The following is a 72,089-nucleotide window of genomic DNA, read 5'->3' on the forward strand; positions in this document are numbered from 1 at the left end:
AACTCGGTATTAGAACAATCTCCCAAGCTACCATAAATGCCCGCAGTAGCTAAAAGTTCGATGTTGTCTAAGAAAATTCTTTAAGGCTTTCATTTACATAGCCTAGAAATATCCATTTCTTCGATATTAACTAATTACAATATCTTGACTTAACACGCACATAGTATTCGTAGTTTCGATACTGGACTATAGAAATAACCGAGGCCATTATGCATGCAGTAGCCAGAGCTTCGATGTTTGCTTATTTAGGATGTATTCGAGACTACCATGTACAAAGTAGTCAGATTTTCGGTATTGAAATAAATAAAATGGATGGGGCTAAATATTAGATAACAATTGAGAAAAACACAATTCAAGTAACGACTAGACGGCGATGATGATGATGATGATGATGATAATATCGATATCGATCTTAATGTATAAGTGGCAAATATTTAACTATCAAAACGACCAGTCTTTTTTCTTAATCCCCCGTGTGCTAAGCGGGGAAGCAAATAATTCCGATTTTCAATTCTTTGATTAAAGCATGTCAGACATATACATCACGACATCACCGATACGTGCAATGAAGTACATTTTGTAAATGTTAGTATGTGACCATGTATGCTTCCCTACTACTTACGGAAGAGAGAAACACTTTTAGATATAAATCAGATATAAATACCACTTATAGAAACACTTGTCCAAAATACTCATTGTTTATACATAAAAGTTTGAAATTATTTCAGTAATTTATAATTTACATAATAATGAAGTCGTGTAGAAGTATCAAGCTGGAGATTCGGTATGTTATTTTCTCTGTTTCATTTTTCTTTTTCTTTTTTTTTCGTACTTTCAAATCTATTAACATTCTCAATTAGTGCTTAGTATTCAAATTTATATATATGTATGCAAACAATTATTAATTTTATTACAGAGATCAATAAAACATTCATATTAACGTTTAAAAACTAACAAACCACAAATATCATAAATGAATAATATGTCCGTTATGATTTATCTTTAAATCATCTTTTTTATGCGAATGTCAAAATAGTGAGAGGTTTAGCTAGCTATATAACTAGGTTCAATCCTCGATTTTCTACATAAAAAAATGCCTGTACCAAGTCAGAAACATGTCAGTTGTTTTCCACTCGTTTGATGTATTTGAGTTTTTGATTTTGCCATTTCATTAAGGACTTTCCGATTGAACTTCCTCGGACAAAAGTATTTATTGTTATTCAACTTTTTTGTCTTTTAAACATGCAGTAAAAATCAACTTGATTGAATAGAAATGTCGATAAAAGTTCTTAATAAATCATTCTTAAAAACGAACAAAATCTCAGATAATTGGCAATGCAAAATTAGAAGATGTGACTGTTATTCAAATTAATCTTTTTCTTATAATAAATTTAAAAAGCGCGTATATTCATAATAAGGCTTGCATTTTATCAAATGTAGTGCTTCATCGGTCTTTCTTACGCGTTTGCATAAATAAAGGTCATAAATAACTATTTGAAGATTATCACATACTAGTATATAAATATATATCAGTACTAGCTATCTCGATCTCGTTCATATCTTCTCCTAGTCTTAATTATTCATGTACATGCGCGGGAAACCAGCTACTCATTTAGATTTAATTATTGTTTAAATTGGACAGCCAATTAAAATTCTGAAAGAAACTCCAAATTCACTTCAACAGTACTATAATTGATTAAAAAGATAAAAGTGACAACCACTGTAAAGTTTCTGTCTATGGGGTGACACGTGAACAGTTGGGTGGTTGTAGCCAATTCATTTTTACACATAACTCCCTTCCTGTCCCCTTCCAATATTGACAGGTGAAAGCACAAAAGTGCATTAAAGGGGATCGAGACTATTCGACTCTGTATAATTTCACGCAGGAATTGCTATGCACACGAAAAGTTTGTGTCGTAAATTCACTATATTTTTTTTAAATATCTACATTGCTTAAAGATGTTAAATTATTGGTTTTTTTCACTAAAACATATTATCGTTATCATGTGTATCTATGAAAGGCTCAAATTGACATTTCATCCAATTTCAACCTTTTAAAAGTAATATTTTGAGTTTAAATGATCCGGGACCCCCTATTTTTTTTTTACCAGTTTGATTCACTCTCTGTAAAAATTAAAATTATAAAAATACGGCACTTCGAACAGAAACTTCGAATAGGCCCGAGCCACATTGAATAGAATGCTAAATGCAAAGAACGTTGCTAGATTAGACAACAAATAGGGTTGATAGACATTTTAAAGGTTCCGTTAATATCTATCAAAACTCGATAAAGCTTACCCAAAGATTTATTTCATCGTTGCTTTTTGGGTTATAGTTCTTTTTTATTCAGTGCTGTTATAATACATTTGGAGTATGTATGTAATGATAAATTATTTGACTGTTAATTTGCAAACAATTATGCTATGACTTTCAAATTATGCAAATAAATTAAAACGTGGTAGATCAAACCGCATTTAATCGAACCGCATTAAATCGAACCGCGGGAAAAATAGTAATAGTGACAGAAGTTAAATCTACTATGTGTTTGATTATTCCTATTGAAAAAGTCATTTGATTCTTCTTATGAATTGTATGTCTATAGTTTTGCAAAAATGTTTATGTGAAAAAGTCAAAAAACATACTGGGGTTCCGATTGTGTACACCAGACGCGCGTTTCGTCTATAAATACTCATCAGTGAAGCTCAAATAAAAAAATTAATAAGACCAAATAAAGAACGATGTCGAAGAGCATTCAGGGCGAAAAAGCCGAGAGGTTTTGCTAAATACTTCTCAGGTTATCTTTTCCTAGGGTCCAAAATCCTATGTATTTCAAACAAATAAGAGTTTTGTCAACAGTTAATTATATAAATGTGACAAAATCAAGGATAATTCATGTTAACACAGACGTGTTGACCACTCGAATGGTGATACCCCTCGTGTTACATAAGTAGAGCAACATGATGTTAATTATTATGTGACACTTTCTCTGGAACTAATTAACAAATTTAACTAATTTAAATAGTTTGATTTTTTCTAATTATTTGTTAACCGATCATAAATGCGGCGGAGGACATCTTATTAGTGAATCGATAGCGATAAGACCATCTGTAAAAAAAATACCAAAGAAAAAAAGTTTTATTTCAACATTTAACCAAATATAAATGCAAACAAATTTAGATGTAAATTAATATTTATTATACATAATTTTTCAAGACGTTAAAGTATTTTTTATAACTTGGTAAGTTTTCGATGAAATGGGCTTTCGAAAATACAGGTGAATGGACTAATGCAGCGTTTACATGGGCTATGATGTCGGCGCCAAAATGCAGTTTTAAATTTATCACTAAAATGTCCTTCGTCTGTAAGTAAGTGTCTGGAACGATAAATTAACAATTGTTAGAATTGTTATATGAATCATTATTGTAACCTGCACTTGTAAGCAATATTTTACTACGTAAATGACAAAAGTAATTTACCAACAAAAATTTCCTTAAATCTAAACATAAAAGTGTTTGTGCGAGACAAATATAGATATTTATGCAGTTAAGATAACTTTTCCGGAAATGAAGAGTAAACAAGAATTGTAAAATTAAATTATTTTCCGTGTGGCGAATTCAGGCCATAGAAAAAACATTTTTTGAAACTGTCCATATTATACTTAATATTATATTGATAGGATGGATTAGGATATACAGTAAATAAACAAATATGTATTTTTTATAAGCTTTTTTCAAATATATAATACATAGTATGGGTCATATCCATCACTTGCAAGCTACATGTTGTGCCATATTTTGGGTATATTAAACATGGGGAAAACAAATTGTGTGTGATAGAAAGAAAACTTAACGATTAACTGTTTGGACAAAATATGAAAGATAGCTCCTATAATATAATTTCAGATAATAAAAAGAAAAAAATCACAGAATTTGTTTTATTGATAGGAAACGAAACTACACATTTCTACATAAAAGTTACGTCATATGAGTTATCTCCCCTTATATGGCAAAAACTACATAATTCCCCAGATTGAGTATGAAAACATAGGCGGATCCAGGGGGCCTGGGTGCCCACCCCCCTCCTTTTCGTGGGAAAAATTTGGTTGACTATATAAGGAATCATTGAAGCATGACTGGAGCGGGCCCCCTCTTAGGTCAGTCAGCGCTGAAAAATTGTTCTTATTTTCCTGTTTTTCTAGAATCTATTGCATTTGTTTTTAAAGTTTCATTCTCTTAGCTAATTAATCAAATCTTTTAGATAATTTTTTGAGTTTTTTGCCTTATCTACTTACCCTTCCGGTGCACTTAGCTGAGATCATCTCTAGTTTTTGGTGTGGTTCGTGTTGATGAGTCTACTCGATTTTTTTCGTTGTGTTATATATATGTGTTCTGCTCTTTGTCTAGTTTCTACCTTTGACCTATTCGCCACGGCTTTAACTGTTGATTTTCGACTTATCGGTTTGAATGTATCTCTGGTATCTTTCACATCGCCTTTATGGATTGAAAAAACGTAAGATCATAAAAATACTGAACTCCGAGGAAAATTCAAAACGGAAAGGGGGAACCGTCTTTTTTAACTGTAGAAAATGGTGGGTTGAATCTGGTTTTATAGCGCTAAACCTCTCATTTGTATGACAGTCGCATCAAATCACTTTAAAATACATATTTTCTGGCAAAAACCCTTTACTTAAAGAACTCTCATTATATAAATTCAGAATTGAAATATAAATTCAATGAAGAGTTGCCAAATACTATTTTTTATTTTTTTAACTTTGCCGTCTTACATTTAACAAATGTATTTTAATATTTAATGTTTACTGTAAATACCTTTTTTAGTTAAATATAATTAATATGAATATTGGAAATCACTTTTTATTTTTGAAATATTTTACGATTCATTATTGGAATCTGTAAATTAAATGAATTGAAATCAACTCAAATGTTACTTTTTTTATACTTTATTTTATTTCGAAATTTTGTCTGCATGTTCAAATGTAAGCATTCTCTTTGTGTATTTTATTCAATGAATGGCATACTCGTTTGAATATGTTTTGGTTGTAAGGTTTTGGTGAAGTCATTCGTTTTAAATAGTCTAAATGGAGAAATCGTGTTGATTTTTTATTGAAAATAATTATGTTTCGGTATGTTTCCGTGATGAATTATTCATTATCTTACATACATACGAAGTATGAATAATCTTACATTGTGATAAAGAAGAGAAAAAATATTAAGGATAATCACTAAATCTGAAATATTTCCCTGTACGTTTCAGTTTTGTTAAGACAGGGAAAGTACTTTATATCTTTAACTGCCCACGAGCACGTGTCTACTCCTTCTGGTCACATGGCAGTGAATTCATAACTCCGTCTGGTCACATGATAGTGAATTCAGAACATTAACAAAAGACTTTCCCACGTGATTCGTTTAAATTAGTAATACATGGCAACGAATAATTGCAAAATTTAAATAGATGTATAAAATTAACCTATTTGCACTCTGAAAAAAATCTTAACACGATTTTTGTACAAAGGAGTAGGTTAGTAAGACCCTTTTTTGGCCCCCAATATAGCAGTTTGACAAAATTGTGAAAATTTAATCTTATAGCTATTTATTGGAAAGAAGAATGATTCTGCTACACAAATATGTGCTGTTTTTGACACAACAATTCACATATATTGGGTACTAATATCATTAAGTCATGCTAAATTAATGAAATCTTCACAATTTAGCATTTTAGTTAAATTTTAGATGGTTTCCGGCTTAAATGAAAGTGGCCGCATTCGTGTTCACTCATTATATTGAAATGTATATTGTATTTTATGATGATACGTAACATATAAAAAGGTTGAGGCTGAACACTTTCATTTTTGACAAAAACCAACTGAAAATTGACGTTTTTTTGCATATTTGATATAATTTTCTTATATAAGCTTGAATCGGAGCGTTTTTAATGACTAAATCAGTTAAAATCTTTTACATATTGAATCAATTAAAATAGACACTTAAGTGTTTAAAAAGTGTCCAAAATCTTTCATTAGATAAACCTGAAATTTGAGGCCAAAATCGGCCCTTACCGGACCTACTCCTTTGACATTGAAAAATATTTTCTTAGACTAAGAGCATCAGTCATTTCTGCGTTGTCTGATAAGACCAGATTCTAAATGATTATAAATGCATATGTAGATATATATTCTCAACTATATCGTGCGACTTAAAAAGGTCATTGACATCATTTATGTACAACGGCCGTACAATTGAACAAAACATATTTAGCTATATTTGAAAAAAAAATACCATCTTTCGAAATCAAGCGAATGAAATAATGATGTTGATAATTTTGGCATACAATCTCCTACTGGAAGCGTTTTCTGTGGAAAATAACAAATTAACAGACTATTACATGTATTTAACAGACTATTACATGTATTATCCTTGCAAAGTTATGTATTGCTGATCAACGAGTGAAAATGCTGTTCAAAAATGTCAGATTCGTCCTTGTGACTTAGTTACTCTGTTTTTTTTCTTAGAATGCGAATGAACCTTTAAAAAAAAGTGCAGAATGAAAGTTAATTCTATATAACGAAAGATTTCCAATTTCAAGCTGCTTCAAAACACACCTTAATAAAATTATTGCACAATTTATCTACATGACAATTTAGTACATAAATGTTTCCTGTAAACTGAGAGTGCTAAATTTATCTACAAAATCGTGATAAGTGGTGAAAGTCAATCGGAAAAGGAACTAACTCTTCCTTCCTAAGTACTTGATATGCCTTTTCAACTTATATTCCCCGCTTTTTCATAATATATGTGGGCAACAACAATAAACAAATTAGGCAAACAGTCGGCACTTGTATTTCCAAATAGCTGTTTCTTGTACTTTTAAATAGTTTTTACACAGTATTGTGTTGTCTCAAGTTATATTCAAGTCAATCAATTCATTCAATTCCATTCCTGAGTGTATCAATATGTATATATTATGCAAGTAACACAAATTATACCATTGTGCGCAAAACCCTAACAATTAAATTAAGTCTTATTGACAGGAGACGATAAAACGTAAATATTATGACACACAATGCACAAAGGGGAAAGGACTTGGGTACTCTACCATGTCATATATTCTTTTATATATATAAGACCAGTTCAGAAATCTCTTCAATGGTCATGTATTATAATTATTATAGTCTTATCTTATTATAATTTTCATGCAGACATGTGGAATTTTCTTCAGACCTGTGTCGTTTGGAACTTGCATTATAGACACGCCTATTGTTGAAAACTTGAATACGATTATATACTGACGACATTGTTCGTCTCGTTCAGATAAAAGTGTTGATGTTTTTTTAAAGACAAGCGCTAGATATAAAAATCTAGCGCTGTAGATTTTAGGTCCATCGCTGCAGATATTAAGTCAAGCGCTGTCGAAATAAAGTTCAGTGCTGAAGATGTTAACACTAGTAAATGTCCAACTCTGGTGAAGTACAGCGTTAGAAATTTGTTAAATTCTAGCGCTGACGATACAGAGTCAAGTAATGTAATCATAAAGTCCAGCCCTAAAGATGTACATTCTAGCGCTGGACATATAAGGTCAAGCGCTGGAGAGGTTAAGTATAGCGCTGTGATATAAAGTCCCGAGCTTGAGATGTAAAGTCCAACACTGGAGATGTGAATCTTTTTACATCAAACTACAACTTGTTGAGTGTGCTTGTGTCATTTAAAAAACTAAATAGTTGTTAGTTAATTTAGTTTTTTTTAACTTTTTTTTGTATGATATTAAATGCAAATAGTGCAAAATTATGCATTTAAAATACTAGTATATATTTTTTTTCAAAGAACAAATTGAAATCTATTTATCGATATCCAGGGGTAAAACCGAAGGGGATTTAGGAAGATGGACTTCACACAAAACATTTTTTTTAAACAATACGCATACATCAAAGAAACAGTGTTTTATTGGGGGTTTTGGCTTGTTTATATATTTAAGGGAAGCGAGGTGGGCGTACTTGTCGTTACTTGATAAATTTCAATCCAGCTTTGCTTAAAATACTCATACAAAGATTTGTTTCAAAATATTGCGTATTTTCCTAAATATTTCATTTCATTCATGTTCGGTCATAGATGGGTTTATATATCTATGACTAGGTTGATATTTTTATATTTTCAAATTTTGTAACATAGAAGTTATCAAGAGAGCCCTTGGGCAGATAACACCACTTCACCTTTTATCAGGGCGTTTGTTAAAGTAAAGAGGATTTAAATGATTATAACTGTTTGCAAAGATCCCAAAATAGCCTCGAAAAAGAGAACAACCTTAAACGGAGAACAGTGGTTTTAATGGTCTTAAAAATTTTTTTTAGCCTTTAACACTGCACTTTTTCGAGCGTCACTGGCGAGTCTTTTGTAGACGAAACGATTGTCTGCCTAACTTTACTTTTGTTCTGGTATCTATGATGAGTCTGTTGATCGGTTCTATTACTAGCTACTTTCCCCCTACATCTATAGACTGGGTTGCTGATTGGAAAAGTTATGGTTGCTGAACTTAGGAATGTCTCCGGTTGTACACCTTACATTTCATAAATATCTAAATATTGAAATGTCAATTTAAATCTGACTTACAGACACGTTTAATACCAATAACTTCTGTTAGTGAAAGTTCTGGCTTACAGACACGTTATTAATAACTTCTGTTAATCCAAGTTATGACTTGCAGGCACGTTACCAATAACCTCTGTTCATGCGAGTTCTGACTTGCAGACACTTTATCGATTACCTCTAGATCTGTTTATGCGAGTTCTGACTTGCAGACACGTTATCGATAACCTCTGTTCATGCGAGTTCTGACTTGCAGACACTTTATCGATAACCTCTGTTCATGCGAGTTCTGACTTGCAGACACTTTATCGATAACCTCTAGATCTGTTCATGCGAGTTCTGACTTGCAGACACGTTATCGATAACCTCTGTGCATGCGAGTTCTGATCGATAACTCCTCTTAATTCAAATGGAACTTTCAATCTCTTCTGAATGATATTGACCACATCAACTTTAGTCATTCTCATTGAACTTTTTTAAAAACGATGAGACCTACACAAGAAAGATGTCATTACTTCCATGCATATTTGGGATTCTTTAAACTTTTCCCATCCATAAAAATCTTCAAAGTACACAAAACAGTTGACATGATTAATACATTATATGAATAGAAATCCACATTAACTTCAAATTTCTTAATCAATATATACTAGTATCTAAATATGGTGTTATGTATTACGATAATATCCCTTATATCTAGAGAGAACTGTTTTAACTTGTGATTCAATTAAGACTATCATAAAAGGTACCAGTGTAGTCGTTTTAAGGAACTATATTGCACCTGCCGGTTTCAAGATCGTTTTTGTTTTTAAAGATTCAAAAGCGAAAGAGTTGATTCATATAATATGTTTTTAATAAGGACATAATCTTGCATGTACAATGCGGCCGTCTATTTGAAATATAAACATAAGAATAGAAGTCTTAAGTGCCCTCCAAAAAAGTAAAACCTGTTCTAAAAGATATAATCTGTTATTTTATTTAAATCTATACCGGTTTCTGTAATCTTATATATCTTAACAAAATTGTCATCTTAATACCGCTTTCAATATTTCTGTTCGTGTGAATGCTTTCACTAGTAACAAGGAAGACAATATATATATATACAACATGTGTACTTCACTTGACTAGCTGAAATGCTATTGGACCATCTTGTCCACGGAAAGTTCATTTCAAATTGATTTGACGTAATTTGTGTCTCAACTGTTAAACTAATAAAAGTAGTTCTGGAGTCTTAGCTGAACTAGCCCGAGGGCACAGTTATTGCGTAGTGTATTGTTTTAGACAACAAATCCAAATTTAAAAAAAATCGCACCTGCTCTATCTCAAAAGATAGTTTCGCAGTGTAGTGTACCTGTTTTGAGAAAAAAATATATAGCAGTTATAGAAAAGTTTATCAGCTCTTATAACTCAACATATGAAAATTGTGTGTAAAAGATTTATAATTCAGTTTACCAGATCCAGGCACACCAATTTGTTAACATATTTCAACTGGACCAAATCACTGCTTTACCAAAAAGTTCATCCAATACTATCATATATATTTTTATTTTCCAATTAACCATTTACCGTAGTTACATGTCATTGCATCTCCCTTCTTAATACTTCGTGCATAAAATATTTAAAAAAAAAAAGGAAAGTGTACGCAAAAAAGCCAACTTATACACTGTCCAGTGGCAAATTCAACACTAAAGACATTTGATTCAAAAAGAGATAAAATTAATTGTAGTGACCAATCGGTACAGTACAGCACCAATACAAGCCCAAGGCTGAACAGTTCTTGATCATATTTGATCTGAGATATCGTCTAGTATAATACAGACAGGTCGGTAGGTCTAGTATAGTTTAGACCGGTCGAGTAAAGCTCCCATTTGTTGAGTATAGACAAACACAGTTCATTCACTATGATTATAGTGGCGGATTCAAAGTTTGGGGATGAGGTTTGGAATGTATATTTGGAACCCTGACACCTTTATACTTGGTTGTGAACCCCTCCTCTCATAAAAATACCATGATCCAATCATGGATTAAGTACGGTCCTCATTTGTGTTTCTTCGAGACAGGTTTGGTCCATCTACGAACACTTTTCATTTTGTCAAGTAAAGTCAGGTACATTTCATCCGAGCGAGTCTCCTTCACACTTTGTGCCCTAAAGTCAAGTACATTTCATTCCGGTCGAGTCTCCTTCACACTTTGTGGCGTAAAGTCAAGTACATTTTACTTCCGTCAATCACTTTGAAAACTTTACAAGACCCATGTATACTTCAGATTCGATCCAGATCTAACAACGTTTAAGTATTATTGATATTATGTCGAAAACAATTCAAAGATTTTGTTAATTTTGATAAAATATAGTTTAGTGCTGTTCAGTGCAGCTTGGATAATGATATGTTATGCTAACAGTGGTCTCATGTTCTAAATTATGCTTGGCAATTAGACAATTATCCACCAAAGACCAAAGATCAGAGATACAACTAGAGATCAACAACTACAGGTCAGCGTATGACCTTCAACAATGAGCGTTACTCTTTCCGCAAGTGACCTCGGTGGCCGAATGGTCTATGAAGTCGAACTAGTGTGTCACTAGCTTGTCAAAACTGAAGTTTGTGAGTTCGAATTTCGAATTTCGAACGAGGCGGTGCACTCGACTGCAATCTAAATTTACCATGATTTTCAATAAACTCGTCATAGATACCAGGATTGAAATTCTATATTTGCGCCGGAAGCCATTTCGTCCACAAAAGACTATTCAGTGACGCTCACATAAAAAATGTTGAAAACGCCAAATAAAGTACGCCACTATAGAGCATTGAGGACCAAAAATTTCTTAAATTTTTGCCAATTTTCTTTATCTTAGGTTTGTGGTTTTCTCCGGTCACTCTGGCTTCCGATTGGCTCGACCTACGAAAACAAACTACCACGAAATAGAACAAAAGTGCTGAAAGGGCGTTAACAACCAACCAATCTAGCCGTAAAGTAAGCAGCAAACGGGTATTTCATTGAAAATGAAGTTCAAATTACCGGAAACAATAACATTTTAATGCTGTTCAGTACTTTTCAGCGATATTTTCAAGTGTCTAATTATAAAACCTAAGCCCGATTAACCAGATTAATATGCAAGGTTTTGAATAAGGAGTCCGGAGTCCTAAAAATATATAAACTTTGAGTTGAATAGGTTAAAAGTCTAGATTAACCATACATGTAGCTCTATGAGTGGGCCGCGGCTACCCCCTAAATCCGAATCTGTAAACAACTATAATGTAAGTGCAAATGTAAGTTGTTTATTTTTATTGAAATATCATATTATCGTCTTAAGCGTTTATACAAACAATAACTACAATAGATAATAAACAAAGCGTTTATATAAATAATAACTACAATTATAGATAATTATAAACAATGTCAATTCACGAAATCATTTTCCAGGATATATATCTCTCCGTGTTTCCTAGAATTATACATAAATTTATGCATTTGAAATTAGTAATCATGACCCAGATATATATATCAATAAATAGGGCAATACATTACAGCAATTAACGGTAAGTAACTAAATGTATCTAGTTTTAACTACAACCAGGAAAATGCTTCAGAATTATATAGTCATTTGTGACGAAAAATCTGTTAATTCTCCAGAGAATTATGACCAAAGTTTATATTCTAGAATCCCATGAAAAAGGGGGAGACCAGTCATTGAGCGTTGCAATGCAAACTATAAGCAGAGACGACCTCTTCTCTTGAGTAATTTGTTTTTGGATGATTTAGAATAATTCTACATAGTACCGAAAGTCGTTTTGCCATAAGTTTTATATTCATTTGTCCATTACAAGAAATTGCCTGCAATTTTTTTCCCAGTACGCATAACATTTGAATTTCTAAGAATTGATACAACATGATAAAACATGTCTTTCAATTGCGAGTATTAATCATATCATGTCTGGTGCTTTATGACGGCAAGGTTTTTTTTTCTGTATACGAGTTATCTACCATAGTCTTTAGTATAATAAATTATACGAAATTATTCTACTGTGTAAAACATTATTATTTTTGTTTATGCATTGAGATCTTTTCAAAATACTATTAACAAACTATTTTGCCAAATTTTACTTGTTTGACGCACACAAGAAGCTTACTTTTTTTGAATTTAGAAAATGCCAAGAAATTACTTTTGAACACTTTTAGATTTTTTATAAAACCAACAATGAATTTTGGGTAATCAGACAAACATTGCAATGGCGTTTCAATTCACAATAGACTGTATATTCATTCTAGCCTCCTTATACTAAAATAAGCGAAACTTCTTTAAGGGGACATTACTTTTGTAAAACTAAAACTTGGCATTTTTTTACTACATGTATTCTAACCACTTTTGGCAGTATTTTTTTCCATCATCCGGACTGTTTTTAACATTTTAATTGATATGTTTTAAAATCAGGAAAAAGGGGGTTTTGCTTTACTATTAGCTTTCTGGAAATTCTATTTTCCGAATTTCCTAGAACTCAAAGCTTACATAATTTGCAATGCGTGGTATGACATGACATTTCGTCATACCGGCTACATACAAGCTGGACTTCGATTCCAGAAAGGTGTGTGATCATTTGATTCCAGTATGCTGTATCAAACAAATGTGGATTTTATTTCAAAGATTCTTAAAAGCATGAACTTTTTAATTGGATTTTTAGCAAACAAATGGATTATCTAATGCATCGGATTGAAAATTGCTGTTTTGTAGTTTTGATTCAATGGAGAAAACTCCTTTAAAAAAATTCCTTTAGAATGTAACATTTTGTCTTATGTCGGCTGCTTTCCAACGTCTGTTGAGGGAAGACAAAGAACAGAAGAGAAATAGATATATATATATAAGTAAGAGGAAACCAACAGTTAGTAATTTGGAATGACTAGTAAGGTAAAACAAACAAAAAACACTCATGTAATAAAACGTGCCCTTGGCAGGTTTGAACTTGCTACAAAACTTAATTCATTAAAAGTTACGTGAAAGATAAGTCACAAATGCACTTTTGTATGTTATCATGCAGTTTTGACCTCTAGATGATATCCAAAGTACAATCGCGTTTCGTTTGATAAAATTGATGGCCATTTTTTTCAATATTTGAATGACTCTTTGTCACTTATAGCTGGAATGTTGGAAGCCTCTGCATCTACGTTTTTAAATGCAAAGATGCGACGAAATCGATATATAAAAAACTACACCTTTTGGGCAAGTGATGATGATCGTTTTCTTATTATATAGGGGAGTAATTATAGCTCTGTTTTCAAGGTTTCATTGTGACTTTGAATTGAAAAACGAAAACGAAGGAGCTATTTATTTTTATGCCCCACCTACGATAGTAGAGGGGCATTATGTTTTCTGGTCTGTGCGTCCGTCCGTCCGTTCGTTCGTCCGTCCTTCCGTCCATCCGTCTGTTCGTTCGATAAATGAATAACAGTTAGGTAGCATATCTGCGACTATAGAGGCATAGTTTAAATATATAAAAACATTTAGTCTACTTATTCTTAATGGATAATCTAGATTATTTCTTATGCAGCAAAAATACTGCAATCTGATTGGTTGACTACCCCGGTGTAAATAACACCTGGTTCACCCGGGGATAAATAAAATTTTGCCAAATTTAAAAATAAAATGAAAATTTGCCAAAAAAAAATAAAATATATAATTTTGCCAAAATAAAGAAAAAAAAAAGAAGAAAATAAATAATAAGAAGAAAATGCTAAAAAAAAATATGATTTTTTTTTTTTTTTTTGTAAACTCAAAAGAACACAAAAATGTTCTGAATTTTCCAAAAATAAAGTAAAAAAGTATTTGACAATATGCAGCATCATGGACATTGAAAAATATTACGCTGGAAATTTTCCATTACCATTTTTAGAATTTTACATCGTGGTTTCAAAATGAGTAAAGGAATTGTTCATAAGAAATAAATTCGTTATCTTGGTGTAATCAGGGGTGTACGGAATTTTACACCGTTGTTGAAAATTCATACACCCATTCGGCTGCGCCTCAGGGTGTATGAATTTTCAACAACGGTGTAAAATTCTGTACACCCCTGATTACACCAAGATAACTTATATTACTAGATGGAAAGTTGTCTCATTGGCACTCATACTACATCTTCTTATATCTATTGGAAATATAATGATGAATTCATATAATAATGTTTGCACTCAATTTAAGTTATTTTGTTTTAACAAACATTAGAACCTACACATAAAACATAAGAACCGTCATACAAAACAGGTCTACTTTTCCTTTCCCTAGTTTCCTGTATCTAGCCGATATTTAGGTCCTTCTTATGAAGTTATATTTCTCAACTAATTTGATAGATGTGACCTAAAAAGGGACGTCTCAAATTCTAATAAACGCACTTGGTTACCAGCCTACGGCTAAATGATTTTTATATATCAAAGCTCGTGGTGTACATATGTACTTTGGGACAGGACAATATTTGTTTAGACCCCCACCCCCTATCCGACGGGTTATTTTATGCACCCTAGAATAAAGAAACTAGTCTTAGTTTCTGGGTCAGGATGGTTGCTTGTATAGGTGTTTGGGGTATATATATATATACTGCCGCAATCGAAAGGAACAATAATGTTAAATCCGATGCAGTGTAGAAGATGAGACTCACGCTAAGGAATCACGAAGTAACAAGCCGTTGAGAGGTCTGTATTATATCCTGTTGCTAGGCAAAATTTACTCTTTCCAACAATCATTCAGTGACTACATTCATTTGTTCTCCACCTTAATATGCATTAAATATTTGTCACTGCATACAAATGAAACAACACCAACAGTAGCAGATTCATAGTGGGTTAGGGGGTGTTCCGGGGATCGAAACACTCTTCTTGTTTGACAATAAATGCTTTTGTATGGGGACATATTATTACATTTCTTATTTCTTAAGTGATTAAGTTCTTAATTTTATATTACGTAGTCAATCGATTTCAATATTTTATTGTAATTTTAAAACACTTGACACAAGATTTGTAGCAGGAAATTAAAAATTGAGACTATAAACAAATTCTAAAACAATAATTATAGTCAATATTTCAAGTGTTAATTTATAAACCTCAGTTCCACAGACTGTTAAATGAAGGAAACAGTTGTTTTTATTTGACTTATGAATGTGACATTACCTAACATTTATTTTCTTTCCCATAGTATGCAAAAAATTGTATGTGAAACCGACAGTTTTAATGTGTTTCGTTATTTTTCTTTGCATGTCTGTGTCAGGGACAGGCGGAGCTCCAACCACATGTCCCCATTCGAATGCATTGATCGTCAAAAAAAGGGTGTTCCACCCCTTTTGATACACCACTGTGTAGTTAGGATCACGTAGGAGAAGGGAGTGAGCACTTCGATCTTTTTGTTGTAGGGGTGGGCAACTAAGTTTCACAGAAGCCCTACTTTTTGGTATATTTGTATAAAAAAAGTACACCTATGGGAATTACGGATACGCTATTTCATGGAGAGATAAATAGTTTTAACAAATACCTCAGACAGTGAATAAGCATTTAAGAGAATCTGTAAGACTAGTTTCAGATATATATCGGCAACATTTTCACATGTTTCTTCCTATTTCTCGACCTTATTATTCATCATGAAATTGAAAATAGTGACATATTCCAGCGGTCATCATAGGCGGCATATCCAGTTTGGGAGGGGGTTCCTGCATTTCCTTTTAAAGTGACAAACTTGATTGATTACATAGGGAATCAATGAAGCTTGACTGGAATGCCAACCCCCTTTTCCACTGGTCATATATAGTTATTTGTAACCCCCTCCCCTTTTTTTTTAACACGCATTTTAGATCTGTTCATGATATTGGACGAACTTTTTGCACTAATATTTATAATTAAACTTTGTTTGAATAATCATGAATTCCAGTCAGCAGATGTTGATAGACTTGTTGGTTCAGTATCATTTTCAAGTAAAACGTTTCGGAAGACTAACTAACGAATAAGATTGCTCCTACAACCATCTGGAAATTTACGGTATTCCAACGCTCAATTATAGACTGGTTATATATAAGTCAGTCAAAAGTATTTCCAATCTTTCTTTTATACCTACCTCGAGCTTGAAAACTATATAATATTATGGCGGAAAGGTATTTATTTATGCAATTACTTAGTTAATCAATATTTACATACAAAAAAAATAATTAAATACATTTTCTAAAAGCTCTGTTATCGATCAATAATTTTCTGTAAATAGCATTTGTTTACGTAACTGAGGGGAATCCCAAAATAGTTTGAATGGGATTTTCCTTTAAGTGTGTTAAAGTAGGTCAAAACGGTATTTTAATATTTCCTTGGTATCAGTTATTATACCTGTCCGTATGCACGAGGTAAGTGATTGTTTAGGGAAATAGAAAGTACAATTTAAATTTGTAAACATCAACATGGTTAAAACAATTTATTTTGAGAACGTTAATTTTTCATTATCAGCTGTTTATTTGTTCTAATTATTCCATTCCGTGTATATAACTTCCTTACGTAGATTGTTTTGGTAGATAACTTCCCACTTCAGTTCGGAGTCAATTGTTTTTGCGTCTCCTGAATATGAGAAAATACAACTTAATTCCATAAACAAATTGAACTTATCATTACCCATTAAAACATTAATATTGACCGTTAAATAAGTGAATAAATGCAGTCAAAATATTTACATTGAACCACATTATATGCTATATATAGTATGTTGAAGATATGACAGATATGAATACTTTAGAATGCCTGGAGGTCAGCAGGTTTCGTCGACCTACCAATTACCGTAACCGTAAAGCATTCCGTAGGTCCTTTTTTCAGGATCCATTTCCAAAGAGAAAGTAAATGTATGCATTCTCACAGAGTTGTCAACTCATCTTACTACTTTTGATTCTCATATGTCCTGATTTTACCCCAAATATTCTTAATTAGTATGGCGTGAAAAGGGTCGTTCCCAAACAGTCTGTGGTAAACCCCAGGTTGGAGAACATATATACCATTGTGAAAATGAATAGAAACCCAAAGAAAAAATGAATCCAATGCACGTAAGATTAGTAAATATATAAAACACAGGCACTTGTGATATAAACTCATCATAGATACCAGGATTGAAATTTTGTATTTGCGGCAGACGCGTGTTTCGTCTACTAAATACTCATTAGTGACGTCCAAATAAAAAAAAGTCAAAAGGCAAATAAAGTATGAGGTTACAGAGCATTGAGGAACAAAAGTTCCTAAAGTTTTGTGATTTACAGCTATAAGGTACTAGCTAGTAATCTATTCCTGAGGTAGGAAAGCCTAAGTATATTTCAAATATTTATAATTTGTAAACAGTTAATTTTGTTATTATGACCTTATCAATGATAATTTATGTCAGCACATAATTCAAGTGCTAAATGTGCTTAAAAATCAAAGTAATCCACTTCAGTTTTGATGCATCAACCTGTAGTTTAATCATGTATTACATAAAAAAAAAGGCAGCTCAAAAACTAAAGATTCCAAGAAGTTGTTATGTGCACAATTTGAAAGAGTGTTATATGTTCCTTTGAAAATACTTATGTAAAGAAACGTGAAATCATTTGAAATTTAATGCGGATAGATCAGTTTAAAAGTTATAAAAACATAAATGAATGATACACATAATTAGATAGTTTTTATTACTCTATCACTTGATCCTTTTTTTATTCATGATAACTCTTGAGGAGGTCAGTGGCATATCTTGGACACTCTAGTTTCTGTTTCATTATCGATCTTTTAAACCTGGTTCTTCTCTTGAAACCCTGTAGGTAGACAGACACACTCAATTATACTCTACTACAGAGGATTTTTACATCTTTACGTATTGGAAATTTATACACATGCAAATGTCTGTGCTTGCAGACCAAGAAAAACGGGTTAAATGTTAGTACTTTAACAATACGACAAGTTAACCCACATTTTATACTTACAAATGTGAAACCAAATAAATGACAACATAAATGGTAATATGTTACCAGTTGAAAATCATATTCCAACTTACATTTTGACTGGATGTAGTTTTATTGACACCCAACAAATAACTTCGATAACGGTTCATAGTTCAATCTTGAAACACTGAGATATTCGCGTTTGTTCATTGTCGATGTTTTATTATGACATAGACATGACGAACAGCAATACAAGTTTTGATTCTTTGCTTTTTTGTAAAGGATATTGACGAATATCTTGTAATGCATTTTTCTTTTTCTTTAGTGTTATATCTCGTCTCACTATTTTTAATGTATACCAGCTCTGATAAGTGGTTAGTATGACTATAAATTTTCACGTCTGTCCTCGTACTAAGAACATTCAATATTGAATATTCAAGCCGACAATACTACGATCTCACCGAGGTCTTATTTTAAGATATCGTTGTGGGATCTTCGTGATCTTGATCTAGTGTGATGGGGATTTAACCAAACACTTTTTTTAAATGTTGCACTTGCTAGTAAGCGAAATTGAGATCAAATACAGAGAAATTAAACTCAAAATAAACAATTACTCTTCTGATAAATAAAGCTACGAAAGATCGTAAATTTAATCTGATTTAGTGGATATAACCATATTAATATTAATGGGAGAAAACATGTTATCTTATTACATTTACAGATAAAAGAGAGATCAGAAAATAAACTATAGAAAAACAAAACGATTCTGATGTCTTTCAGAAACAAATCTTTGTATTTTTTTGAAATTTCGACGGAAGTGATTCAAAAAGAGGTGTAAAATGTAAAGTTGGAAATATGTTTTTAATCAACACGTAAAAATGGTTTAACTGGAGCCTGTTTCAGTTTTGTATAAGCAAATTTCTCAGTTTTTGCATTAATTTCAAAATTGTTTGCAAAACAAGAGAAATATTCCACTCTAGAGCTTAAACTAGTTAAATACTGATGTGTCTCTTTATTCAGGTACACCTACAATTTCTAAAGCAGCAAAACATATTATTCGAGCGTGTATTGAATGTGACAGGCCGTGTTATATATTTTTCAAATATTACTTCAACAGAAGTTGTGTCCCATTTATTGAATTTTTAATAGCAATCCAAGTCAGGGTTTTCTCATATCTCTATGTTGTGTACAAGTTGAAATATTTTACACATTATGATTTGTACAAATTTGTTGTACAAGTTATCAGAGTTTTATGATCTGCTAATCGCAAATGGATGTGCAAGCAAACAGTCATTTTTTCTCATATTTCCATAACTAAATGATACAGTCTAATACAACTTGCATTGATACAAAAACATTATAAGATAAAAAAGAATTTTTAATGGATATGATTTTGGTATAAGGAGAAAAATGAATTAGAATCTAAACCATTCAGGTGTCCTTATTTCAAGTTTGAAGACGATGAAAATAGCACTAAATGTCAGGTTGAAGTAAATAAATTTGTATAAAAGACATTAAACTTATACATTTCAGAAGATAAACTTGTATCACCTGGTGCAAGAAGGTAGGTGTAAAAAAAACCTGTACAAAAACCCTGTCAAAATTATAATTTTTACAAACTTTCATCTTGTACACAACATATATATAGTAAGCAATAAATGCATTATAAATATCAAATCTTGGTCAACACAATTGTATTTTTTTCAAAAGAAAACATCTTGTTATTAACTTCACCAATACACCGCCCGCTACTGCGTATTTTCATAACCTTTGTGGTCAATCATAAAACCAAATAGCAAGAGTTGCTTAACTGTTCTGGGAGTTTCCAGTGATCATGACATTATTCCCAAGAGTATTAACATCCAAATTAGGTCTGCACATTACAAATATCTTAGGTCGCTTTGACGTCACTCTCCAACAGCTGGTGTAACGGCTCATTCACGTCCAGTATAACTACTTTCATCTAACAACTGAGTGAAACGTAAAGGCCTCATTCAAACATTCGATTATGTGTGTTTTTACGTCCTGTGCATCAATTGACATACTACCACATATATATATATATTAGACTTCCACCATTAAGACCGACTGGGGTATTTTATTTATATGGGATCCATTGTATAGTTTAAATAGTCAAAATCATTTGGCATTTTTTCAAAATCAGTCCTGATTAAAATAGTATTCTAGTTATGTATTTCCGTTAAATTGACTTTCAAAAAATGGACTTACTAAAAAGTAATAGTCCATTGAGCCAAACTGATAAAATTCAAAACCTTATGGCATAATTTGAGATTATTTCATGCAGATATAATCTGTATCTAATAAGATTTCTTGCAATAAAATTCAAACTTAAATTTCAAAATTTCATTTGTAAATCCTGCAACAACACGAGCATTTATTTCACGAAGACGTTTCGTTGTTATACTATGTTAACTTAATATTTTTGTAACATTGTCACATATTTTCGCTAAGTCGAGGATTTTACTTTAATTTGTGTCATATACCATAAGGTTTTAGTTTTAGTATTCTTTCAAGAACGAAATAGACTTCTGAATTTTGCGATCAAAATCCTACTTTTGATTTTTCGAAAGAAAAAAAAGCCCGACTTGCAAATTTAATCGCAAAAGATTTCCTAATCATATTGTAAGCGAATGAACTCTTCTGGTAATCGTTAAAACACTTCATAATTTTCTAAGTCTCTTGATTGTATTATATCTCAGTGTATGATGGCCACAAGTTTACACATCTTGTCGGCTGTACATACGCTTTGACAATTATATGTGTTTGTTCTGTTGAGTTGTTTGTTTCAAATTCGCAAATATTACTCAATCAAATATTCTCTTGATTAAGCATTTTCATTATTATAATAGTTTAAGTGTCTCATAATTAAAGAAGTGAACAAAGTACAATAAATATTTCCGCGTGCATGTTGCGTGTTTTGAGAATAATGGTCATCAGCTAGCATGCTCGAGTCGGAGACCAAATGTTTTTAAAGTCTAAATTAAAGAAAGAGGTGAAACCCAATGGCATAACATTTTTAAAATCGGAATATGTTAACAGTGTACTCCACGGAAGGAGATATATAATAACATTTTTGAAGACATTTGATAATTTCCTTATCGAATTATTCGATAAGATAAACATAAAGGTCGTAGGTGTTGTATTTTTAAAAATTATTCGAATTTACATATTGTCGTTCAACGCCCTATTTGCATTTGCATATGCATCAAATATTCCAATTTTAAATAGAAAGCCTTTGAATTGTATTGGCATTACATACTTTCCGGCCGTTTTTCTATTTTTTGCTTAAATCTGCAAATCATATGTTATCTAACTTAGACAACACTACTATAATCGAATCAGAGTCACGTTAATTTCTATATATTATACATGAGAAGGGCTGTCTGCCTTGTTCCCTCCACTTCCTCTAATTTTGATTAATTTATTGCTTTAAAAAAATTTATGGTTTTCTCAGTTGATGGCTATACAGTTGCCTATAAATGCTTACCTCCACTTTATATGATATTTGGTGGATAGTTGCCTCATTGACAATCAAACTGCACTTCAATATTGTCATATTTATCATTGAAGACCAACAGAATTTGACTCGACAATAATTGTTGTTAGGCGAAATTACGCAGGCGTCCGAGAAATCCAACTCGATATTGGTTTGTATTAATGTACCCATCCACAATATTTGAAATAACACGTCCTTCCAAAAGCAGTAGACATAGATTAGAAAACATTCAGACCCAAATCAGTAATGAATATCAGCACATGAGATACATCAATTTTGTAAACAAATAACAGCATGATTTGTTTTGTCCAACTCATTAAAAAAGCATTCAAAATATGATTTAAGTCGTTATGTACATTTACATAAATTGTTCCATAAAGATTTAAATTTAAACCTCAGTTTGCTCTAAATAGTTCAAAGGTTAGTGGTAAGTATAGCATCGTTTGTCTTAATAATGACTTTTTTTCTTTCTCGCATTAGGCCATCAATTTATTTCGTATGTAGATATATATTAAGTGACTTTAATAAATTGTCCCTGGAGTGACCTATTCAAACTTGTATAGTAGGGAAGTAAATTAGGTCAAATGATTTGGATCGATGGAATATTTATTTCAGAAATAGAAAAAACTTTGAACAATGGGGATTTGCATTTATTAGATAATTTTGAAGTGCCACACAGCAAGCACAGTGGTACACAAACATTTAACTCTAATTATATTTACTTCTGTATTTTCTGCTTCTTTTTTTTCTTCATATAAATAAAAACAAATTTTTTTTAAAACAATGTTTATTGTCATAAATAAATATTTATTCAAATCTATTGCTAATATTACTGTATGTATGTTTGATGTGTTATGTACTTGTTGTAAATCTTGAAAATAATAAAAATTAAAAAAAAAAAAAGATAATTTTGAAATATCGTCTGATTTAGTTTGAATTGCTATTTTGAGTTATCTTCCTTTGATTTATTTCAGCTGCTAAAGTTAATCATAATAGAGTTCCTTAAATATTTTATTACAATTACATGTATGGTCTGGATATTGAAACATCAAGATATGTGACATTGTATTTCAACTTTTACTGCCGTCAATGTTTATACTTACATGGTTAACCACTTGTTTCAATTTGTTCTGGTCTTTATATATGTGCTTTTGCTTCCGATCCAAGAATTAGGTTTAACTTTTTGTTTTCTATTCGATTCAAGCTTGAAACCTTAATTTCAAAAGTTGTCTTATTAAAGACCTATATACTACTAACCTCTATAATTGTTTGGGTTTATTTCAGCTTTAACCGTTTTCGGCTTGTTTTTATTTGTTTGGGGAACAGGGTCTTGTGGTTGCTAACGTGTTTACGTAATCTTTAGATTCACCATGACTTGTTTAAATCTCTTTGAACTTTTAGTACTTTGCATCCTTGTGTAGATGCAGGTCGTACATTCCCTATCGGTACTGGTGTGGCTGGCATTACCTGCTTCTGTGACAATTATGCTATAAAACTTAGGCAACAATACATACTAGTCGTTTCGATTGTACCTAAGACTTAATAGTCAAATATGATTTAATCTTACAGTCTCCATTTTCTTCTAAATGATCGTCTTATTCTGATAGCACCATTTTCAGTTGTCTTGTAATTTGCTCTTTTATTTGTCTGTCAAGAATTTGCAGATATACATGTTTTTAAGTTCCCTGGCATGATTCATGGGTTTTTTTTGAGTTTCTGAAGATGAACTTCAAGGCATTGTAAAACTTGTTTCCCAATCCACTATAAATAAATATGTTTAAACTAACTTCAAGGCAATCAATCAACACTAACGAGAGCTTTAACTAAAACTTTATCCAAGCAGCAACTAAAGTTGTAAGTTAACAACAGTGGTGTCAAAAGTAAGAGAAAAGTAAGATAACCGAAGTACCGAACTCCACGGAAAGTCCTTAATCCAATGGCAAAATCAAAAGCTCAAACACAGCAAAAGAATGAGTAACTACTTTAATAAAGAAAAAGATGGATTTTACCTGTTTTTATAGCTAGCTACACCTTTCAGGTGTATCAAAGTCACAAAAAAATCCATTATATTGACAGCGATGTGTGAACAAAACACACAGACATAATAGGTTTACATGTCAAAAACATGGTAAAAGCCGTCCATATTGTGTTTTAATCTTAATCACTATGACACAAACGTTTGCGATTATGGTCTTGAGGAAACGATGACAGTCCGTCGGAAGGGGACGATAAATACTAAGAGAGAGCCATATCTCTTGCACGTAAAAGACACCCTTGTAGATTTCGAAAAAGAGCAAGCTAATGCCGCTACAAGGCAGCACTCGCACCTGCAAAGTGGAAAGAGATAAAAAAAAAAAAAAAAATAATTGCAAAACTTGTTTCCCAATCCACTATAAATAAATCTGTTCAAACTAAGAATATAAAAATTTATCATAGCACACCATCACAATGTCGAGACATTTTAGTACCGAGCCACGTTTAATGAATATCACAAAATAGACATATTAATGAATAATTTTTCAATGAAACAATCATAAAAGCAGTTAAGTAATGTTTGGAAGCCATTTATTGTTTCTATTTGTTTTGATGTCTTTGATCCATTGGAATATTAAAAAAAGAATAATTAGTTACCGAATCTTATGTATAAATGCACCGAAATACTTTATCTTTAACGAATGACATCATTTCACTATTACCTCATAAACTGTGATACGTATTACCGTAAATGGATTTTATCTGATAGCGTGTAATTTAATACCTTTTTAAGGAAAAACTAAAACAGGTAATTTAAATTGTTGTGTGATCATAATCGATGAGATACAATTGTACATTGAAATAGCCAAGTGAAAATATTTCCTGGATTTAAATGTAATCTTTGAACAATGTGTTAATATCTTATATATATTAAGATATAGATTGTTATAATGTATTTGTTACAAATTAAAACAAATTGTTAAGATAAAAATACTTACATACCACTTAAGAGTTCTTTTGTACTGTTGTCAATCCACACATTCAAAAATTCAACTCTAAGAAGATATGTATTAGGGTTACATTGTCTATGAAATAAACCAAATAATCATTGTAAAGTTTTGGCAATATAGATTGAAAATTAATAAAACTGTAAAGCATTATTAGTTCGCTCTTGTTAATCAAAATCAATGGTTTTATTCCATTCACTGTTCATCATATGAATAATTCAAAACGCTATTGTTTTTTCTGTGCTCAGGTCATTAACGACCTTTGCTTATTTTGGGATCTCATTTTTGGAACATTTACTCTTCAATTGCGTAAAAATATTGGCCTTCGGACAATTTGTATTCGAGTGTGCCGTGTAAAAAAGGTGCGTCTGGCGTACTTATAAAAATTAAATCAGATATCTTTGATGATTAGTTTAGAACTACAAAGAAAACTGTTAAATTCATAGTGCATCTTTTGTATGTTTTCTGATTGTTTATTGTATTTCTATGTCACTGAACAATTGATCTTGGAATTCTGTCACCGCATTTATTTTTCTGTAACTGAAAAGGCTCAAGCAGAAACCCAAATAATGCATTGAATGTTTTGCACAAAAGACAAAGCATTTTTTTTTATCATCTATTTCCTCGATCTAATTAGGTTTTAGGTTTGTCTTTAAGATCTAAAACATATTAGGATACCTATCAACAGGCAATCTTATCGGCGTTTGAAAAATGATACATGATATTTTATTACATCTCAAATCCAGGTTGGTCTGGTTTCTAAGAATCAATTTCCTAGACATTTATTCCCTTAAATACGTCCGCGGTTATAAAGCGAATGAGATAATGCATATAGGTCATAGGAATGCCACATACTTTTTCCGGTCAGATTTTTGTTGGTTTGGGAAAAATGAATCTTTTCCATAAAACTACAACACTAATATTGTAGTGGGAAAAAATCGATTTATATTGAACTATTTAAAGTCAGATTTTATTGTTCAAGAAAACCCATAAAATTTGATGAGACATATTTAGTTTCAATTTTTCTCGATTAAACTCCATTTTAGGAGAAATGTTAAACTGTATGTTTAAATTACGTAACCGATAATTTAAAAAAAATACGGATGTATGTGTTGACTCTTTTTTTTAACTGTTATATTGTAATGTTTACAATAGTTTAAATACTTTTCGACATATGATTCTTTCAATAGGCCTTTGACAACGATATAGCTTTTAATTTTCTGAAATATATCGTCAATCAAACATTGATAAATAATCTATCAATCATTGTTTCGTAAGATATTGTTAGTATTGGCGATAGTAAGAACACAATGTATTTTCATACATAGATTTTTTAAGCGTCGTTAAATAAAAAAAAAAATGGATTTATGTAGAGCTTAGCCAAATATTTAAAAAAAAAATGCCGAAGACAATCCGAACTTTAATAAAATATATATCGGATTTATAGTAATCTAAAAAAAGCATTCTTGATATGAATTCGCTAAGGGAAAACTACATATTCACACTTGATCAAGTGTAGTAAACCCTTTACAATATATATTGCAGCAACACACACTATCTTATCAATGTCATAACTTTTGATAAAGAAAAAAAATAATTTTAAAACGTATTCAAGAGTAAGACCGGAATGGTCGATATGGTAAACAATTTAAGGTCATTAAAACTATAAATTTCAAACAGAAATCTCAGTCTGCTTAGGTTTTGCTTGTCAACAAGACGGAATAACAGCTTTAGTCCAAACAGTACATTATTTTTTAACCTTGAATTTTTCGAAAAACTAAGGATTTTCTTACCCCAGGAGTAGATAACCGTAGCCGTATTTGGCACAACTTTTCTGGAATTTTGGGTCCTCAATGCTCTTCAACTTTGTATTTATTTGGCTTTTTAACTATTTTGATCTGAGCGTCACTGATGAGTCTTATGTAGACGAAACGCGCGTCTGGCGTATATAATTAAAATCCTGGTACTTTTGATAACTTTTTACACCACTGGGTCGATGCCACTGCTGGTGGACGTTTAGTCCCCGAGGGTATCACCAGCCCAGTAGTCAGCACTTCGGTGTTGACATGCATATCAATTATATGGTCATTTTTTTTAAATTTTCTGTTCACAAAACCTTGAATTTTTCGAAAAACTAAGGATTTTCTTACCCCAGGAGTAGATAACCTTAGCCGTATTTGGCACAACTTTTTTGGAATTTTGGGTCCTCAATGCTCTTCAACTTTGTATTTATTTGGCTTTTTAACTATTTTGATCTGAGCGTCACTGATGAGTCTTATGTAGACGAAACGCGCGTCTGGCGTATATAATTAAAATCCTGGTACTTTTGATAACTTTGTTTTGACTTATTTAGTAATGAATGACAAGAAAGTCTTTTTTATATATCGTATAAGCCAGACATATATGCGAATCCTCATCAAAATGCAAATAATATGTTACGAATTGCGCATGACGTGCACGTTTTGATATCTTAAGGTCTTAGTAAGTTTGTTTTTGGTCCGTCCGCCATTCACATTTCCCTTTTGTGGGTCTACAAAAAAACGTTCACTATTACAGATTATTTCAAAAAACAATAAAGTATAATAAAACTGTATTAATTTTGCGTCGTCCTTTAAATGTTTTATAATAGTACAATGTAATAAATAATATCATATAATACAATATATTATTAAAATATCATATAATACAATATATCATTTAATATCATATAATACAATATATTATTTAATAACATATAATACAATACCATATATGATATAATTTTATGAATTATAATATATTACTATAATATGATATAATATAATATAATTGAATATATTACTGCGTGATATGCTTTTGTATCTTTGATTATGTTGATGTTATTTCTTTTTTTTTCTACGATATTTTGTATTATTTTTATTTTAAAAGATATTGTAATGTATTTCTGTTCATTTTGACTCAAATTTCTATTAAAAATTGCATTTGGTTAAACAATATTAAACCTCTGTCAACGTATAATTGGTTCCATCTAACAGAAGTTCCAATGGAAACTTTGTCATTAACATTGTCATAATATCTGTTCCTGTTGGGACACATATTCTTCAACTTTGTATTTGTTTGGCTTTTTAACTATTTTGATCTGAGCGTCACTGATGAGTCTTATGTAGACGAAACGCGCGTCTGGCGTATAAAATTAAAATCCTGGTACTTTTGATAACTATTCTATATCAGTTATTCCGTTTGGAACATTAACTGTTATATTACATCCAGTGGAAATAATATTCCAGACCATTGTTTCCATTTGGAACTTATATTATGAAGGAACTTCTATTCCGTGACACCACTACACACAACGTTAAACGGAAACCGCTGTACTTCACCGTATGCGCATTTCGGCAACCAATGTCTCTTCAGTTATACGCTAAGTCAAAATCTACGAAAATCCAAAACCTAAAACAAGCGTGTGCGAACTGTTAAAGTCATAAGGTACAGATAAACCTGGTAAAAAAAATAGGTCCCTCGGTTATTTTGAATTGTCTTCTTAAAGAATAACGAAAATACCGCACACCAGAAATATTCAAAAAAGGAAAGTCCCCATAAAACGCACAAAATCAACAATCTAACAATCAACGATGTACTAATAATACAAATAGTGAAAATAAATGTCATTGCTAATTGGTAAATTCGTCGAGAATGACTGAAAAGATAAATGAACGAATGCATGAATAAATAATTGAACAAATGTATATATATGCTGAATAATATGTTAAACTTATATTCGTAGGATCTGGAAAAAAGATGAAAAATACTATTTCTAGAAGTATTTCCCCGAGGGTGTCACCAGCCCATTAATCAACACTCTGGTATTGACATGTATTTTCATTGATATTGTCATAATTGATAAATTAACTGTTTACAAAACTTTACATTTTTGAAATACTAAAGCTTTTCTACCCGAAGAATATATTAAATTTACCTTAGCTGTATTTGGCAAAATGTTAAGGAATTTTTGGTCCTCAATGCTCTTCATCTTCGTACTTTATTTGGATTTTTCAACTTTTTGGATCGAGCGTCACTGGTGAGTCTTTTGTGGACAAAACACGCGTCTGACGCAAATATAAAACTTCAATCCTGGATCTATGATGAGTTTAATAAATTTCCTCCTGTTTATTTGCATACTTTTTTTATATTTTACATTTTTATTTCTAATTCTTGTAACATATTCCTAGTGTACACTGATTCGTATGAGAACTTAGTTTTATTTCTAAACAGTATATGGTGGTTAAAGAAAGTCGTATGGCCAAAACTAATGTTGATACTTATTAAAATAAATTAAACAGAACATGTATATGGAAACAATAAACAACATGAAATTACATCAATTATATAAAAAAAGAAATAAAACAATTATATGTATATAAATTCATCATAGATATCAGGACTACATTTATGTACGACAAATCCACATTTCATTCATTGGAATATTGTCTTTTCACTCTATTAACACAATGTTTCAATTTTCGATCACATGGTTTGCTTTTACTCTTTTTTCTTTCTTTTGACTATTCTATGACCATTTTGTTTTTACTGATTTTTGTTGTCATTGATCGACTTAATATTTTAACAAACATATTTTATATCTATACTTTTGCCAAATCTGTACCGTCAAATTGTACAAGTGAGAGAATTTTCATGCCATAATCAACCGTTTGCTTTTTAATTGTACCAATATCTAACTGGTCAGTGCATCATTCTACATTAGTGATGCTACAACCTTATGTTTAAAAATACTTAAAATAGACATCGTATGTTTTAGGCAGATATAAATTATACAATTGTAAAGAATAACTAGCTGATAAAAACGAAGAAAAATATGTTCTATATTCAAAGTATAACTAAAGATTAAAAGCAGCTTTTGAAAAATAAAGTATGCTCGGTTTTCAGATTTGTTAGTAAGAAATATATATATAATATATGCGCATTATTTTCTCTATATAACATTCAATTAAATCGAGTTATAACTTGTGTCTTTCATTTACTAGTATATAATTAAATGATTGTCTTAAATCGGGTTAGTAACTTGAGATATTCACAGGAGGGATATATTTCGTTATTTTGAAATCAATTTCCATATTTTATCACAAAGAATTTTCTAAAAGAGCTTATTTCACTTCGTATAATTTATAAACAAGAGCATCAAATATAACATGGAGTTGAGACTAAACTTCGTAACGTTGCATTTACAAATGCTATAAACCAATTGTCGATATTTCAGCACTAGTAAATCGAATTTGAACTAACACTGTCACTTTTACTTAAATATGACGTAACAATAAGTCATGATCACCCTTTCTTAAATATTTAGACTTTTACTCCACAGTTAATTCAGTACTGTTCAGACATATCGCTTTCAATCATATTTGATCTGGTCTACTTCCAGCCTGCTTAGTAATTGTAATTTAACTTTACAAATAAAAAAAATGCAGAAGTGTCTGAAAAAGCTGCTGCACAGAAGTGAATTGACTGCAACCCAAACGTTTGAACAGTACTAAAGCACAAGAAAACTATTTCAGAAAATTACTTTTAGTCTTAAAAACTTAACGATTGACGGCCGATTTTTTTCTCTCGATGAAATGGAACGGCTTAATTGTTAAAATTGAAATAATGTCTGTAAAAAAAATACCGTTTTCCAAATTTAATTGTTAAATCTACTGCATGATTTTGAATCACTGTAAAAGTATCCCCTTATAAAATATATCATCCGGAAATTAAGACGGAAATATTGCCGGGAAACTTGTTCATAAACTAATGCAAATATCGTTTTAGATGAAATATTAAAATCATATATTTAAATATATATATATTAAAATATTATTCATGGATAACTTTCGATTTTGTCTATGTAAGTGTACATATGTTAGTTTTCTTCATGGTGCTTTGTGGACGCGGTTGTTTTTGGGTCGTCTTTCTATTTTAGCCTCGGCGTTGTTACTTTCTTCTCGTCTTGTAGGTCTCCCTGTGAATCTGCCCCTTTTTTAAGTCGACACCAAAGAACACGTATATGTAATTGGTTCAAGATATATTTAACATAAAAGGGATATTAAAAAGGTTATTGTCAACTTGCCCAATATTTGGTTTACTCCCAGTATCATAATCAAAAAACGTTAAAAAAAATATACTAGAAAAAGAAAATCAAGCTTTATTAATTTTAACGTCTGTAGCACGTTTCTGGAATCACATTTCTTAGAAAAGAAATAAACCAATACAATGTATATGTAAAGTTAATTAAGAAAAATACAAAACTCTGAAGCATATTCTGATGAAGTCTTCTAAAGGATATCATAATATTTTTTTATTTATGTTTAACATTAAATTTTATCAAGCGCTACTTGCTGATTAAAACAAATATTTGTCTTTAATTAAATAATCAGACCGTTTTATTATCTATAAAATTATCATCATGAATTAATTTGAATCTAGTCTTTTACATTTTTTCTCAGGAAATTGACCCTTCATACAAGCATTATAGTGAATTCACATCTGTGACGATTCAATTTACGAACCATGTGCTTATATGTATAACGCCTAAAAAGTGTACATATTTTATTTATTGTGTACATGTATGGTTATATATATAAACAAATGATAATAAAGATTAATGATTCTTATCATCAAGATGTCTTACCCTTATATAAGAATGCAGCTCAAATGGTTTAGGAACGTTAACCATTCCAATGTCAAAGGATAGACGTTGAATGACATTGTTAAAAAGGAATTTTTAGATTATATTCTTTCTTTCCTATTTGGAATGATCTTTTTCTTGATATGTAGTATTTTCTCTAAAGTAAATTTTATTTGTATTCAACATTTTTAAGAAATCAGTTATATTTGTTTACTGAATTCAAAAAAAAAAAAAACGTTAGCCATCTTAACATTTAAATACCATACCGATTACCGGGGCAACCCACTTTTTTGAATATCTTATCTATTCTGAGCATTTTATTTCAATACACATAAACGGAGGGGAATTCCATAAAGTTATTTTTACGTAGGATCAGGACAAATAAAATTGGAAACTACCATGAGAGGTGAGCAGTCAGCCGAAAATATTCCAGATTAAGTATCGCTATATATTTGTCCGATTTTCAGTTTTTGGATCAAAACTTGAAAACATTTTAAGTATTAACACACATAATTCATGGCTGAACATTTTTACACTAAAATGTATTCAAGAAATACTTATAGGATGTAAGTAGTTTATATCATTCAACTTTAGTGCAGCATCTTGCATTTAAATTAACAGTAAATGCAATGCATCGTATATCATTCGATACATAAGTACTCATGCATTTTTCAAGGATTACCTTCAAGTGTATTAAAGTTAGCGAATCATATTTTTAACGGTTTACGACTTCGAAGTCACTTTTCCACTTGAAAATGAAAACAATGCGAATACTGAAAACGAAAAAAAAACAGATGATATCGATACATTTTGTTTTGTTTCTTTTTTTTTCATTGGTTCCTCATATTTAAACAATATACATATGTCATTCATTTAAAACAATAAATTTGATTGAAAGTTAACGGAAATTTTAATATACTTCATTGGTTAAGTACTTATCAATTAAATTTTATTGTATAATATTAATTAAATGAACATGTAAAATATAATAGTCCAAATAACTATTTTAACAAACATCAGACAATTTATTTTTATTTTCTAAGCGCTCCAAAGAGAATGGATCCACACACTCGACAGCGTATGCGTCCATGGCTAGAAGCAAAAATTGAGGCCGGGCAAATTAGAGGACTTGAATGGATAGATAGAAACCAAAAGATATTTAAAGTTCCTTGGAAACATGGAGGGAAACACGATTGGAATGAACAAGATTCACAGATCTTTAAGGCAAGAAATGATAAATGTTATTTTTTCCATTAACAAATTGAGATGTTTCAAAAAGATTTGATTATTCGCCGTTTTCATAGATTTTTCGTTTAGAGGTTTTTTTATTATTGGCTTTTGATTAATTTGTTAGGACTTTTTTTGCTGTTAATTAACAAAAATCGTTTTCATTTATCTTTCATGTAAGGTAAATAGTAGTTTGCCATATCCTCGTATGTTAGAGTTGTTCTTCTGCTGCAGATGAAGACGATTGCTTCACCACCGTGGATTCACATAACTATCTACGGAAAAAGCTAACTTTAAACAGTTCCGAATTACTAATTTTAAACGTCAATGCATTGTATGCAAACTCTCGAATCGAATTAAGCGTACCTGATCAAGTTATTTCTAGAAGCACACGCATTGTCCAACATGAAAAAGATATCAAACATATATTCCATAATTTAAGTCAATACTGTAGACGTTTTAGTTTAAATGCAGATTCAGCATACCTATTTTTTATTTAATGAATTGTAGATTTGGAAAAATAATATTCGTACTATGTTGGTTTTGTTTTTAATTATTTTGTGATCGTGTGAATATACGCGTTCAAAGCTTAAGTTATGTTGGTATATCTCATTCTGCAATGAAGTAGTTCACAGCAGCAAGGTTTCTTATTGTACATAAACTCATCATAATTTCCAGGACTAAATTTTGTATATACGCCAGACGTGTGTGTCGTCTACAAAAGACTCATGAGTTACGCTCGAATCCCAAAAAGTTAAAAAGGCCAAATAAATTACGAAGTTGAAGAGAATTGAGAACCTAAATTCCTGAAAGTTTTGCCAAATACAGCTAAGGTAATCTATGCCTGAGGTAGAAAAGCCTTAACATTTCAACAATTTCGAAAATTTGTCAACAGTAAATTTATAAAAATAACCATATCAATGACAATTCATGTCAGCACAAAAAGTGCTGACTACTGGGCTTGTGATACCCTCGGGGGAAATAAATCTCCACCAGCTGTGGCATCGACCCAGTGGTTGTAAATAAACTGATCATAGATACCAGGACTTAATTTAGTATATACGCCAGACGCGCGTTTCGTCTACAAAAGACTCATGAGTGACACTCGAATCCAAAAAAATTAAAAAGGCAAAATAAAGAATGAATTTGAAGAGCATGAGGACCAAAATTCCTAAAAGTTTTGCCAAATACAGCTAAGGTTATCCATGCCTGAGGTAGGAAAGCCTTAGTAATTCAAAAAATGCAAACATTTGTAAACAGTAAGTTAATAAATATAACCATATCAATGACAATTCATGTCAGCACAAAAAGTGCTGACTACTGGGCTTGTGATACCCTCAGGGACATAAATATCCACCAGCTGTGGCATCGACCCAGTGGTTGAAAATAAACTCATCATAGATACCAGGACTTAATTTATTATATACTCCAGACGCGCGTTTCGTCTACAAAAGACTCATCAGTATCTTTGTGAAATATGTTTTTGCGACAACTGGACGTTAACTTATAGCTCAAGTATATTGTACAATTTAAAAGCACCGTCACATGTTCATTTTAGCACGTTGAATGATAATCAATATTAAACTTCAAAGTCGCCTTCCAAATAAGGCAATCAAGGCAAACGTTTATCGGTTTCAGGAGTTTTTGCTTTACAAAATTAGTTTACCTGGGAGAAAAAAACTCAAATCTCCACCTTTCATTTCCGTGTGGACAATCGAAACATCTTTATAACCTTATAAATAACATCGGTTATTGTTTAATATATCAAAGTTTAGTGTATCTTAGTAAGGATTTTTTTTTTTATGTTATATAGAATTTTCATTGAGGTAATTAAGGTTAAATCTCCCACGGACACATATAGTCTTAGAAGATTTTTTTATTATATGTATGTCCTTTATGCTTTTAGCTCCATTGGGTTTCATAGTTATGCCTACCAACACTTTGACATCGCCGAAACCAATGATTATTTTGAGATCTATGTCATACGCTTGATAATGTTATCTTTTTTTTTATTTATGCTGTTCAACTTTGTATTTGATTAAACTTTCCTTCTTATTAATTCAAACGTCTCCGGTGAGTCCAACGAAGACGAAACGCGGGTCTGGCAAACCAATAGTTATCAAAGGTACCAGAAATATAATTTAGTACGCCAGACGCGCGTTTCGTCTACATAAGACTCATCAATGACGCTCAAATCAAAATCTTTATAAAAACCAATATTTGAACCTGGTAACTTAGATGAATTTTTTTTATAGTCAATCTCGCGTGTATATCAAATATAGTTTTACAAAATGAAAATCCTGTAGCTGCTAAATTATTTAACATTGTTGAACATTCAATTACAGATATGTGATGTTATTCATATTTTTTTATAATTCGATAACACAATAACCTACGCATTTCCACCAATCCCAACCCATAATAATGTAATTCCGATGTGGTGTCCTTTGAATTGCATGTAGATCTTCATGATAGATAAACATAATAAAATAAAAACTAGTTAATCTTTATTTAGGAATGGGCTCTACATACAGGAAGATTCAGAGAAGGCGTCGATCAGTCAGATTGGCCGACGTGGAAAACAAGATTTCGATGTGCATTGAACAAACTCCCAGATATTCACGAGATGAAAACATATGGAAGACTTGATGGTCCCGAACCATATAGATCATATAGATTTCTCAGTAAACATGGTTAGTATGTGTTATTTGGTGAAAGGGTGTAACTTTTTATTTCCTTAAGACAATGTTAACAAATTGCATGAATTGATAAATCAAACGACATTTTGATGATGATAGAAATTTGAAATGTTTACATGTAAACATCAAAGTTAATTTACTTACAAAAGAAACAGTTGGTTATCGATGTTCAAATCTGCTTAATCGATTTAAAATGCAAATCAAGACAAAAATCAATAAATAAAGGAACCACATCAACTCCATAAGGAACGATTCTGGTAGCAACATGTATCATTGTTGTTAGGTTGGTTTTTATTGTTGTTGGTGTTTTTTTTTTGGGGGGGGGTCATTTGTTTTAAATGCGCTGTATGATTCATTGTATTAACAGCTTTTAAGATTCATTGTATTAATAGCTTTTAAGATTCATTTATAAGTTATATTTATGACATAAATTTTCTCTCTCTTTAGAGATCACATACCCGAGTAAAGAACCAGTGCCAGATCACCATGACGACTCAAACTCCCCTCGATCATCACAAGACTACAATATGATGGTACAAATAGTAATATATCTGCTTATATATTTAAAAAAAAAATTAACAATTTTCTGCAGTTACTTACAGCTGGTAACGCAACGGACATAAGTTTGTTAACAAATAGTCATACCAGTATTCCTTTATATTTTTTAAGTGATTGTATACATGTAACTGTTGCTACATTTCCGTCGAGCTCTATATTTTTTATTGTTTATACCCTGAAAACGTATTTCTTAATGACTTTGATCATTACACATGTGAAATCAGTTAGGTCATGACAATTGCGGCAAAGGTGATATACAACACTCTTTAATCAGTTAACGATTGTTGATTTGTTAAGTTTTTCTATTTGTTTGCATTATCAGTATCAAACCTGCGATGTTATTTTCATGGATAGATACATTCAAATTTGAATACCTGAACAAATTCTTAAAAATAAATGACACTAATATAGCAAGGTTATTTTTCAAAACCCTCAAGAAGTTTGACGTGTGCTCCGGGCGGATGAACAGTTCCTGTTCTTTTAAAGACACCTGTCGTAATGTGTTTGAAAAATAAGAAATAAAGCTGCATTCGGTCATTGTAATAAATGAAAATAGTATTTTGTATATTAGGTACGTCTGAAACAATTTTATAGGTTTATCTTCGTTTGGAATTAACAAAAGAACGGTGAAAGGAAGGTCTGGATTTTTATTTCAACAAATGTAACATTTTCGTGAATATATCGTAAAACATTGTTTCGTCATGATTAGCTAGATCCTAAAGACTTTTATAATATTTTGGACCAGGGTCTATCATTTCAAACCATTTATCTAAATGCTCCCTTTTTTGCCTGTATCTATATTTGAATATTTTTTGTTGTAGGACGACCAGAATGTAGAAATAAATTCAATGCCGGAAAAGGTTATCAAAGGTAGGATTGTTTTCATTATTTTATCGATAATTTGGATTCATCAGTTCGTGGGTAACAATTTTAGAGGATTAAGAGAAACTTGCTATTTTTATTATCCGCTGATATTTAATTTCTTGGTTTTGTCTAAGTCTTAAAACAATCCTATTGAAAAGATGCCATTCAATGGACAATTAATTTCGTGGTGAACGTGTACCCACAAAGTCCACGAAAATTGGTATCCAACGAATAATAATAAATCCACACTAATGGTGTAATAAGTACAGATTCCGAGACCACTTTTGAAATTTATTCTATATTTAGATAAAAAGGGTTGTAGTTGCCATTTTCCATTGACGCTTTAAGTATTGAGTCGACACTATGTTGAGTCACCTAAAAACATCTATTATTACAATATTTTAGTCATTGTAGTTTATTTAATTTGTGTTATCCACCGACTGGTACTAAATGGGTGGTTCGTTTAGTAACGCTGCATTTCGTTTGCATAGGTATTGATTATTTTATAAAAAAAAATTTAGCTGATTAATTGGTCGTGTCCCGTATAAGACATTATAGGTTGTTGTCACAATAACGTGAAAATGCGCACAGATTTTCATTATATTAATGATCCTTACGTTTTAAAATATATGACACATTAGGTTTTGTACCAAATTAGGGTGTTTTAGTCACTGAATATATAATGTGTTTCTATTATTTAAGACGGAAACGTTTTGTTTAATACTATTATCAATGAATGTTTGATTTATTTTTAATCATAAGAAATTATCTTTGACCATGTCATCCCTAAGTATTGAGTAAAATGTCGTAGGGAACATATATATATATATCAAGGTCTAATTTTATTCAAAACTATTAATGTTGTGGTTGAATTTGTTTGATAATTAAATCCTATCGTGAAGACATTGACCAAGTTCTTTAGAATTTGTTGAAAAAATATCAAAAATATTCGGACTTGGAATGTAATGCTTAGGTGTATTGGACACTTTTGAATGTTGTTTTTTTATTATATATATATAAATCGTCTTTTATTCAGAATAATTGAATGAATTAATTAATCTTTATTGCAAAAGTATAGACATGCTATGGCACAATTAACAACATTTATGACATAATATAAAACACGAATAAACAGCAGAGAACAATAGTATAATACAATGACATGACATATAAATTTATGAGACTATATTAGATCGAATATACCGTGCTGCTTTTACATTGTAAGGTGTAGGTTTTGCCATATATATAGCAAGTATTTCAAATTTATTTCAAAATGTTGGGTTTTTTTGCCAATTAAATCTCAGACTTGAAGATAGTTTACAACAATTTCATTATATGTTAATTTCCTTGGTTTCACTCTACAGAAACCCAATAGAAGGAACGTTATCTTTGCGAACGATGGTAAACATAGGACATAATTCTGATACAAATATAGACACAGTCATTGAATATTGAAACTACAGGGTTTCTTGTCTATGGTACTGAAGTTTCCTTATTTTTCATTTAGAACAAACCGCCATTGTATGTGATTTTCTTGTTAGAACAATACATAATAGATTTTAAAAATGATCTTAAATAAAGACAACAGTAGTAATCGTATTACCACAGGAATAGACTACTGTAGCTTCATTTTTGCTAAGCACGTATATATTCTGGTCGTTTTTATGAAGCCAAGAACGAAACTCATCAATATGTTTTGAATGAACATATTTTCATGGTACATGTATCTTGAAATATATCTTAGGTTTTTTAAAACTTTTTATAAGGAGAAACGAAAACATTAAAAAGAAATAATAAGAAAACATATATGTTGTCATTAAGCATTTCTTGTAAAGATATTTTTGTGTTGAAGCTAGGCAAATGAGAGTTGTTTTTCGTTCCTTTGACGTGTTCGAACTTTCGAATTTTCTATTTCTAAAGGGAATTCCGTTTTTAATTTTCCTTGGAGTTAGGTATTTTTTAAAGATTTAACTTTTGACTCGTGTCCCTTGTTTTATTCTACATATGAGGATAAATGCAGATTAATTACACTAATTTGTTTTTATTTCCGCTTAATTTTATTAAAATAATTGGTTTTACTTGACTTTCGTTTCTTGTTGTCCTGTCTTTGTTCCAGGTGATGTTAGTAAAGTTGTTATTAATGCATAACAATAAAATAAACAAGATTGAAAGGAGTTATTGGGCTTACAGTTGTTATCAAATAAATCGTTTTTATGTATGTTGGCGTTATAGTTGGTGTGTTTCTCTCGGTTTTACTTTGTAGAAGGGTTTGTTTTCTTTAAGTCGATTTATTACGTTTAACACCGGTAGACTACTGTTGCCTTTATTTACATTTATTTACGTTTACATCAATAGGAAGTTAATGTGTGTCATCATTCATAACTTCCATTGAATGCTACACATTTCTTTTGTTACAAAGACAACACATGTCTACAAAGACAACACATTTAAGGGGTATCATTTTTTTGTACTGTAGCGACAAATATTTCATGTTGATTTCTATGTAAAATTATAATGCATTCATTGCCAATTTTTTAACTGGTCTTTTGTTAGAAGTTCTTCTAAAATCGGAGCATCTACAAAGTGTTAAAAAGAATGCCAAGTTCCCGAAATTGAATTCGATACATTCACCTCAACAATTTGAAGCCACTTGCGAGGTTACAATATGTGCACGCAAGCAAACAAGAGATTAAAAAGATAGCGGTACCAAATCACCGTCTTTATTGAAGTATCCAAGCTGCAGGAATTAGACGAGAGAATTTGATACTTTATATAAAGTTGATATTGCACCGCCATTTACGAATATTGTTCCTGCAGTTTTTATATTGCGGGGCAAACATTAAACATTTCATATGTTAATAAGACCCCGTTCACACTTGTAACGAAGTTGAATCGATTTTTATTTGAATCGATCTTGTCCATTCGTTTTTGATGCGTTTTGATTTTTGATTTTGCCATGTGATTATGGACTTTCCAAATTGATTTTCCTCTGAGTTCAGTATTTTTGTGATTTTACTTTTTTCTTAAAAAGACCAGTTTGCATTTACATCGAAAAAGAGTTTACACCTAAAAAAAGTCTTATCTTTTTAAAACCACCTCTAGAGGTAGACTTTTTAAGTCCGATTGAAGATCGATCTTACCCGTTTACACTGGACAAAAGATCGATCTTTTTTGTCAGCGTAAACGGGTTCTTAGAACAAAATTGAATAAATGCAAAAATCAAGATACGTTTGAATTTGTAGCTTAATTTTAAAAATTGTTTTCGTGACCAATATTTTGAAGTTCCCAATCTTCAAAATTAAAATTTTTAGAAGGTTATACGATATTCAATCATATAAATGCGCATCTTTTTGCCGGTTATTATCGTAATTATACTTGTTTAACAAAGTTTTATCTTGTTTTTAAAGACCTCAGTATAAGATGTTAGTCGTTGTTCAACGCGACTTATTGATTTGACAATTTAGTTTATAGATGTCAGATTAACACGCAAAAAATGTCTTCTGTATGCATCGGACTATTTACAGATTGCATGTTTAACCTCGCCAATTTGTTTGCCTGTCTCAAGTCAGGAGCCTCTGGCCTTTGTTAGTCTTGTATGATTTTGTGTTTTCGTTTCTTGTGTATATTTCGGAGTTTAGTATGACGTCCATAATCACTGAACTAGTGCTGTAAACAGGGCAATTTTCGCGTTTGTTTTATTTTCGCTATTTTTGCGGTAAGAATTGAAACGCGAAAATAAAACGACCGCGAAAATATCAAAGAAACTCTTTTCATAACATTTACTTAAACAAATTGTGACTTGGATAGAGAATTGCCTCAGTGGCACTCAAACCACATCTTCTTATATCTACGTATATGAATAGAATATGTATAAGACTGATTTTATAGACGACACAGTAATGAATTTAACTCAAATCAGTAATTTTATAAACACGGAAGAAAATATTACGGATTTTGTTATGTAAACAACACTCCATACAATTATGTTAATGACACATGTCAATCAGTAATGAAAGTCTCACCTCGATGAATCTGCTTCAGAGATTAATCAGATCAAAGTATCGATTAATTAGCATTTTATTTTAATTCACTCCTAATTAGGTCTACTTTTTTTTTATTGTGTAATACGTGTTTTACAAGCAAACATGACAAATTTTCAATCTACTTTAACATTCATGAATCGTAAAAACAATGATCTTTGATTGACATTATCGCTTGATAAAAGATAAATGTAAAACTGCTAACTTTCCAAATCATTTATGTGAATATTTATATAGGCCAATGGACAATCGCAATTTTAAAACGGCGCGAATTTGGATTGTGTTCGTAAATCGCGAAATAAAGACGGCGCGAAAATTTCCCGGTTTACAGTATACATTTTTATTAAGGGGTCAGCTGATGCACGCCTAAGTGTACGGGAGTTTCTCGCTGCATTGAAGACCCATAAAGGTATTCTTCGGCTGCTGTCTGTTCTTATTTCGAGTTGTTGTTTCTTTGACAGATTCCAAATTTCCATTCACATATTTGTAAAGTTGTGAGATTGGATTTGAAGAGGACTAAAATATTGCGATACAAAATCAGCAATAATAGTTTGCAGTATGATAGAAATTAGTATATACCAATTATTGATACGTTGTCCTTTGGTAGTTTATAAGTCCAGCATGTAAACAGTGAACTTGGTTTCCTTTATATTTAATGTCATATTGAAGACGAAATTAAGACGAACGCGCGTCTGACATAAATACAAAATTTAATCCTGGTATCTATGATGAGTTAATTGTCAATCATTCATAAATTACTTTTTTATATTCTTGTCATATCTAGATCTTTTTTTCAAACGTTCCATTATTAATGGCATCGTCGATAATCTCTTTTAAATCACATAATTCTCATAGTAAATTAATAATCATCAAAGGGTTGTTAAAATGTTTGCTAATGTCTAAAATCTGTGTTGGGGGTCTCGAACTACTATATACAAGCGTGACCTTTCTTTCGTGCATTGACAGGCGATATGGCTGATCCCGATCATATAGACAGGAAATAATACATGATTATATTTAAATACTTCCATCTTACTTATTTATCACAATTGTGTCAAGGTCAAATGTTTTGCTTTATTTATTACAAATTTGTTTTTGTCTGTTTTGTTATTTTTTTATAATTGCAATACATTTTCGGTAATCTTCTGATTTAAAGAATCTTGTATTTACTTGGAAAAATCTGGTAGAATTGTTGTAACAATGTAATGGAAAATACGTAAGCCAACTAAAACTATTTCTTTGACTGAAATAGAGCACATATATAAATGTGTATTAACGGAATTCCAAGTAAATTCATTTTCAACAACCCAGTGAGCAATTAAACTTTTTTGTCAAACATTTAAACAGTTTTTACCGTAATCAAATTCATTTTCCCCTGATTATGCATCCATATTAACCTGATTTGTAGAGTCTGAACTGCTTTCATTCATTTCAATTTTCATCACACGCTCACAAGATTTGGACATTAACAAAAATAATACAGATATGATTTTTTAAAGAAAATGTAAATGTATTATAAATGCTAGAATCACAACAAAGTTATCCAGTGCTTAAATCATTTCATAGATATACGTGTACTTAACACGACTGACAATCGATACCGCTGTTGGTTGACTGCTAGTTCCAGATGGTACATCATCGGATCGATCTCGCCGTTTGGTTAAACTCTAGTCCCTGATGGTTCAGCACTGTATCGATATCACCGTTGGTTGACTGCTGGTCCCTGGTTGTATAATTAGATTGATATATCGTGATTCGGTACTGACAATGATTCATGATATACCTATTATTTATTCTCCGTCGGGGAATTTAGAAAATATTAAGAAACTAGTCTTCCGACTCCCGTAGACAAAGTCGACCCTGATGTTCATTTGGCTATTCTTTTATGTGCGTTTTTTCGTCTTGTCTCTTTCATGAATTGCGTATTTATGTATACAAGAACTTTCAAAGTTCAAGATTTCAGCGTTACAAATGTAATTTAATCCAGACAAGCTATTCGTACGCAACAAAGTTATGATAGTTATCAAAAGTACCAGGATTACAATTTTATACGCCAGACGCGCGTTTCGTCTACATAAGACTCATCAGTTACGCTCAGATCAAAAAAGTTAAAAAGCCAAATTAATACAAAGTTGAAGAGCATTGAAGATCCAAAATTCCAAAAAGTTGTGCCAGATACGGCTTAGGTAATCTACTCCTGGGGTAAGAAAATCCTTAGTTTTTCGAAAAATTCAAGGTTTTGTGAACAGAAAATTTATAAAAATGACCATATAATTGATATTCATGTCAACACCGAAGTGCTTACTACTGGGCTGTTGATACCCTCGGGGACGAAACGTCCACCAGCAGTGGCATCGACCAGTTTTTTGCTTCATTTTCAGAAAGTAACAAAATATTTTGTAGAGGATAAAACAATATTTTAAATAATTAGACTTTGGAAAGTATATAAAGCATCATGGGTAAATGGTGTTGTGACTTTACACATAGTATATAATGGAAATAGGCAACGTATTTTAAAAGTATATAGTGGAAAGAGGCAACGTATTCATATGTATATGGTTTTGATTTGTATTGACTGTGTATCGATCACTTGTATTTATTGAATAAGAAATGAGGGTTTATTCAATTAGATGATTTTGTTTTAAAACTTATTACTTGTTTTTCAGGTGAAATTGATATAGATGAAAATATAATACCATCAGGCAATCTTCCATCAGATTTAAGAGATCTTCGAATGCAACCAATATCAAATGGACTTGTCAAGCCCGCTGATGGTATGTTATAATTTTTTTATAAAAGTTATTAGACAATTTATCATTTGACCAAACTATTTATATAATACGGTGCAACAACTCAATTCAATAGAAATAAAGCATACTATGTCAAACCCTATAAACAAGTATTTGTATGCCCCAATTAGAGGTATTATATCTTGCGGTCTGTGCGTCCGTTCGTCCATCCGTTTGTTCGTCCGTCTGTCCCGCTGTAGGTTAAAGTTTTTGGTCAAGGTAGTGTTTGATGAAGTTGAAGTCTAATCTACTTAAGACTTAGTAAACATGTTCCCTATGATATGATTTTCTAATTGGTATACCTAATTAAAATGTATGAACCTAATTGAGCAGTTCACTGAATATAGAAAATTATTAAATGATAGTGCGAGTGGCGCATTCGTGTACTATGGTATCACTCTGGGGTTTTTTTCAAATCTATATAATAAAAAGCGTTCGAAACAAAATTGTTAAGCATATTAACGCGTCTAAGAAACAATTATTGCATAATAAAATATCCATATATTGGGCTATTGTCTTGCTTTTGGTCGGGCTATTTTCTCTTTGACACATACCCCATTTCCGTTCATTTGAAACGTTGTCGAATACTATAAAGAATACTATTGAAATTGAACACTCTCTATGCCTTGGCATGTCAGATGTACACGTTGCGATTATACCGCAATTTTCTCGAAGTTTTTGGTGGTTTGGTTTTATTTATTTTTGTTTGTCAAGAAACATGTACAATGATTTGTATCTGTTAAGTTATACTTAAACTATGAAAAGCAACGAATTATCGAGATCTCTGTAAGCCTTTATAATCTGTTTTATGGTCAGAAATTTGACACAATGTTGTAGCAACTAGATATATACACGCGTGAATCTGTTATATCTGTTATATCAAGTTAGGTCAAGATCGGATCACTTTTTTAAATTACGATACAGATAATGTAGTTTCAATTTACTTGCGGTATTTTCTATGTGTAACTGAACTCCTTAGCTACAATATCGTCAATTATAGTACAGATTTTGTGAAACCTAACCTGCATGAAATGACCTCTTAATATCAAATCATTCAAAACATCAGACTCTAATACAAATATGATATTATATCGACTTGAATTCATACCGCAAACTTACATATTGATAGTTAACATTAAATCAAATTTCAAGCAAAGCAAGATATCAAATACTGGTATTATAGTGACAAACTAAGAAAACAAACAAAAATAAAAATGATTTTGTTGATTATATTACTACTCCACCTGTGAATGTTTGAACAAATATTCTTCTGTTCAAACGATATCTGTTTCTTTTTTAAGGAATTGATGCCATCAACACCGCCCAAGGAAATAATTCATTACAGGACAGAGAAGTCGGTAAGAAATATGAAAGACTTTCAAAGACATCTTGAATGAAATAATACAAAATTGTTTTTATAAAAAGACGGGAATTTGATGAAAATTCTATACTTTTAAAATGGCATTGTTCTCTATCAATCAACATATTTGCGAAATAAGTTTGCCTCCCAATAAGCAAATATTATACTCTTCTAAAATGTGCACAAAGATTTCTTGAAGCTCTGTATTAAACAAAGACGTAAATAAATATAAAAAATTGAAAGCAACACGTTTTATAATTTCTTACGTCCGAAGCTCTTTTCTGGATCTACCTTCATCAGGAACGCTGAAAACCAGACATTTGAAATCCGGAGATGTATAAGTACCAAAATCTTTGTCTATATGTCGAAAATACCAAAGGTAAATAGCCAAACATAAGATGCATATATTAACTGAACAAATCGTCTTCGTCAATGTTCCTTTTTACCTTCACACTTTCCGTTTGTTGTACCGTAATAATAAATAAAACTATGTACGAAATGATCTTAAAATGCTTTCGCATTAAATGCCCGTACCAAGTCAGGAATATGACTGATGTTACCCATTTGTTTAATGTCTTTGAGCTTTTGATTTTACTATTTTATTATGAACTTTCCGTTTTGAATTTTCTTCGCAGTTTGGTATTTTTGTTATTTTATTTTTTACAGAGTCAATCATTATGCCGATATATTGTCTATATCTATACATTAAAATTCAAATTGGTTTTTTTTATTTTGTTCTGTTAAGCTTTATGCCGTAACAATCTTCAATAAATTAAAGTTAGCAATTCAGGTTGTATTAATTGCATACTTGTTTTCTTCAGATCCCACAATGGTGTTCAAACTTGGGTACAGACATGTTGATCTTGGCAGTCATACTGTTCATAACTCTAGAGGATGTCGACTTTATTATGGACCTTCCGATATGGAACTAAATGTTCACCTACAAAATGAGGTAGTCTTTATAGTCATGTGTTATTTTTCTCGATAATTTAATTATGTTTATACGAGTATACTTTTACCAATCTTTATCCCTATGTCCGTCATTCTTTCTATCCACAAAGATTTTATTTTTGTTATGCGTGCTAGTCTTTACCGAATTTTTGTACAGTAGTAGACGTGATGGTTGACAGATCCAGTTTGCGTACGTTTCATTTGAATGATATGATTTTATGAGAAAATGCAACCATTATATATTATTAAAGAAAAAATATTTCAAATTGGCCTATAGTTGTTAATGTCTGTGTCATTTTGGTCTCTTGTGGACAGTTGTCTCATTGGCAATCATACCACATCTTCTTTATTTTATACTTTAAGATATGTCCTGGCATCTTTGTATGACATAAGGCTGATTATAACAGTGTCCTTGTAAAAGAAAAAGAAATGAAAATTAGTATTCAGATACTGTTTTGTAATTGATGTCAAATTAATAACCCACTGGTTTCTGTTAACAAATTAACATAAATAGGAGTAGAAAACCAACTTTTTTTAGATGTAATTTCCGTGATCAGACTTTTCTAAAAATAATAATTAAAGATACGCTGTTTAGATTTAAGTACGATTGTTGGCAAAGTGTGGGTGGTTAGTATTTTTGCGTGAGAAAGTTGTTTTTATAACGTAAAGCACTGCTGTCAGTTTATCACAAATTTCTGTATAAACTCTTATGAATTAAAATTAACCTTCAAGTGTTTAATTTCCGTTACGGCGTTTGAAAATTATGTAAAGTATGTTTTCCTTAACCTTTTGACAATAAAAGCCAATTGTCAAGTCCTCTTTAATTTGAAAAAAAAGTAAATGCCCAGAGAAAAGTGATTTCTTTTTAAAAAAAAAAACTTCCTTTTTGATGATCTTTAAGTGGTAAACAGATGTTTTCTTGTAACTCCCAGTGTATCAATCTGTTGTTGTAAGGCCTATATGAACACAGGTTCAATGGAGTTTCTTACTTCAATGAAATTATGTCCTTGAATGTATTGCCAAAATCTTTGTAGTCCCGCTGACCTTTCAACTTTCTACTTTATTTGTCCTTAAATTTTTTTATTCGATCGTCACTGATGTATCTTTTAAAGACATACCGCGCGTCTCGCGTACAAAATTATAAGCCTTCAAGTTTGGTATCTTTGATGAGTTTTTTACTATTTATACTCCACTGGTATTACAGCAACAACCGTGTTGCAATTTGAACATCGTTAAATCATTCCAAGGAAAGATATGGAATCATCATAAACGTTTCTAAATGGATAAATTTTGATCTGATGATCAATGTATGATTATGAATCCCCTTAAACAGTCGGTGTATCTTAGAGGGAGTTAAGAATGGCTAAATTAATAAACATGTGTCTTTCTTTGTTGTGATGTTACACATGCGTTTCCGATAGGGGTGAAGGTTGGTAACTATTAAACGTTTAACCCGTTGCATTTGTGTGTATCTGTCCTAAGTCAAGAATCCTGTGTTCAGTATTTGTCGTTTTATGATGTGGTTCATAATTGTTTCTCGTTTCTCGTTTTTAAAGATTATGTCGTTATTTAGTGGATTAACACTACTTTTTTTTTTTGGAAGGCCCTTTATAGCTTGCTGTTCGGTGTGAACCAAGATTTTGTGTTGAAGATCGTACGTTGACCTTTAACGGTTTACTTTTACTAATTGTGACTACTATGGAGAGTTGTCTCATTGACAATCATACCACATTTTCTTATATCTATACTAGAACACACCCGTGGTATCGCGGGTCGGTGACCGAATTAAAGCATAAAACTGTGCGCAAGCCTTATTTTAGTATTAGTATTGTCATCTGATAAAGTCATACCGATTATACAATACACAGTTTTCTCTGCTTTTAAATCTTTCTGTTTGAACCCGTCGAACTGGAACTTATCAATTATTGGTAATATAATTATTGGAAAAACGAAAGGTCCTGGAATGGAGTATTTTTTAATCAACAGCATTGTCCTATAATAGTTCTAAATAAAGTTGAATTCTTTGATTCGCTGTTTTACGTCATGCCGGCTAACAAATTGAAAACTGTACCTATACGCCTTATTTTTAGTCCAGATTTTTAGTATTCGTATTTTTATCTTAAATGGTCTTACTGATTAAAATTTGACAATTTAGTAGTAACAACCCTGTGATTATGACCCGTGTATATAGCATATTAATCCTGAATACACCGTTTAGTGGTGCGCATGTAAGATGCGGAACGTACAGATAAGGTAATCGGTAACAGGTGAATATACTATTGGTATCGGTATCGGATTCGATCCGGAACTTCTTAATTATTGGCATTATTAATTACGTGGAAACCAAAGGGCCTGGAGTGGCGTAATTTTTAATCTACACCTTTGTACTATATTAGTTATATATAAAGTCGAATTCTTTGATTCGTCGTTTTAACGTGATGTCGGCTGACAAATTGGACCTCGTAATTTTAGTATTATAGAAATTCACATTTGTTGAATTATAACGCATATGAATGCCTTTTTATTCTTTTCCATCCAATATCCAAGCGCTACCAAAAACAGTCGTCTCATAATAAACAATTTATCGAATGGTAAACGTTCTGAAAATAAAAGTTATTGTGTATTTATATAGACTTGATACCCAACAGTTAATAATATAAAGCCAATGTATGAATAGATGAGAGAATGTAATGTTCATTTGAACAATGATACATGATACGCCAGAGGAGTGATTTGTCAAAATGCGATTCGTCAGTGGCGCTCGAACAAATACAACTGCCAGAACCGTTGAAATACATATTTTAAGAACAAACAAAATTAAAACGCCATATATCTGTATAGTAAACGACTTTTATTCCTTTATTTTTAAAAGCCATATACAAATATACGTATATAGTAACAGCAGTTATATGGCTATAGATTACATAAAATATTAAAACACGGCAAATTCAACAAAATTACTGTTTGTCTCAAAGATATTTAGATTTAATTTAAAATTCAATAATCTATCAGAAATTTAAACAGGTAAATAGATTTTTGGATTATATATTTACTTTCTTGCTTCACATGTTAGGCAAATCCTGAAGAATCATGTTTCCCTGAATATCTAAAATAGTCATGTTTTTATCTCGCAATCTGGCTATGTTGTCAAGTGCTAGCTTCAATTTTCATTCACTGAAATGTATGGTTGTATATCTCTATATTTGTGCAGAAATAACAACAAACATTATTTTAAAGTTTTACGAAAATTTGTATTTTATTCTTTGGATTTCAGGGAAAAAAGACCAAAAAAAACAACAACAAAATTTTAACTTTGCATTATAATTGATAATTATCCAGAAGATTTGTGTATGACAGAATATAAAATTTCATTCCTGGTATCTATGATGAATTTATCTTCTATAAATTTATCCATTTTGTATTAAAAAAAAACACCAAAAAAACACTATTTGTTCTTTATTTTCCAAAAAGTTTAAATATAAATCGATATATAATGAAGTAAAAATTAAAAGCTATCTTTTTTTCAATCTATCTATCCATTCGTTTGATGTGTTTAAGCTTTTGATTATGAACTTTCCTCGGCGGTCGTTAATTCTGTTATTTTACCTTTTATCAATAATATAGTAAATAATATAATTTTTTCACAGATATATGGTCCAAATGATGTTGACCAAGTACATTTTCCGTTGTGTTTTTTGGAAAACAAAAAGCAAGAAGAAATGACACTAACACTACTGAACTACCTCGATCGTGGGATAATCATTCGGGTTCAGCATGGCCAGATCATTGCTACTCGAAAATGCAGGTAAAAACTAAAGGAAGAATTTTATTTCAACTCTTTCTTAATAATGATTAGAAACTTTTTTTTATATTATGCCGTATGTTGATCACCATACGTGAATTTCAAACCGAAATCCAACAATAAAGATTCGAAATAAAATATGGATGAAGAGAACTAGAGATGATTCTGTAGAAGAACTTGCTTTCAATTTTAACACCGCATATTTCATGATAGAATATTCGCATAATCAAGCCAGTATATAGGCTAACAGTTAATGATTTCAACAGCCTAGAGAAGAGATAGCAATCTAGTGTTATAGCTATATATATATATATGTATAATTATGGCTGTTTTTATATTATAATTAGTTTCTGTGCATGTTACAATTTAAAGTTGTGTTTCTGTTGTGCCGTAGTTCTCCTCTGTTATGTTAGTTTCGTGAAAGAATATTAAATTCTTTTATTCTTTATATTATATGTTTTAGGTGCACCATATTTGTTCAACTACACAATTCCACAGAGCCAGTTAAATTGAACAGGGATGAACCAACTATAATATTTGACTACTTTAATTGGTTTGAGCCCAGTTTACATCGATATATAAATAATAAGGGACCACGTCCTTCGGCAGAGGTTATGATCAGCTTTGGTCAAAAGTGGTGTGGAGGGGAAACTGAATTCAGAAATAATCTAATATGGTCAAAAATCTACCTGGAACAGGCTTATCAGCAACTGTGTAAGGTATGAAATGCAACAGTTCTTTTGTTACGTGTTTGTTGAAAGGGACTTAACTCAACTTATAATACATCCTTACAATTCCATGCATTTTATTTTATTTGGTTTATATACAAAATTGTCTAGCGTTTAACCTTAGGTGGGTGATAGGGAAACTTGATCACCTGATTTAAGCTCAAGTTTACTTTGTCATTTTAAAATTTGAAGACACTGATTCTCAAAATAGAAAAGGGAAACTTCTTTTAATATGGGCTTGTTGTTATTGTTGTACACATATTTATTTATTTACAACTATTGAATGTACGAGTTGTAGTATGGCTTTTATTTGTTTGACTGAATCACTGACATGCCAAAACAAAACGGTCGAAGAGTTAGTCAGTCGAAATCATTCATTGTCCTCATAACTCTTTTGAGAATTGTTATCAATATCTACCTTATAAGCAATAACAGTCGTATACAATACTAAATTCATTTTTAAAGACAACTAAATTATGAAAATGATTTGTTATACTTATCTAATAGAAGGAACTTTTTTTTCTTCTATTTTACAGGTAACCTGCACCAGTCCATTGTCTCCAAATATTGAAATATCAAGATCAGATAACATTGATCAATTTTTGCGGCACAGACAAGAAGCCGAGAAACAATTAAATGGTTATACATAAAGTTTTTGCATCACAAAACAGAAGAAAAAAATGTTTTTTTATTAATACACAACAGATAAAATGTCATCATGTTTGTACAGTAGATTAATAATTGTACATATTCTAATTTCATACTTGATTATGTGAATTTATATTAGATAAAGAAATACAGTAGCATTCTATACCAGGTACCTTTGCATATAAAAGTTGCAAATTTTAAGAAATAAAGATAGTTGAAATGTAATAAAGACAGTTGGAACATTAAGGATGACCATTTAGGGTTTTAGCTGATGCTTCATGTTCTATTTCTTCAAATGCTTATATGTTTTAAGTTTTGAACTTTCCTTTATTTATGTGTTGTGTTTTATTTACCTAAGAATCGTGATGTGGCTTGGAAGATTAAGTCTATATCACATATATTTCATTTGCCAATATAGTTATTACCCACAAATCTTTTTAACGGCATGTTCTTATAATATGTTATTGTTATGTTCTTAAAACTTTGAGAAGCTCAAAAATGGTATTTATTTTTCAATATTCCACCTGGCAGAGATAAAGAAACTTCATTAAATTACCATAGCACACAGTATTTTCAGATGCTCCTTATAAATTATAACTGCAATTTGGTTGGATAATGAATTGATAAAGTTGATATTCAGAAACGTGTCATCTGTATTACCTATGCAGTATAAAAAAAACAACATATCTTTGACCAGTTATTTTTATATATATTTGGAATGAATGAGTCTTGACAGAACATTATTTGTATGTCGAATTTTATTTAACATCATATTTTATTTGCTTGTATGTTTATTTTTGTTGTGATTGAATATTAAATTATGTGATTTAAGTTATTTACTTTTTTTTATTCTTTCGTTTTAATAAATAATATTTTGTGTATGATTATATGTATATTGGTTGAAGATTGGTATATAAATTTGATGCACATGTCAATTTATATAATATTCATAGATTTTTATTCTTTCAATATAAGAGCTTTATAAAATTACATTTGTTTAAATTTTGTTTGGGTAATGTTGAAGGATAAATTCATAATGCATTTAATCAAAAGGGCAGAAAAAAATACGATAAAAAAAAATGAAAAAGAAATACTAGAGTCATAATCTGTACAGGAACGAAGTTTGTCAGTGTTTACGATTGTATTTTAATGCAAGTCTTTGCAAAAAACATACGTGTCCAGATCCTTTGTTTTTGTTAAATGTGCAAGTCATGTTTAAATTAATTTTAACTTTGTGCTGATCCCGTTCGAAGTTTGCTAATTATACTTCCGCTGCTACTAACGAGTTTGCTTCCGATTTGTTTCAATGCTGTCAATGTTTTACTTTTTTCTTGACAGTCATGTCAATATGTCTTACTTTGTAATCAAACTTATACATAAATGCTAAAACCGATCTGAATTTCAGAAATTTCAGATTGTTTTATATGTTTTGTTAAATATCAGATATGAAAACAATAAAAGTATTGGAGAATTTAGTGTGTACTTGATTGGGTTTAACAAAAGGTTTATATTGTTAAGATACATGAATTTATCATATGAAAATGAGAAGATGTGATTTAATTGCCAATGAGACAACTATTCATCAAAGAGCAAATGAATTATAAGCTATCAACTATTGGTAACCAGACGGCCTTCATCAATGAACAAAACCAATATCGCATAGTAACTATAAAAGATTCTGATATGACAAATGTAAATCAATTCAATTGAGAAAACTAATGGCATTATTTTTGTTTAAATCTATTAACAAAAATATAATATGATATACATTAACAAACGACAACCACTGAATTTGATGCTCTTGAATTTAGAAAAGCACATTAAAAATACCGGGGTTGAATGATTAACAAACGCTTAATCCTACCCATAAATCATTGGACAGAGGTCTAAGACCATGTAAAAATTCAAATAACACATGGTAACTTTGGTAACTTCATTAATGTTGATATCTATCATTTATCTTCCAATTGATATTTTTCTATCAATCTTTTCGTGTATGCAAATTGCCCACAGTGTTGTATAATTTGTAAATTTGTACTGTTTATTCATGATGTATAATGTTTATTCTGTTATATGCAACAATATTTGTTTACGGCTTCTGTTCTCATTGGTTCAATCTAATCATATTCAAAACCCCCTATTCTAGACTTCCTTAGTCTGCAAAAAGTATCTCAAAAGTTTCCATGCTTGCAATGAAATCACTCTTTTCTGTTTAAATCTTATTACTAGGGTAACGTACATTTTTTTTAGTTATTACTGAAAAAAAGAACGGTCTAATACCGTGTATTATGACTATTTAAAGGTTTGAACAATTGGTTATATGCTTTTGTGTTTTTACAATAATATAACTAGTTAAAATTATATTCGTCCAGGAAATGAATTGATTTTTCATAAGCAGTACATTACATAATTGAACTCATCAAGATTGTGCAGATAAACATTTCCGTAAGAAAGTTTAAGGTCAATTCATTATAACCGTTTTCACATTTATATACCACTGTTAGTGTTCTAAGAAATCTGAAAGTAGTTCAGTGTACACAGTAAAACTGCTGTGTCATGCAAGAGGAAATAGCAGATACGATCAACATTGGTTTTCTACATTATTATTATATAATATTGCGAGTACTTTATAGATCAGAATCTTGTGGTTTTTTGTATTTGTTAAGGATGGTTGTTTGTTTTGGGGTATTGTTATGCTACATTTGTGTGTGCCAATCTTAAACAGAGGAAAACACAACAACTACAAGAGTAAAGCCCTTTCCAACTGAATGTCTTCATATGTTGTGTTATAAACACATCTTATCACCACTGTCATACTAGCTCTATATATTAGAATAGGTTTAAGAGTTCACTTACATGTTTAACCCCGCCACATTATTTAGTTCTTTAATTCAGTGATTGCCGTTGGTTACTGTCTGGAATATTGGTTTATTGATTACAACATATATACGGACATGTCGATTTGCAAGACCCATCGGTCCTGTTTCTCTAACAATCTTTTATTATATACTTGACTTAAAAGAGGGACTAAATAGTTATCAAAGGTACCAAGATTAAACCAGAGGGACACCCAAACTCATAAATCGAAAATAAACTGACAACGCCATGGCTAAAAATTAAAAGGACAAACAGGCAGACAATAGTTCACATGACACAACATAGAAAATCAAAGAATAAACAACACGAACCCCAAAAAAACTAGAGGTGATCTCAGGTGCGCCGGACGGGTATGCAGATCCTGTTCTAAATGTGGCATCCGTCTAATTCGGTAAACATTTTGTATCAGCAAAGCCTAAAACAACTTTAATACACAAACAAATGATTTTTACTTACTGAATACTTTAAACTAAAAAATAAAATAATAAAAATAATAAAAATAGCAGAACCAAAACGGGTTATATTGCGAATAGTAACCTCGGATAGGACCTTCCTATTATAATCAGCAAAGTAGCCGATCCATTGTTGTAAAATACGAATACACTCCATACTTAAAGTTCTTGATAACACCAAAGTTCGTCATTAATGAAAACATGAAAAACTGGCCAGAAGTAGACAAAAAACAAACACTGTTTATAGTTATTTTTGAGAAGAAAAAAAAGGAAATATTTGTAGTACAGAGTTATTTATATCATAAATAAACAAAAAGCGAGCAAAGTGTATAGCTTCTGGGTAGACCGGACTCTCGGGAAATTTAGATTCTATTTACCGATAATGCCTTTATGAAATATATTTCATGCAAATAACAATGACATATAATTCGTTGATAACGTATCTTACCGGAAACAAGTATATAACCTTAGTAAATAAAGACATCAGTAGTAAACCGCTATTAAGTCAAGAAAGATTGAGAGAAATCAAATTTGGGTTATAAACTAAAACCGAGGAAAACACAACAAGTACATGAAGAAAACAAAGGAACAACAGGAAAACGGAAGTGCAACAAAAACAAGCGCCATCATACATAGAAACGATCTATTTGATAACAACTGAAATATTTCTAAAATAGCCTGACTTTGTAAGAAATATAGCTAAAATGACAACACTACATGACAGAATTACAGAGCTGAACATTCACCAGAAGAAACTCACAAATAAATAATATAATAGTTGACACACCGCATAACAACAACAAATAGATTCCATCAACGATAGACGCCATATAACAGAAACAGTGACACGCTTATGTAACTAACATGCAATCTCGAACTTTATACAATTATTTCCCCTTAAGTAGTAAACAAAGCTATTTCAACGAATAATTCAGTGAAAAAAAATACTACAATGAGAAAACGTTCGTTCAATACATAAATAAAGGCAACAATTTTCAAAACTCGTAAATTGGTGAACACAAAAACTAAATCGGGATAACAACTAAAACTGAGGGAAAACGCATTAAATGTAAGAGGAAAACAACGACACGACATTAAAATGTAATACACACAGAAACGGACTAAGCATTAGACAAAATTCGATGAGAATAACAAATATGACATCAAAACCAAATACATGAATTTGAGATAGATATAAGTACCGTGACACGTCTTATAGTAATGTGAATTCACACTCAAATATAAGAGAAAACAAACGACACAACGGAAACACAACGTTAAAATGTAACACACACAGAAACGAACTATCATATAACAATGGCCATATTTCTGACTTGGAACAGGACATTTTTTAAAGAAAAAATGGCGGATTGAACCTGGTTTTGTGGCATGCAAAACATCTCACTTTAATGTCAATGTTAAATATAACATTTAAATGACAATATAACATTACAGGACAACAAATAAATAGGAGAACATATTAGTCAATGAGACACATGAAAAATAGCTAAAAAAAGGCACCAGGTTTAAAATTCAATACGCCAGAAGCGCGCCTCGTCCACACAAGACTTACCAGTGACACCTACATATAAAAAATTGAAAGTCAAACAAGTACAAAGTTGTGCAGCACGGCTTGGGTTTTCTGCTTGAAATAAGAACATCTTTATTATTTAGAACAATTTATGCTATTTCAAACAGTAAATTTTTATCAAATGAATATAAATGAATACTTGATAAAACTGAAGTATAAACTAATTACAAAAAAGAAAACCCAGATAAATTACATAAATCAACTAAAAAAAATAGACACACCCGACTTAGTCAAGGCCTCAGCGCAAAAAGTGAGAGAAAAAAAGTGACGTCACATACGAAGTGGTGAAATGGCACACAAAATTACGTAAAATTTGAAATTCTTAAACAGCACTCAAAAAATGACGTCACACTTGGAATGACTAAAACTATTTCTCAAAAATAAGATAGAATGAGGATTAATTTAAGATTATATTTGAACTAAAAACTGATATTATATTTAATAACAATGAACATTGCAATACTTAATAATAGCAAACTGAGGTAGCAATTAACTATATTATATAGCTATGTCCGGTTTGTTTTGAATCTAACTGTAAACATAAAACATCGTACAAGTTACGTTGACCAAATCAAATCTAATAGATGAAGGCGGTGATCAATTTTCTTAACCATGACACATGAATATAATAAAAAAGAAGTCAACACATTTGACAAAATCCGATGAGAATTACAAATATAACATCAAACTAAATACATAAATTCCGGAATCAGGAATAAATCGCGTTCGGTAATTAAAAGATTAGACGACGTAATGACAAACCACAATCTACCATGTGGTAAAAATGTCCTCAGCTATTTTGTTCAAAGACACATCGTATGGATCAATCAATTCGTGATGGTGTCCATAAAATTTACGGATTGTCGATTTAAATCTGCCCTCCTCATAACTTTGTTTGGTCAGCTTCTGTGTAAGGAGCACACTCCTGTATATGGAGTACGTATAGTGTAAACATGCACGAGAATAACGTATTAATTGAGATATTGAGATATGTAAACACCATACGAAGGGGCAGAGGGTATGTTACTGCTGAGAAATGGGAAATTGATAATTGGGAAATTGAAATCGTCCCGTTTATCATAGATTTTCGTGTGAAGTCGTCCATCTGCGTCAATATCGAGGAAAAGATCAAGGTATGAAGGAGTCCTTCTGGTATCAGTAGTATCCTTAATTTCAAGTTCACTGGGATAAATGAGATGTGCGTATTGACTGAAATATGTGTTATTCAATGAAAGAACATCATCAATATATCGGAAAGTAAAATTAAAGAATTTCGCAAGGTGCTTTTTCTTTTTGTCTTTGAGAAGGTTTTGAATGAATTCTTCTGCATACGAGTACAAAAACAAATCGACCAGGAGGGGTGAATAATTAGTACCAATTGGAATACCGACTATCTGTTGAAATATAAATCCTCAAAACTCAACAAATATATTGTCAATCAAAAATTCAAGCATTTCGATAATACCATTTTCAGTATATTTTCTGGAAAATTCAGTGTGATTCTTCACAAAAATATGAAATGAAAACAAGAAATTTGTATCTACGATTCCCATTTTTATAGAAAGAGCTCTGTTTTATGAAATGGTGAAGTCGGTCTTTTAACTCAGCATGGGGAATAGTAGTGTATAGCGTAAAAAAATCAAAAGTTTTTATGTTGCTGCAAAATTGCAAAGATTGTGATAGAAAATTAAGCAGTAGATCTTTCGAATTTTTTAGAATCCACATCTGGTTAACACCACTGGTAGAATATATCTCATCACAATATTTTTGAAGCCCATCTTTAACTTTAGAAAAAATAGCAGTCAGTACTTTAGAAAGATGTTTAGTCGAACATTTTGAAGACCCAGCTATGCATCGTTCTTTATATGGAGCTTTGTGTAATTTAGGTACACATGTACCCAGTATAATGAAGGTAAATTTTCTTCGTTTTCTTTGATGTTGATACCAAAAGAAAGAAGGACAGATTGATGATTTTGTAAAATTTCGTCCTTGGTAAATGCCCAAATCTAGACAAATCAATTAGTATCAAATTGCGAAAATGTTTGATAAAAAACATAGACAAAGAGAAATATCAAGTAGTCTGAAATTGAGAAAAAAGTTTGATAAATTTAATCAAAATATGGCCAAATCTAAACAAATGAATTAGTATCAAATTGAGTTGTTTTGAGTGCTCATTGTTGTAATTTCGCGTCCTTGAACCAATAAAGCAACATACGTAGAAGTAAATTGTTAATTCTCAAATGTAACAAAATGGAAGGAAAAAGGGGTTCTGGTATTCTTAACTTTATACACTAGAACATATAACTGCGTTCAATTGGAAAAATTCTCACACATGATTTCCGTCCTGTTAAACAGATTCTGACACTTATGTCAAGTACAGTATGACTATTTCAGTAGTTTCCAAGTGACCGTACTTGTGCTAAAAGTACACTGACTCATCTTTTGGCGGGAGATCATTTCTCATAAATCGATAGACAAAAACAAATCCCGGATTTGTAATCCGGGTCACAAACCAAAACTGAGGGAAATGCAATATATATATTGGTTCACGAGCAAAAAAAATAGAAAACATAAAATATTTTCTTTTGTTACCTGTTCTGACATTGAACTCGGACTTCTTTCAATCTGAGTTTTACTGTGCATATGATTTGATCAAATCAGTTTTATTGTCAATAATCATTTACAGTTCATTTTTAGCATTTAAATCAAACAAAAAACAACAAAATAATATCAAAACAGTATAAAAAGAACAAGATATAAATTTACAATATTACAATATTGATAGCCATGTCATCAAGAGACTTCTGCCTCTCAAAAATGTTGTTAATTTTTATTCTACCAGAAACAACTGCAAAATGTTTTGATTTTTTTAAATTATTAACTTTTCTTTAATTTTCTATATATATAATAAAAAGAATACATGAAAAGTTAATCTTTTAACTATTGTTTGCACATAATCGTACTATTTGATTATACAAAATCATGAGTATATTTGTTTAAATACGTGCAAAGTGAAAACGAAAAAATAAACAAATAAAAAGTAAAAAAAAACAGTAAAAGACAACTAAGATAAAAGAGTGGCAAAAGGTACCAAAAATGACATTTAAACTCATGAGTCGAAAGTAAACTGACAACAACATGGCTAAAAACGAAAAAGACCAAATGGCAAATTAAAGTATACAAAACCCAATATAAAATACTTAAAATGTGTGTGATATCCGGAGCTACGGAAGGGTAAGCAGATCCTGATTCATATATGGCACCCATCGTGTTGCTGATATATGAGTACACATCTGGTGATGAGTTTAATTTTGGTAGGTCACATTTGGGGAAAAGGGGGACTGAAATGGAATTCAATTGAAACATATGTGTCGTCATTTGTGGAACATTTATTCAATATCGGTCTATCAAGATAAGTAAAGTTCACCATGATAATTTTTGTATACCATATTAAGCAAGGGTATATCTGAAGCATAATTATCTTGATAAGTATTATTTGAACCGTCAGGATGATGATTATTAATATCGTATACTACAAAAATAACAACATTTTATCAAAATACTTGACGGTTGCAACCGTGAGACCTTTTTTCCAAGACGGAAATATGCAACTTTTGACTGCAAGATTTTTCCAGATGATTACAAAGGGTCACTTTTTATGTAAAACCCGCTTACACGGCAATAAATAGTACACGTCAGGATCGAATTAGTAATTCCACTTCCATACATTGTTACATATAATTGGAAGCACACAAAAACCCAAAGTATCAACAAAATTTAAAAATGCATCTGTTGTGATGCCATACATGACCACCATATCGTAGAAATAGATATTTACGTATATTGGAAGCAATGAAAAACCCAAAGTCTCAATAAACTTTAAATATTCCATATAAGACCACCATATCGTAGAAATACACTTAAATGTGTTACTCAGAACCAACTTTTTACACAATAACCTTCCTGTTATGTATAATGATACTGATTGCCATACATTTATTAAGTGCACTATGTACACGTCATAAATGGTCGTTATAAATATGTGTCAATGTATTCACAAATTTCGTCCTCATTAATGACTTTTTGATATTCTAAATTCACATGGCTTCTCAGAAGACCTCAATGGATAAAAAAATCCAAGTTTATTATTCAAAGACAAAAATTTTAAAGTTTAATGTTCGAAGAAAAAACGCTTTCTTGTTTTTTTCATGTTAGTATAAATCATGTTATTTTTAAATTGCCAAAGATTGAATTTCATTCGTACGTAATGACACGAAGTAGAAATCGGCTGAAATGTATTACAAATATCAGTTATATTTTAATCTTTTATCCACACTGGGGGTCCAGAACAATATTTTTCAATTGTTAAGGGAGGAAACTTAGATATATCTAGCATGATAAACAAAAAAATGTCATCGGTACTGATAATTCTGAATAAATTTTATAAACTAGTAATAAATAAGAAAATGTGGTATGCGTGTCACTGAATCAACTCTCCAACCAAGTCACAATGTATAAAAAGCTAACAATTAAGATCAAAGTACGACCTTTAACGCGGATTTAACAATGAAGAGCAAGCTATAGAGGTCCCAAAATGACTAAGTAACAAAATGACTAGTGTAAAACAATCAAATAGGCAAACCAACGGTCTTATCTATATATAAAAAAACGGGAAACGAGAAACACTTCTGAAACACATAAAAAACGACAATCACTGAACAACAGGCTCTGAACATATTTTTAATGCTGTATTGTACTTGCAAAATCAACAGCCTGCGAACCTTGTTTCTTTCCAATAAAATGTTTTCGGTCTTTGTTTCTTGTATTTCATTCGCTTGCTACAAAGTCTCAAATAAAAATTGTATAACTTAACAAAATCTTCTGTCCTATATCCTTGAATTGTGGAATTAATGTATATGAATTTTTAAAATGTTGATTGTCAGAAATTACAGTAGTTAACTAAGTCTCTTTATGTTCGCTCTTTATTTATTTTGAACTCATTCCTTGTACAAATAAGGAGATGTGGTATGCATACCAATGAGACATTAAAGTTCACATGAGTGAAATAAAGCAATAAAAAAACCTTACGGCTTTCAAAGTTGAAAAAAATCCTATTGTTCCGTTTTTTCAATTTATAGTTGATGTATTTCCGTTGATTTTGGTTTTGATCAGGATTTGTTTCAGTTAATTCAATTAATGACTAAGTATTGAACAGCTGCATACCACTTTTGCCTTTATTTATATTCAGTTTTAAAAGATCACGCGATGAAAATGTGAAACAGTTCAACTAAGAAAACTTAAGCTAAATTTATGACAATTCAATTTACGTAAAACAAATATGACATACATGAACATATTCTGTGTTGACTAGAGTTATCATCGATATGCTCATAATAATAAATCAACTGTTAACAAAACTTTGAAATTTTGAAATACTAAAGCTTTTCTATCTCAGGAATAGATTCCCTTAGCTGTATTTGGCAAAACTTTTTGGAATTTAGTTCATCGATGCTTTTTAACTTCGTACTTTCTTTGGCCTTTTAAACATTTTTTTTTTATTAGAGCGTCACTAATGAGTCTTTTGTAAACGACACGCGGGTCTGGCGTTAAAATTATAAAATTTCAATACTGGTATCTATGATGAGTTTATTTATGACATCCTCTGAATTACAGGCAGCCTTCATTGTACAGTTTCTTGAATAATGAAGCGGAGTTGAAAATGTTTGTGAGCGGTTATGCTCGCTTGACTCTCTAATGGCTTGTAAGTTGTAGGGGTTTTGCGAATTTCATGGAAAATATAATCATGACATCTGAACCAACGTGTTCTAGAATCCTGGTAATCACAGTAAAATCTTGACATTATCCACATCTTAAAGTACTTAGCAATATTTTCGAAACCGCAATATATCTCAATGAATATATAAGGTAATATTAAAAATAATTTAATACAAGCAAGGTATCATCAATACCTTATACATGTATAACCGAAGAATTCCATGGGGACTTCTGACTGCCGTAATAGTGATTCTAAACAATCAAACTGATTGTCTCAACAAAATGGAAGTCCATGCTCCCCCTCCCCTAATAAAAAATAGAAAACCACAAACCACATCTGGGTAGGTCTTACAACTTTTCGATTTTGTCCCTGTTTGTGAAAAAAAATTAGGGTATGCCCTACATGATTAGAATAAAACTTATTTGAAAATTAAAATGACGCACCCCCCCCCCCCCCCCCCCTATCTCCATTCCTTGATTCGGTTTTATCTAACGGTTACAATGATACCGCGCGGTGTATTTTAACATTAAAAAAAAACGTGCACGTACAGAGTAAACAAAAGAAAAGATATAACCATGATTTACATGTGTGTATAAAAAGTGAGTACTTTTCGGTTTACATAACATCGAGATTGGAAAATATAATATTTATAAACCACTGTTATCTCTTGATTTGTTGATTTTACGTGATTTACTTATTATTTAGCAACAAATAAATCAATAATTAGTTCTTTACTGCTGATGTATAATATATTAATCAATCAAATTGTAGGTAACATATAAATGTTCTACCAAACACGCTAACTTTCGATTGATTTTAAATTATTTTTGAAAATTTAAGGTAGCTCTATACTCGTGGCTCTATAGGTACCTTAGACTTAAGTGTTATCTTAGTTGTTTCATTAGTATAAGGAGTTTTATGCATACCACTTAAGTTTTGTGGGCGTGACTTGAAACAACTAAGATTTTACTAATAAAATACTTAGTTTAAGATTTTTTTTGCATACCACTTAGATAAAAAGGACGGAGTTTCCTTAAGTTAAGTGTTTACTAAGGAAATTCTTAACTAAGGCCTTCAAAGCTCTAAATGTTATTTTTTTTGCTTTCATGTACCGCTTATTACCTTTGTGAAACAATTATCGGTAATAGAAGTTAAAATGTTGACCCCAAAGATTATAATTCAGAGATTCGACATTGACATATATACCTTTGATCAGATAAGATAGGTTCGAAACACATGCATTAAGAAGCAGCAATCAATGGTTTGAAATGAATGATAAAGACGACCATATAATAGAGAGACAGCTAGTTAACCTATTTGGTTAAAAGAAGGAGACAATGTCAAATGGGAACTCAGAACTATAAGTCGAAGAAATAACAGACAAGTTCATAGACGTGTTCACTGTCCATTATTTGTTTCTTACATATATACCCAACAAGGGTGTCTCATACACCCGTATGTTACAAGGGAGAGAGCTAGACTAAAACATAAAAAGAACGACGAAGCCTGAGACAAAAATGTCTTCGAAACACTTCACAGATAATTAAAAAAAATAATATGTGTCCCAGTCGAACTTGGGAGCTGCGGAATGGATTATCATATTTCGACGATGAATATTTAAGAAAGTATAAACCCATAAAAAAAAGTACACAAACGAGATGAATAAAAAAAAAACATAAAATCTGTGATGTATACACACAGAGAATGATGTTGACCGATTTCGCTCCGATATTCAACTGCTGAGATGTGAACAAAAAGATGAAGCGATCTATAAACGAAACATCAACACTTAGACACAAACGCATTATATAATAACATACACGAATATAAACAATATATATGTGTCTTGTTTATAAGGTAAGCCCTTAATCGCAGGAGTCTAAAGAATGTGAATAATTAACAATTACAAAGCTTTACATTTTTGAAATACTAAGGCTGTTCAACCTCATGAATAAATCACCTAAGCTGTATTTGGCAAAACTTTTAGAAATTTTTGATCCTCAATGCTCTTCAACTTCGTCATTTATTTGGCCTTTTAAACTTGTTCTTTTATTCGAGCGTCACTGGTGAGTCTTTTTTAGACCATTAAACGAGCATCAGCTTGCGCAAATAACAATTTTAAATCTTGGTATTACCAATGTTATTTCAACTGATCGGGCGGAGCTTATGTTTTAATTCACATAATGACGATCTTTTTGAAGATGTGAGTGATAAGGATGATTGCCGTCAGCATTATTATTGAATTCTTATCACCTATCAGTTTCACCAAACGCATATACAAAAGAACTCAGTGCATGGTATGGGACGAATAACTGGGCACTTTATTGATGAGGTTTTCCTCAAACTTCTGTCTACAGATGGACTGGTCTTAAATTAGCGAATTTATTTAACCCCGCACAGTCAAGTGAAATAAATCTAGTAATATCGATAATGAATTTATTAAACAGAGATCTTCAAAGGTCTGCTATAAACACTAAATTCCAAAGACTCAATTTAACAAAACAATCTTTGAAAAGATAATTATTAAACCGGTTCCGAACATGCGACTAGCATACGAACATGTGGGTTGGCTTATAGTTATCAAAGGTAACATGATTATAATTTAATACGCCAAACGCGCGTTTCGTCTTACTAGAGAAAACACCACAAGCGAAATAAGTATCTACTTTATACGTTAAATGTTACTTAACAATGGTTATTTGTACGTAGGAAGCGTAAACTTCATGTTATTTATACCTTCCAAACGTCATTTCAACATACATTATACATATGAAAGTGAAAATTTTTAATTTTCCCAAAATCATTTTTAGACCGTTAAACAGATGAAAACGTATACATGTATTAATCACTGACTTTGCATACGTAAGATGGTAAGTCGTCGATTGGTTTTTTTTTCACAGTAGGCTAAAAAATACGATTTGTATAGATAGAATGAAATCTATCAGTTTCTTTTTTTGATACCTTTTTTTCAAATTGATTCCGGTGAAGACGACATTTGTATCTTTACAGTTGTTATGTTAATGTGGAATGTTATTTATCAACCGATGAACACTTATTTAGATTACTAGAAGATCTTTGTAGAGTCTCCAGTCTCTGTTCGTTCTTCCCTCAAGCAACAGCAGCAGCAGTATAACTACTTAGTAAGTGAAATGAGAACGACAAAAGCTGCAGGAGCATTAAAAACAGTTTATTGAAAAAATCTTAAAATGAGCATTTTAAGCAGCAGCAACAACAACAACGCTCTATCCTCAAGTAGCGGCAGCAACAAAACACTCACAAGAAGGTAGTGAGCACAAGATCTGTAGAGGAAGTAAAAGCATTACATGGAAACACCTTGTATATGACTCAACATGAAGCAACAGCAGCAGCGACAATACTTTAAAGTGTGAAATAAGCACTACTACACTAGGCCGATATTTAATAACACAACCTGAAAACGTCACAGAAAGCATCCAAATTAGAATTTTAACCTATCAATGCAAATAAAAAGATGTGGTGTGAGTGCCAATGGGACAATTCTACATCCTAGTCAAGTTCATATATGAATTTGAGAACGCGGACCTTATAGAAAGCATGCCAACCCGTAAAGCCCTGTCTCGTAGTTGTACCGTTATAACTAAACTCCGAACATTGATCGATTCTGTTCCGGAACTACTTTAATTTAATGAAGAGTTGGTCTGAGCTGGAACTGCCAGTGATTTTGAATTGTAACCCAAAATTAAAAAAAAAGCCTAGAACTATTTTTATACAAATCTACCCATCCGAGAAGTTCAGAACCAAAAGGGCGGAAAGATGTTGGAAACTCCCAATTGGCACTCCAGGGACGATAAAGAAACTAACCGTTTTCTACAGATTCAATTTAGTTTCGCGAAATGTTACACAATTCTGAAGCGCAAATTCAATGCATGATTTCTCGAAAAAAACTTTTAAAATTAAGTGATGCGGTTAGTATTCCTATCATGGTAGACCAGTTGCCGCATCACAATGTAAGGAGTATATTCAAATCACTTAATGTCATACATCTGATATTTCAGGAAGCTACCATTTGATTTTAGGGGGCGGGGGGAGTGTTGGGCTACGATAAAAAAAAAGTGCTGTCCTGCATTTTTATTTTTCACTTAATTTTGTCCTGGTCTTTTTTCTGGCCAGTTGCTCATCCTGCCTATTTTCTATCGAAACTCATGTCCTGTATTTTTTAAGACAAAATTTCTGTCCTGTCTTTTTTTTTAGAATTTTATCCAACCGGAACTTGTACAACCTTATCTAAAAAATCTATTGATGAAACAAATGTTTTAAGCTCTTTGATGAAACAAATGTTTTAATCTCATAGATAAAATCCGTTTACATGGTGTCAACAAAGGGGAAACATCGATGTTCATGGTATGAAAGGGTCAAAAGGGGATATAAATAAAACGTATAGATCACAGAAAACTATTTCTTATAGGAAATTGTTGTTTAAAAACAAATTCCATTCTTGCTTCGTATCACTATAGTTTCCAATTAATTCTTATCTTTCAAGTTCGTAATCCAGTCGAAGCTATATAAGTTAAAGCGACTTTACGACAACAATTACATGAACCGTCGATGAATTGTAGTCTAGGCATTTTATCTGCAACATAGTATTATGCATTTTCTACACAAAATGTAAAGCTCTGAATCGACTCAGTTTTGAAGAGACCAATAATTTTGATAGACTCATTTTTTAAAGATAATTAAAAAATATTAAAATCCTAATTAATGTACAAAAAATGAACGAAAAACAAATATGTAACACGGCACCAAACGACAACCACTGAATTACAGGCTCTAGTCTTGGGGGACAGGCACATATGTACGTAAAACGGGGTTAAACATGTTAGCGGAGTCCCAACCCTCCCCCTAACCTGGAACAGTGGTATTATAGTACAATGTAAGAACGAAATGTAAAAATCATTTGAAAAAGGCTTATCTGTAGATATTCGGTCTCCACAGTATTTCATGTACCTTTTGGGAACCTACAAATATATTTGCTATTCTCTTTATATCATAGCAACGTTATGTTACATATTTATATATGGCGTTTAAAGCCAAAACGCAAAGATATGCTGATTAAGTTTAACTTAAGTTAATTAAACCAAATTTATTTGTGTGGTACTTGTGCTTAATTAGCTAAAAAACATTTTGTTGATTGATAAAGAGCGTTACTCATCTAGTGTGAACTTGTTATACAAGTTCCTGACCTGTGCAGTGGAGCTGTAGGAGACTTTATTATATTTGTTTGTCTGTCTGTCGGGTGGTCTGTCTGTCTGTCGGGTGGTCTGTCTGTCTGTCTGTCTGTCTGTCTGTCTGTCTGATTGGTGGTCTAGTATGGTTGTCTTGTCTGTCTGTCTGTGTGTCTGGTGATCTTGTCTATCTGTCAGTTTATCTGGTGTTCTTGTCCGTCTGTCTGTTTATCTGGTGTGTCTGTCTGTCTGATGTTCTTGTCTGTCTGTCTGTCTGTTTAATGGTCTTTTCTGTCTATCTGTTGGTCTGGTCTGGTTGGCTGTCTGTCTGGTTATCTTATCTGGCTGGCTGTCTGTCTGTGTCTGTTTGGTGGTCTTGTTTGTGTGTCTGTCTGGTGGTGTTTTTATGTGTCTGTCTGGTGGTTTTGTTTGTGTGACTGTCTGGTGGTCGGTCTGTCGGTCTGTCGGTCTGTCTCTGTTTGGTGGTCTTGTTTGTATGTCTGTCTGGTGGTGTTTTTATGTGTCTGTCTGGTGATTTTGTTTGTGTGACTGTCTGGTGGTCGGTCTGTCTCTCTGGTGGTCTTGTCGGTTGGATGGTCTTATCAGTCTGTATATCTGTCTTTCTGATGGTATTGTCTGGCTGTCAAATGTCCATGATTAAATCCAGATCAAGTTCGAATTTGTTTGGGTCTTATGAGTTTGATCGTGTAATTCTTTATATGCTGGATACTATCAACGCTAGCCTGTGTTCACACTTGTTTCATTCGATATTTCATAAAAGTATTTGCAAGAGGTTCTTCCCAAAAAATAAACTTCGTTATTTATGTGTTCAACCTTACTGTGTATACTCGTTTAAAGAGATGTTTGGTACAATATGGTCAGGAGATAGCCACTCAGATGTTCCGTTAATTTTCTTTCTAATGTTAACATCATAGAAGGAAAGAACAATCTTTTTATTTGTTTAAAAAATTTGTGCGGAGGTGCGTTTTATTTCGTACAGACAATTTGATGAAGTATATATAAAGCAATAAAGAATAAAACTTTTTAAAAAATCCTTTGTTGAACCACAAAAGATGAATGGTAGATATGTAACAATATTAACAATCAGATAGCTAACTACAAGGGGGAGTAATGTTGATTTTAAGCAACTATTGGTTACCGTATGACCTTCATTATTGAGCTTTAGTCCAGACCCAGGGCTCAATTTCAGATTGCCTTAATTATGTACTGACGACAATTAACAAACATGAACTATCTTGATATAAAATATACGACACATGTATATGTTGACGTGAAGTTTTGTATCAACCATAAATATTTATCTTTAGATTTTTTTATAATTTCACACATGTTGATTCTGACTTGACTATAAGGTATATCTGAAGGGTTTTTCGTAGAAAAAAAAACGCTTCAAAATACTAGTTAAGATAACTATATGTCAAACACAACTTTAAATTAGAGATACAACCTATTTTGGTGTAAATATCGTGGATAGACGGTCAACATAGTGAGATGATATTTGTATTTTGAGCTCTTTCTTTCAATTATAATAATATAATGATAACATGCTTTGACTTAATAATTAACCCTTGGTATTTTAAACAAAGTATAACAGATGTATAGCAGTGTCTCCAGTTATTGAATCCTAAACTGGATATCAACTCTTTATAAAGATTGATCTTCATTTGCTTCCATTTATTACGATTATTTTTTCTTGCGATTTAATGGTCAATAATTTTAAGTTACCGGAATCACTAAATACTAAAAAAATCAAAACTGCTTTTTCAAGTTTAAGACGTGTATGTTAGCGCAAAGATCGACTAATTGTGCACTGACGAAATCTCTTTTTTTGGAAAGGGAATTACAACGAGAAAGCAAACATGTGCGAACCAAACACAAATATTATAAGCAGCAACAAAGTCCAGCTTTGAGTAGCATATGACCGAGCATAAATTATGGCGGTGGACAAACATGTTTATATACCTACTCAAAGTTCTCTCCTATGTTTAGAAAGCGATGCAACAGCAGTCGGTAAAAATCAGTTTAAAAAGACAGTTGCAACAATTCACAATAAATAACTCGTAAGAAATAGTCTAAGCTAGGACATAGATTAACAATCTGATATATTAAAGCCCGGAATGACGAAATATAAGAAAATGAAAGACGAAAACACCAGACCATAAAGCAGAATTCAGCCGATTAATGACATTGGGCTGTATCTGTTTTTTGATCGGTTTGTTTCTATCAAACACAAAAGTACAGTATCAACCAACAAAAGATTGTTTAATGTCCAATGTAGTCATGATTCCCTAACTGAAAATAAACGTATTCCACTAATTTTGTCTTAATTCAAATATCCTAATTAGATAAAGGAAAAATATGAAGAAAAGGCGAAATTATGGCTGAATGCATTTTGGAAAAAGGGAGATAATTCAATCTAAAATATAGTCTTAATTGTGAATTCTTACGTATACTTAATGTATGACGTTATTAAAGTCAGATATCGAGAATTCTCTAATAAGACTCATCAGTGACGCTCAGATCAAAATAGTTATAAAGCCAAGAAAATACAAAGTTGAAGAGCATTGAGGACCCAAAATTCTAAACAAATTGTGCCAAATACGGCTAACAGTCCAGGCGATTATTTATTCGTGTAATATTATTTAGATGGGTAATATTACTTAAACAAGTATAAAGTCTACGTCCGGTCGGAATGGGAACGTTATCACCGAAAGGTGTCACAGTCTCCTAACGTTAAAGAACCTTTGCAAGAACTCTTTGACGGATGTAACAAAGTTATGACGGATGAAGTTTTTCATTCCTGGAAAACTATGTCAAAACTCAGACATCCATTTTATTTTGAGGAAGTCATTTCTACATCTATATGGCATAACGAACATATCAAAATTGATAATGTCAGCGTTTACTATAAAAATTGGGCATACCATGGGGTATGGACTGTAAATGACCTGTTAGATGAACATGGAAATATATTAACATATCAAAATTTTGAAATAATGTATAATTTTAAACCTATGTTTCTTCAGTTTTATGGACTTATATTAGCACTAAAAAAGTGGCTACAAGATATTGGAATCAACACTGAAAGAGAAAAAAAACATCAGGCTATTATACCTTTTAATATTAATATTTTCTTCAAGTCCGAAAAGGGCTCAAAGGACATGTATACTATTTTAAATCAAGGAATCTTACCTACAGATTTTGTAGCAGAAAAAAATGGGAAGGTATTCTTAACAAAGTTGTAGAAAATTGGAAAAAAATACACTTGTGTGTTACCAAGGTTTCAAAAAACACTAGGTTATGTTGGTTTCAATATAGAATTATTCATTATATTTTAGGGACAAATGCTTTACGTTTTAAAATGAAGCTTGTTAGTTGTAATTTGTGTACATTTTGCAAGGAAGAGCCTGAAACTATAGAACATTTACTTTGGGGTTGTCATATTGTAGCCGACATTTGGCACAATCTAAATTCATGGATTTTCGATAAGGTTCTTATCGAAATTCCACTTAATTTGAAAATTGTCATTTTTGGCCTCTATGAAAATTGTAAATTGAACTTTATTAAAAATAAAGTTATCTTACTGACGAAGTGCTTTATTTACAGATGTAAGATGCAAGATATAAAACCTAATATAAAAGGTCTTCAAAACTACATAAAAGAAAACTTGATTTTAGAGAAACATATTTCTTCAAATTACTAAAGTGTGGAAGAACACAACTTGTACTGGAACCCCTGGGCTAATGTCATTAATTAAATTTAACATGTATGTATATGAGCATTTAAAATTATCTGTATACTGTTATACCATACCATATGTATGCTCATATATATTTCCTGCACTACTATTATACTATATTATGATAATGTTATTACTATACTTAATCCATAGTTTTCTAAGTGTTAGTTCATAGAATGCTTATAATGCTTTTTCTATTTCATTTGCTTGCTTATTATGCCACAATATAAATATATGTTGATACTTGTAGATTCATGAAGAAAAATAATAAATTATAAAAAAAAAAAAAAGTTATGACTATTTTATATTTTCTTATAGTATTTGTTATGATTTATTTTATAACAATTGCATTATGAATTTATGTATTTGTATTTTCAAATTATCTAAACCTGTAGCGTTAACTATTGTTCAGTAAAATAGCTGAATTCTTGTTAGAGGTTTCCAGATTTGCTACGCATCAGGTACGGTTTGTACGTAACACAACCGTTGGTGCTGTTTTAGAGGTATCATTTAACGCATGAAATTATCTTATTCATCATGATGAAATTTAAAGAATTGATTTCCGTATCACCGAAAAACTAGCTTACTAGGTTCCAGCTATGTATAATCACCGAGTTTTATACATGTTTTATAAAATATGTAACACTTATGATATCGCTTGATATCAAGTCGAGTTATTATACTCCGCTGTAAAAAGAAATTTGGGGGTATACTGTTTAACCTCTGTTTGTCTGTCCGTCCAATAAATATTTTTCGTCGCATCTTTCTCAAGAACTACATTACAAGGATTTCTGAAATTTGGTTTTAGTGTTTATATGAGTCAGCTACATGTATACCTTGGATACGTTTTCAGATTCATCACTCAACAACTTCCTGTTTACCTTATACTTTTAGGGGACGGAGGTATCCTTAGTGAGCAGTCTATAGCTCACAGATTCACTTGTTTAATTTCAATATAATAACTAACGAGCCTTTGTCGTCGAACTTTAACATCAGACATTTTAAGACTATTTGGACCCTTCAGAATTTAATCAAATTTAACAAAAAGGAAGATTGTCCGGTGAATAGTGTGAGTATTTATTGTTTTTTATTGAAAAAATCATAT

At 31.4% G+C, this 72,089-nt stretch overlaps 2 protein-coding genes across 7 annotated transcripts in view; one reads left to right on the plus strand and one right to left on the minus strand.

Moving 5' to 3' along the window:
- The first annotated feature begins 678 nt into the window (after positions 1-678).
- LOC134721247 (interferon regulatory factor 8-like) lies at positions 679-52,798 on the plus strand. Of its 6 annotated transcripts, none has more exons than XM_063584076.1 (11): positions 679-784; positions 32,705-32,885; positions 35,404-35,581; positions 36,035-36,120; positions 36,967-37,015; positions 43,716-43,823; positions 45,140-45,196; positions 46,020-46,150; positions 49,797-49,954; positions 50,415-50,670; positions 51,216-52,798. In XM_063584076.1, exons 1-11 carry the CDS (start codon positions 750-752, stop codon positions 51,327-51,329), a joined length of 1,353 nt encoding a protein of 450 aa, XP_063440146.1. In that variant the 5' UTR covers positions 679-749; the 3' UTR covers positions 51,330-52,798. The 6 variants fall into 6 exon arrangements, with proteins under 6 accessions (XP_063440146.1, XP_063440150.1, XP_063440148.1 ...); XM_063584080.1 differs by lacking the exon at positions 679-784 and adding an exon at positions 2,360-2,371; XM_063584078.1 differs by lacking the exon at positions 679-784 and adding an exon at positions 12,026-12,133.
- A 14,763-nt stretch (positions 52,799-67,561) lies between these two features.
- Positions 67,562-72,089, minus strand: part of LOC134722692 (tyrosinase-like protein) — a 15,593-nt gene continuing 11,065 nt past the window's right edge. Inside the window, exon 4 of the mRNA XM_063586313.1 lies at positions 67,562-67,864. Within this exon, the coding sequence (XP_063442383.1) occupies positions 67,562-67,864 (303 nt within the window). The remainder of the gene's footprint in view (positions 67,865-72,089) is intronic.

Source organism: Mytilus trossulus, chromosome 6 (genome assembly GCF_036588685.1).
Source record: "Mytilus trossulus isolate FHL-02 chromosome 6, PNRI_Mtr1.1.1.hap1, whole genome shotgun sequence".
NCBI lineage: Eukaryota > Metazoa > Mollusca > Bivalvia > Mytilida > Mytilidae > Mytilus > Mytilus trossulus.

Excerpts from the sequence above, each read along its gene's own strand:
- LOC134721247 (XM_063584074.1), top strand. The coding sequence starts at position 32,178 with ATGGCTGAACATTTTTACACTAAAATGTATTCAAGAAATACTTATAGG. Across the intron at positions 32,228-32,704 it reads TCAAGAAATACTTATAGGAT|CGCTCCAAAGAGAATGGATC; the intron begins GTAAGTAGTTTA and ends TTATTTTCTAAG. Across the intron at positions 50,671-51,215 it reads CTTATCAGCAACTGTGTAAG|GTAACCTGCACCAGTCCATT; the intron begins GTATGAAATGCA and ends TCTATTTTACAG.